The sequence below is a fragment of the Phasianus colchicus genome, chromosome 1 (genome assembly GCF_987193195.1).
Source record: "Phasianus colchicus chromosome 1, bPhaCol1.hap1.1, whole genome shotgun sequence".
NCBI classification, from domain to species: Eukaryota; Metazoa; Chordata; class Aves; order Galliformes; family Phasianidae; genus Phasianus; species Phasianus colchicus.
This window is the reverse complement of record NC_143436.1, coordinates 102,452,763-102,519,607: the sequence shown is the minus strand read 5'-3', so window position 1 is coordinate 102,519,607 and position 66,845 is coordinate 102,452,763. Positions and strand designations below refer to the sequence as shown.

General features: G+C 35.9%; 1 long non-coding RNA gene across 1 annotated transcript; it reads left to right on the top strand.

The window, feature by feature from the left end:
• Positions 1-6,134: 6,134 nt before the first annotated feature.
• LOC149919918 (uncharacterized) lies at positions 6,135-36,390 on the top strand. The gene is made up of 4 exons (XR_016459371.1): positions 6,135-6,189; positions 11,941-12,017; positions 35,590-35,682; positions 36,188-36,390. It is a non-coding gene; the product is annotated as an uncharacterized LOC149919918 (long non-coding RNA).
• The last annotated feature ends 30,455 nt before the right edge of the window (positions 36,391-66,845 follow it).

Genomic DNA, 66,845 nt, shown 5'->3' with positions numbered 1-66,845 from the left:
TAAAGTCTGACCTAGTTTCTTTTTTTTCCCAGCTACTTTCATGTCTCTTAATTTTGGTAATGAATACGGATAAATCTTTTTTAATGTTGTTTTCAATTGATTTAAAGTTTGCTTCTGCTTTCTACCTCATTTATTCAAGTCTTTGAGAGCACTTTGTGAAAACAAATGACAAATGTTTTCATTAATCTTAGTTTTCGATCATCTTTGCAAAATCTAAATTCTAGGCTAAAGTCTGCAAATGTGTACTATTTTAGTATGCATGATGAACAAGAAGATATAGTTGAAAGCAAGTTAAAAGGAGCAGTTTTTCTGATAGCTGAGAGTTAGTTTTAAAAACGTTGAATTCTTTCTCTGATAGTAGCTAAGTTATCTAGCTGCATTATGTCCTTTCACTCCCTAAGTAAGATGAAAATTATGTTTTGACCAGGCTATGTTAAGAAAGGACAACTGTCTCCAAAGCTCTGTTATTACAACCCCACTCAAATTCCCAGTGGGTCAGGTGATCTCTGCACTGCCTTGTATCTGGGTCTGTGGGATAGCTGGGGAGGTGGGCACAGCACCACCTTGATAGCCCTCCAGCCACCTCTAGCCTGGTACCCATAGCCAACTCTGTGCTGTTCCCTGATACTGCTTAAGACCATTTCTGTTCTTATCCTCATAGGATGCTGAATGCCTTGATTAGCAGTTACCTGGGTTCTCACTCATTTTGCACTCATTCTAGGCAAAATGTAAAAATCACAAGTTTTTACTTGATATACCACTCTGATGATCTTCTGCTGTGAAGGGAGTTGATTACAAGTACACAAAATTAATGCAAAATACAATATTCTTGCAGATAAATTGTTTGTAAGTACAGCATGACCCCAGGAGATTTTTAGATTAAAAAAGGAATATACCTGGAAATGTTGTAATAATTTTAAGTGGGACAGGATGAACTTTCTTTCCACTACAGAATTTTGGAAAGATCACCAAAATAAGCTAGTATCAGCATTAGACTTTGGGTTTCAAATACCGTCATATGGATGAAATGTCTGACTTCTTGATATGATGAAACATATACTGTGTCCAGTTTAGGAAGTCATTCACAGATTAATTTTCCCCAAATTTGAGGAAGTAGAGTCTGTATGCCTGGTCTATTACTATACTCTGTCCTGACCACCGACTGTCAGCTCCTGCTCTTGACTCAGGTAGACTTTTGGTGCACTTGCGTCTGGCAGATCTCACATCTGAAGAAGAAGATTATACTCCTAAATTTATTACAAATTCTTGAAATTCTTAGCTTTTCAACTAAGGAACCACCTGCAAGCATAAGAAAGGTAACGATAACAAGTTGTGAATACTTACTGTCCTCTGAAATGCACAGGCTATAGTCTAGTTATATGTATTTCGGGTGTATGGAACTGTACATAGGAACATACGTAAGTGATGCTTTATAAGCTTGTGTAATTACTAAGGGCAGGAAAGTAAGCTGTAGAAAGTTAGAAGGGACCACCATGATCAATGAGCTCAAATCCTGGCTCCACACGGGACCACCCAAAAAGCAAGGTATAAAAAGTGAATTACTGATACTCTGTTTCATAAGCATATTTGAATTGATTTTACTGCAGAGCAGTAGTATGGCAAAAGGCTAGAATGTACTTAGGTTGTCTCAGTGGTGAGTGATCTTATTTGGCCAGCAAATTTAATTTCTTTTTCTCAGGGTGGTGGATTTGAGATGCAACATAAGTTCAGTCATCTCCATCATATCCAGCCATGTTGAAAGTGAGACTTATTAGGCTTTTCATGTAATATATGCTGGCTCAGGTCTTACATGCCATTTATCTTCACTTGTGAGGAGACCTTAGAACTCACTTTTGCTAATGTCATCAGCGATTTATTAGTCTCCTCACTTGTGAAGATAAATGTCATATCAGACCCAAGTCATCACGCCTTCCCTCTACATATAAATCCAGATTTAGAAGAAGAAAGTGAGAAAGCAACAGAATATTCCCAGATGGTTTGTGGTTAGGGATGTCACACCTTCTACAGTAGAAATTGGACATCTGCTTTAATAAATCTTGTTGTTTGAATATTACTTCTTTGACATATACATTTAGGCAGATGCCACTGAAACATTCAGGTGCTTTCCTTCATTCTGCACAGAAGTCTTTTCTAGGAATGCCAGTAGTGATTGGTAAAAGCCCTTTAAGAAGCTTTACCAGAGGAAATGGCTGAAGAGAGAGAGAAGTACATTTGTCAAAATCACAGAAGGGCGAAGTTCCCATTTAGAAATGAAACCTAAATGCCACTTACGTGTATCTTCTGTCTTTACGGGCTTTCATATATCACTCAAGACTCAGAGAAAAGACTGTGCACAATGCAGAATAAAACAAGACTAAAGATTGAACACCATGCTGGTTCATTTCTAAGCTTCCATGGATACTGTGTTTCAAAGGGCCAGAAATGAGGTGAATCTCATTTTCTCTTTTGAATTCTACAGACTGGGATCATTACTTTAATGTGCAGAATACAATACCCAGAATTAAGTTAAGCAATTGTGTGACAGGTTGAATTAGAACTGTTACAGACATGCTACCTGCCATGATGCAGATGTCTAGGAAGACTGAAAGGGACACAAATAGTACCATTGTCATTTAAATCTTCAAGAATTACTTTTAAAAGCAAAAGATGTTTAGGTTGTCAGGACACTTGCTTTGTGGAATGACTTCTTGATAAACAAAATACCCTTTTTGAGTCTGCACTCTTCACAATTGTAAAGATTGTTTATAATCAGCTCACTTTACTTTGTCTAATGATAATGCATCATGAAATCTGTACCACAAACCAGCTTGATTTCTGTAAAGAAACAATCTAATCGCCTTCCGGAAATGTTTGTTTTGTTGAAAGATATGTATCTCTATGACAGCTAAGCTCAACAAGGGCACTCATGCTTGTAGCCTTGATGTTGCCTGTAAGCAGGATGGTTCTTAAGGCTTCTTTTTCCTGCACATATTCCTCTTGCAGTTCCTACAGATCCCAGTTTTAATGACCTCCTGGTTGTGCTACTCTGCTCTTGGCTGTTTTTCTGAGGAAAAGAAGACAAAGAAAAGAATGCATTTTTTGGTGCCTCTTTTTTATGAAACCAACAAGGAAGACTCTCAACATGTATATGTTTGTGTATACATAGATGTATGTATACAATGTCATACACTATAATGAAATGTATAGATATATACTTATGAACACTTACAAATATATGGAGGGCTGGAGAATAGGACCAGGCTTTTTTCAGTGGTGCTCAGTGGGAGACCAAAAGGCAATGGGCACCAACTGGAACATAGGGGTTTCATCTGAACAAGAAGAAAAACTTTTTTACCTTGAGGGTGAAAGCACTGGAACAGGCTGCCCAGAGAGGCTGTGGAGTCTTCTTCTCTGGAGATATTCAAAACCCACCTGGAAGCTTTCCTGTGCAACCCACTGTAAGGAGCTTGCTTTCGTAAGGGGTTGGACTATATGATCTCCAGAGGTCCCTTCCAACCAACCCCTATGATTCTGTGATTTTGTGAAACATCCATTCCACATACAGCAGTAACATCTTTCTGGGACCAGTAGATGTCATTGCAATAGGAAGAGTATCTTTTTAATTATTATTATTATCTTAAGTTGTCAGTTATTTCTAACAAATTCTAGTACTAAATATCACATGTGCAGATCTCTTGTACTTAGTTTGTCTTCTTGTACTATTAGTTACTTTTTTTCTTTCCTTTTTTTTTTTTTTTTTTTTTTAATTGTAATGTACAGCTTTTTCATAAACTTTTCATGTCAGAGTAACGTGCATGAGTTATATTTCTGCATTTGATATTGCTGGCCCAAAAGGGAGATAAATGCTGGGAAAGGATGGATTTTATCTGGAGTATACTTCTAAGCCTAAACTTGTTGTGGTGAGTATTATAAAATCTCTTTTCTAATTGTTCCTTCAGAGGAGTTTGTGGCTATCTGTCATGGCACTCTTCAGACACAGATTTTTTTTCTTCTGGAAAAACCTGATAAAATATGTAGGTTAGGTACTACACCAGGAACTAGCAATGTCTGTCTAGAGACCACCTTAATTTCTTTGCAAACAGGGAGATGTTCAGACTACATGGAGAGGCACTCTTGTGAGAAAGTTCCAGAAATGCCTAGAGCTAGTAGAACTCTTTCTGAAGCTGTATGGAAAATTCTCACTGTGGGTAAGCCAGCTGTCCTGTCACACTTAGCCACATCCTGAGAATGAAGATGGAATGGAAATGTGCTAAACCAAAGGTTGTGTTTTACAGAAGGGAAGACAAACAAAGATAATCACCTAACAGAATTTCAGATTATTTTAACAGAGCAACAGCTCTACTTATAGCTACAAGATTTAATGTCAGATCCCTGGATTTGCCAAATAAATCTGAATGAGAAATTTGCTACTAGAAGCTAGTTACAGGATTTGTCTTATTTTAGGGACAGTCAAGATATTTCTGTTTTACAAACAATTCATAATCAACCAGTTCATCACAAGCTCAGGAAAGACGTAAGCACGTATACAGATGATAAGCATTTACAGAGATTGTTTCAAGAACAACTGTGAAGCACAACTATGCCATTAGTAAGAAACTGAATGGTATTCTCTGCATACAAAAGTTTAGGAGGACATCTTAACACTGAAGTTTTACAAATAATACCCCCAATGGCTTCATCCAGTAAAATGCTTTTAACAACACAGAAATCTGGTCTGCAATTCAGCAGTTAAACTGAACAGCAAAAAGAGAGGATAATGGTGCTATACATAATTTGCTTCAACAGCCTGCTAGTGCATTAAACCATCATGATATTTATACAGCTATGATAGAAATAGAGCAAGAATCCAAACAGAATGCGGGTAAAGATGCAGGTGGAAAATCTTGTTTCTTTATGTCCTTGGTCTTGTAGACCTTCCTAAGTGTAGTCTGAAAAAATTCAGTCTCCAAATCAAATCTCTCCCCATAATGCTGTCATTGAACTAAATCACTACCAGATGAAGTATCCAGCAGCGTAGCACCAATTACATTATGATTAAAGTTGGTTCTTTTTGCACAGATCAAGTCAATTCTCTACATTATGGGTACATTACTGATTTTTCAAGCTTGAGGAGATTTAGGCAACACTTATGGTCATTATATATTTTCTGCACATAATGCAGTTATTTCTAAATCATTTCAGTGATGATACCAAACCAGTTTCTGAGCAAAATGAGAAGATACATTAATTTTTTCATCTTTGTAACTGTAAAAAAAACCATCTATTTGTTTCTTTGATATGATGTGATTAATACCGTCCACAATCTCTAACAGGCCACAAAGTAGATCAGTACCCTATCCACAGCACTAAAAGATAACCAGGTTGTGCACAGTAGAAGTTAGTCTGGACTGTGTATGTCAGTAGACATGTAGATAAGTTAATATCGTATGCGTTAGTGCCAGGGAGATGGTCCAGCACCGTGTGTTAATATAATGCATTTGAATTACTATTAAGAGAAAAAGAAATCTTTTCAAAGAAAACAAAACTTTAATCCAAGATTTATATGCGGTGAGTTTGGCTAAGGGATCAAAGCATGAATGTCTAAAAATTTCCAGTTAAGAGTAACTTTCTTTTCTAGGATGAAATTAATGGTACTAAATACTTCACAGCATGAAAGACCAAGAAACAAAAAACAATTTCCACTTTGTTGAAGCACTATTTCAACCAGAATTTTCTCAGCCCGCATTCAGCCCTGCCTGTACAGAGACAAGTGAGAGGGAGGGAAATACTTCCTTGTCCCTGCTTGCTGTTCAGTGATCCCACTCATTGGAAATGTTAATAAAGTACTCATACTGAGGCCTCTCCAATTGTTGTTTCATTAAAATTAGAGTTTAATTAACAGCTTGTCTGTGATGCTAGCTAAACTGTGACAGCAGTTTAGTCTTATATGATATTACTGGCTTGCATATGATGCTCTGTCTTCTGTATTTTTCACAGAATTCTTAGATTTCACCTTGCAAAACAAGACAACTCATGATATTTGCACATACAGTCCTATACCTAACAGTGTGGTTGTTGGGACAACCACTCCCATGTGATGATAAAAGGCCTGGAACATCTCCTCTATGACGAAAGGCTGAGTAACCTGGGGCTGTTCAGCGTTGGGAAGAAAAGACTGAGGGAGAACTGGTAAATGTTTATAAACATCTGAAGTGAAATGGAAGGCAAATGGATGAGGCCAGGCTCTTCTTAGTGATAGGACAAGGAGTAATGGCCTAAAACTTCAAGATAGGAAGTTCCATACAAACTTGTGGAAGAACTTCTTTACAGCAAAGGTGATGGAGTATAGGAACAGCTTGCCCAGTGAGGTTGTGAAGTCTTGTTCTATGGTGATATTCAAGATCCATCTGGACAACTACCTGTGCAACCTATTGTAGGGTACCTTCTTTAGCAGAGCAGTTGGACTTGATGATTTCTTGAGTTTCCTTCCAACCACTGCAATTCTGCGATTCTCTGTCCTGACATCCTGAGTGTCTAGTATCTTACAAAGAGATCACTTGCAAGATTGATCACTCCATTGCTGCATGTTTTGCAGTGAAAACAGAGATAGTGAATACAAGGATCCTGAGCTGGAAACCCTTGGGGTGTGCAGAGACCTGCCAGGGCCTGCAACTCTCATAGAGCTGCTGGTAAAACATGGGTGGGGCCAGGAGTAAGGGCATCCATTGCCCTCATGCACAAGGGCAGCCTCAGAGATCGCAGGGCATGGCACTACAGTGAAGCCTGGCTGTCTTCAAGTGCTGTTGTAAAACTAGCATACAAGGTACTCCAATCATAGTATCCACAGCAGGAAGCTGTGTCCTCTGCGAACTCTGCACCCACAGGAACATGCAACCCAGACATGCAACACAGACAGAGCTCTCAAGGGAACATCCAGGCCTCAGTTTGCAGGATGTGCCTGAGCTTCTGCCATTGTCTGACAGCAGCAAAGTGTGCACCTGTGGGAGCTGGGACCAGGAAGCAGAACTGCTCAGCCTGTGGACAGAGCTCTAGGAGGATGTGGACAGGCTGAGCAGCACCAGGGAGTTGGAGATTGACTGGTGGAATCATACTGGGTTATTCCTGCAACAGATGTATCAGCCAGCCATAGCACAAGAAATGAAGGGTCCCCTGCTTTCTCACCATCAGACAGAACACCATCAGACAGAAGGTAGTAGCTTAAGAAAAAGAGGCAAAGGAAGCAAGTCTCTGCTTGAAGTGGCAGATGAATCACCTTTCTGCCCATCTCAGCTTCCCAGGTGCCCTTGTACAATATGTATGAGGCTCTGGAACTTGAACAAAGATGGATATATGGGCTATTGTCAACAGTGACTCTCTTCTGAGGGTAGCAAATCTCAATATGCTAACTAAACCCACCTCTTAGGGAAATTGCTGGCTGCTTGGGTTAAAGGCACTGATATGGCCCTCAGATTATTATGCTATGTTTTTTTCCTGTAGGCAGCAAAGAAGTAAGTTCAAGGGTGGTCAAAAGATACTTCAGAGCATTTGGGCAATTGATTAAAGGACCAAGTACACAGGTAGTGTTTTCATCTATCCTTCCAGTTGGAGGGGACGATACTGGAAGAAACAGGCAGATCCAGCTTCTTAATAACTGATTTTGTGGGTAGCGTTATGGGCAAAATTTTGTTTTTTGATCATGGGATGGTCTACACGGGACTAGGTCTGCTGGTGCCTGATGCACCTTTCTCAAAGTGGGAAAACTAAGTCCTGTCCCTGGAGACTTTCAAGGAGAGGTTGGATCAAGCCCTGATCTGGCTGTGCATATCCCAGTTCATTGCAGGGGAGTTGGACTTGATGACCTTCAAAGGTTCCTTCCAACTCTAAGGATTTTATCATTATACATTTAAAAGCAGTTCAAAATTTGCAGTATTTTGGTGTCAGTTGCTGCGTTTACTGGATATCATCAAACTGCTGATAGTTAGCATTTGGAAACAATAAATGTAACAATTAGTTGGAAGTATTCCTTTTGTTTCTGTGTTAGCTGTATAGTGTAGCTGCGTGAATATATGTAAATACCATTAAAAACTACTTATTGATCCTTTATAAATTACATCTGAATATAAAATAATGCTCAAGTTAATTGACTTTACATTTTCAGCAGGCACTTCACTAAGTAATTATTATTTATCTAACAATAGTTTCAAATACAAATTGATTATGCATATTTGCCATTAAAGTCATTGCATAACACAAACAACAATTATCTTCTGAAATTATCAGAGAAGATTAAGAGAAAATCATTTTGACATCAGTTTACATATGTAATTTATTAAAAAACAAAAAACAAAAACCAAAATATCATTGTCATTCCTCACAGTCAACTTATTTTGTCAAAAAATAACTAAGGTGAACCAAAAAATAATAAAAAAACCTTCTTGTTTTGTGTACATCTTTTTAGCAAAGTAATCTGCATCAAGGATCTATATGTGTTACACTGCTTTAATGATCCACCTGGTTTCTCTGGAATAATCTTGTGGGACAGGATCAAATCTCACAACCTTCTGCCTACACTTCCTTTGATGCAGCCCAGGACACAATTGGCTTTCTGGGCTGCGAGGGCACATTGCTGGCTCATGTCCAGCTTGCCATCCACCAGTACCCCTAAATCTTTTTTGGCAGGACTGCACAGGTAGTGACCTTGCCTCAACCTAGGTGCAAGATCTTGCTTTTGGATTTGTTGAACCTCATGAGGTTCACCTATCCTCACTGCTCAAGCCTGTCTAGGTCCCTTTTGATAGCATCCCATCCCTCTGGTGTGTCTACTGCACTCCACAGCTTGGTGTCATCAGCAAACTTGGTGAGGGTGCACTTGACCCCAATGTCAGTGTCACTGATTAAGACATTAAAGAGCATTGATTCCAGCACTGACCCCTGGTGGAAACCACTTATCACTTGCTGTCCAGACATTGAATCATTGATCGCCAGTCTCTGGACTTGATCCTGTAGCCAGTTCTTTGTCCATTGAACAGTCCACTTGTCAAATCCATATCTTTCCAACTTGGAGAGAAGGATATTCTGGGATATTGTATCGAAGACCTTACTGAAGTCCACATAGATGACGTCAACGGCTCTTCCCTTGTCCATTGATGCAGTGACATCATCAGAGAAGACCACTAGTTGGTCAGACATGCTTTGCTCTTGGTGAAGCCATGCTGGTTCTCCCGTATCACCTCCCTGTCTTTCATGTGCCTTAGTATAGCTTCCAGGAGGATCTGCTCCACAATCTTTCCCAGCACAGAGGTGAGACTAATAGGTTCCTGGAGTCCTCTTTTCTACCTTTCTTAAAAATGGGTGTGATGTTGCCTTTTTTCCAGTCTCCAGAGATTTCACCTGATTGTCATGATTTTTTAATTATCATTGTAAGTGGCATAGTGACTATATCTGCTAATTCCCTCAGAACTCTGGGATACATCTCATTGGGACTCATAGAGCGTACTGTCCCTCCTTTACAGGAGGGACATTGCTTCTCCAATCTCCTCCTACTAAAGCAAACGTTTCAGGACTGTGTGGCAAGCAGTTATCAGAGAAGACTGAGGCAAAATATTTAAGTACCTCAGCCTTCTCCTTGTCTGTTGTTATCAGCTTGCCTAATGAGATGTGTTAGGAAAACTTCTGCTCCAGTATGCTTGCTCAATCATCTTTATCCCAAAAAGAGACAAAAGTGAGACTTCAGCTTTCTTTATTCTAATAAAGAGTGAGTCCATAGGGGTATGTCCCTGTGGAGTCTCTCAAAGTATTTGGGGGCACAGCCCCTCTTTTATCCCTTGTACCCTGACACTAGCAAGCCCTTCCACCTTTCCCCATTGACTGAGGTATTCAGGGTTCACATTCTTCTCAACCATCCCCTCAGTAGATAACACCCTTCATTTCCTTCGTTTATACATACTTTGTAATCTGGGTTCAGAGTTTGTTGTTTTGCCCAACTAGAACTATCTTTGCATTCTGTAAAATCTATCACCCCCTGTTCAGCCCAGCAAACAAGATTTACATGCAGATGCTAAGCTAGCATCTCCTACCATATGCTTGCAAGATAAGTTTTTTTAACCAAATCCTTGTGACTGAAACTCTGCTCCACTTTTTCTTCATCTTGTTTTGCAGGGCTCCCCTATCCTTCCTTTGTTCTTCCCAAATTTTATTTTGCAAGCACAATTTACCCTTGTTTTTCATTCATATGTATATCCTATTTTAATGATGCTGGACCAGATCCTAATGACCCTCAAAGTAAATTTTTTAGCTATTCAGGCAACAGCTGGCAAATGAGACAATGTAAATCCATACCAAAAGGATTACCAAAACACAAAAAGTAAATAAATGAATGAATAATAAAATGGAAAGAGTTTTTCACTGCACACCTATACGAAGGTCAAACAAAAGTATTATTAATTCGTAACATCTTCATTGCAGTCATCTGGTGCCACCCTGCTTTGTGACATGTGTCTGTTACTGAATTCTGCTTAGTGAAGTGAAATTTTTTTGTTTCTGCTTTATGGGGTTTATATTTTCAGTTTTGGTGCTCTCCATGTTGAGGGGGAAAAAAAAAAGGAGAACAATAGGATCACAGAGAGAGTAGTGAGGGAGCTTCTAGGTTATGAAATTGGTCCCTTGCAAGCACTATAATATTCAACTAGTTTGAAGATGTACTGAGTTTCTTATAGACTGTCACTTTTCATCTACTTTATTTTCAGGAACAAGCCTTGAAATTTTGACAGTCTGGAAGACTTTTTTAGAAATTAAACCTAAATTTATTCATGTTCAGCTTATGTCCATTTGTTCCTGTGCCATTATTCTCCTTTAGCTCAAGTGGTTACTTTCTCTTCCTTGTATTCATTCTCTTGTTGAGCCTATCCTATCCTTTCTCAGCCTTTCCTTTTCTGGTTTAATGAAACAATTTCTTGTCTATCTTTCATGAGAAAAAAAATCCTTTGTGGATTATTGTTTGTTGTACATTGTCCTATTTGAATTCACTGATCCATTTATATGATCACATTAAGGGTAATTGAGATTTTGTTTTTGTTGTCACTTCCACAACAGAATGAGAGAAAGTTCTTAAATACTCTCCCTCACTTTCCACTTATCTTGTCTTCAAGTAGAGTATAGCCTTTTATTTACCTTTGAAAGTTACTGGTAAATGTTTGAAATCTGGAATGATTTCAAGTGAAAATCTTGCTAAATCATGTAAAAGGACACAGAAAAACACCCACTGATTTTTTTCTGTTTTAGAAACATTATCTCATTAGGTTGTGAAACAATTACAGTTATCTGAAGGCACAAGCAGGGACATTTATCCTTCCCTCAATGCATATGCAAGGTTGCAATAAGCCCATTAGAGCCTGTGAGATTTATGTGTGTTTATAATGGGAATAACAGGCCCCAGTGTGTGGCACAGGGGAAGCAGGAGTATGAACTCGAGACTGGAAGCCAACAGCTTGAGTTGTAATTAATGCTGAACGAGCATTTTAAAACAAATGCTTTCAGAAAAAAAAGTCTTGTTTTTTACTGTTTTGTGAATTACCTTCCAGCTAGTCTATAATATCAAAATTTCTTTTTGGTTTACTTCTGTTGAGAGAATCTCTCTCTCTTTTTTTTTTTTTTTTGTGATGAAAGTTATGTCAAAACTATTCCTGAAATACTCGGTGGCTTTCAGCTTTGCCATTTGTACAGAATTCTTTCCAGGCTGATATGAGAGAACATAAACTTGACAGTGGCCACAAGTACTTCATGTAGAGTGCTCAGGGAAGAAAAAAAGCTGGATATTTGAGGGCATAGAGGATGCAAGGGCATTTGAAAATCTTCATCTTGTCATCTTGAGACAAATACGAGCTCTTAACTATGTACTGTAGGAGAATCTCAAATTTAATCATACTTGTGTTCTTTCCACAGGCAATCTGAAAGATGTTGGTTTACTGGCTGTGTAGAAGACTTCGAATTTACTCATGTCATTTTCTTACTAAGTAATGGTATGTCTGTATGAATATGACATTACTTTTGTACATTCTTGTCTGATACTTTTTTTGGATGGTATAGTTTTACCGTCTGGTTTAGAACACTACTTATTGCTTTACATTTATTTATATTTAATATTTCAGAGAGAGATTTAGCCTGATATTTGTATGTTCTCATTTTTGTTATCATTATTTGTGGTGCACTGCTGTTACAAAGAACTGCACTCAGTTCTTTTATATATATATATATATATATATATATGTATTTTATTAACTTCACCATCATCATACACTTTAATTTCCTGCTTTGGAAGATTGATTTAAATGCTTTGCTCTGAAATACATTTATGTGTATTCTTAATTTGATTTTTTTTTTTTTTTTTAATGAATGCACATAGTTTGGGTTTTTTTTTCCTCTGTTACATTTCTAAGTCAATGTCCAAATAGCTGCAGAATTCCTTCCAGTGGCTTACTGTCCTGAGTATCACCCCATGTATATCATATTGCTTGCTCTACAGCATCTGCAATTTATCGTTAACATAAAAGGATATATATTTGGTCTTCCTATATTTGGTCATCTGCTTTTCCCAGCAGGGAGAGGCAGTGCTGGGTTCAGCTCTGCTCCCTGCAGCTCAGCTCCTGCGGTGTGCAGTACTCATGTGCTTGTGACCACTTGGCCTTGTTTGTGAGGGCTATGGTAAAGATATGACAGTCCTTAGTTTTCTTTGCAGAGAGTATTCAGGTATGTTTTCTAACCAACAAAGTTCACTTCTTTCCAGCAGAAGATTTCAATGTTATACCTGTGATGAAAAAAAGTATATTGCTATTCTCCTGTCTTTTCAGCTTGTGTACAATATGAAATAGATGTATATAATTACTTCTAACCAGTTTTAAGATAATGCAACAAAGGTGTTAGTCACAATCCAATAATAAGGAAGGAATATCTTTCCCTGCTCCAAAGATAAGGGCTCTCTGGAAAACTCCCAGAACAAAACAGTCTCCAAGTAAAAATATTTCTTTCTTGGCTGCCAGCCTTTAAATGAGGTTGGAGGGGTAGAGTTGCATGCAAATTAGTACTACAAGAAAATCCTCTAACTGATTTTTCATCATATTCCTGACATGTTTTTTGTACTTAAAAATTGTGAGAATCTAAATTTCAATAACTTGTTACAACTATGGATTTATTCCTATCAAAGGTATTGAGTATTATATTAATGTTATTAAGCACAACCTACCCAATCATAAATATCAATGATACGTGGCACGTTTATTCTACAAGAGTAAAAGGAAGCACTGGGTGGATTATGTATAGAACTAATATTTTAAATTGAATTCAAATAGAAGGGAAAACGTGCTCTTTATTCTGTTATAACCAAAAAGTGTATGCATTTATTAGTATGTATGAATCTACTTAAGGAATTTCTGAGACAATTGCACTTAACAAGGCACTTCAGGAATCCTACATGAACAGTACTTTGAACTGATAAACACTTTTGATCTCATAAAGTACAAATTGTTCTCAGACACGAATGCTGTTTAGCTTGTATCTTAATGTACAGGCCTTGCTTATTTGGTGAGGAAATTGTGGAGTTTACATGGCGAGTTAAAACATTCTTTTCAGGATCAAATAACTGCTCATTGCAACCTGATCTTTGTGACTGCAATTTGAATGATTTGCAAGGAAAAGTGTCTGCAAAAACAGCTAGTTTGTTTATGACCTGAAATACAGATATTTTATCTGTGAAGGTATATTTTTTTCACCATTTTGCCTTTTGCTACAGCGAATGAAAAATCTCTTAAGATCTGGGAGTATGTATTAGTTGAGAAGGTGGCTTGGCCTTTCAGTGCTACTGCTGAATTACTGCTTGATTGTAACACTCTGGATTTGATTAATCTACATCACAAAACCACACAGATTTTGATACCATTTAGTTGATAATTGGCCTTCTGCTTCAGAGCTGGATCACTAGTACTGCTGATAGTCAGGTACTTTGCAAAATCTCTTTAGGGCTTATTTGCCTGTGCCTTTATTTAGCTTAGTGCTAGTGCTCCATCAAAAACAAATTTTCAGTCTTTACAATGAGACATGCCTACTGTGAGAGGTTTTTCACCATTGCATCTCCGGTGTCTACAGGCTTAACTTGTTATCTGATATATTTAGTCCATCACCATTAGTAAACAAAAAGCTGTCTTTCCACTTATTTTTGAAATTTTTGTATAACTGGTTCTAAAAGTTGAATATTAAAGAAAGCTCATGAACCTGAGATTTGGCAGTCGTATATGATGCCATTCTTCACAACAAATGTACAAAAAAAATATCATTTTTATGTGTGGATGGTTGTCTAATTATTTGGTTGCTAACAGTGTCAGTCATTTATGAGCTGGTTCGACCCAGTTCTGTGACTAGCGAGGCAGAGGGACCCACAAATCTGTGCCCCGGAAAGGGGTATGGGAAAGACGGTAGAGAGATGGGCCCAAAAACAAAAACAGTGGCAAAGATCTGAGAAGAAACAAACTAATTTACTAAATAAGATATTGGAATGCAAGATAACACACTATAATACAATTTAATTAGAATTGAAGCTAATACATCAAATATAATGAGAGAAAGAGAGTCCAAAAACTGTAGGCCTTACACTAGTACTGAGGTAAGATACGCAGTCGGGACGAGCAGCAGGGAAGAGAGCCTGACAATCAAAAAGGGAAAAGAGAATGTCAGGTGACCTACCAAGGCCTTATATCTGTTCCCCCTGAGCAGAAACGATAATGGAACAGTAAACAGTCTTCTGTGGAATGTAGTTCTTCTCTTCTGGGACAGGTGCCTGAAACTGGAACATTAACTCTTTAACTGCATATGTTGTGATGTGGCATGCCGATAACCCCAAATCATAAAACTATGACAAACAGTGTTTGGCAGCCAAAGATTAAGATGGAAATTCAGAAAATTCTCTGCTTGGCAGAATCCGTGCTATGTTGGACAACAACCAACGCAAAACAAAAACAAACAGTCATCCCTACCACAACCACCACCACCAACAACAACAAAAAAAAACAATAAAGGAAAAAGCACACACTATACATTAATATTCCAATTAAAAGAAATCACGTATGCACTAAATTACAAGATGTCACCAAAGTGCTTTATGCATAGTGCATTTCTCACTCTATGAAGGCCTTCGTTAGGAAATTTCTCTGAATCAGAGATCCCTGATTGGGAATTATGCAACAAAAGAAGTTACTACTCTGAAGAAATTATATGCAGCTCTGTGGATGTGTCCTTGTCAATCCTCAGCTCAACAAAATACAGAGGATACACAGGAAATCAGTTAAAATAGGAAAAGCATCTAATTTTTCATTCTTTCTTTTATTCTAAATCTGGTAATTAGTTTATTAATTTTTCATTTTAGTACATTGAAACATATTCTATGCTCCATCAAAATACAGTCTGGTAGCAAGAATGAGTTTAGGTAATCTGGCAAATATTGATATCCCACTCCATGAGATGTGAAGAATATAACAAAAATGTGTAAAAATGAAAGTATATCTTTTACCCAATTCAGTGATGATCAACAGGCTCTGCAGGTTTTCTCCTTATTAATCTGCAAGAAAGGCAAATCATGACAGGCACGTAATGAGCCAGAGCATCATGAGAGGTCCAGACAGAATTCTTGTGGCAAGAATAGAGCATCAGGAAAGAGCCTGAATACTAAAGGTTTCATACCAGATGCGCTTATCCATTGCTTGTATTTTACTATATTTCTAAATTCCTTTATCACGTAAAATGTTTTTTCCACAGAAAAAAAATGCCTAGAGATTTTAAACTTAGTTATAAGGCTAAGCTGCCCCAGCTGGACAATGAACAGTAATCTCTGAACAGAAACAGAGAAAACAATCTTGTGCAGGAACATCTTGAACTGCCACAGCTAAATTTTCTGTAGCTTTTCCGGCAGAGACTTACCAACCAGTTCCCAAACACATTCTGCTGTGACTTTTTTTTTTGTCTGCTGCTGTGCTTTGACCACACTGGGAGATTCAATTACTTTCTCTCTAACCCTGACATTCTTTCAGTAGCAAATATCAAGATATCTCCTGCTTAAGATGAAAAATAGGAAAGTGCAAGCCTGTGAATGTTAATGAGTTTGTAAATTCCTAGAAAAAGACCCTATTTTAACCTTCTTTTTCCACTTCATAATATGTCATAGAATCATATTATAATTGAACCACTGATTGAAAGTCAATACTTCATAAAACTAAGAGACATAAGGTAATAATTAAAATAATTAAGTAGGCAATTTTTGGTGAACTTTTAGACTTTCTCAGAGAATTGCTGTAAAATACAAAGCCTGAAAAAGGAGGGTTTGGTAGAATTACTGGAAATGTTAAGGGTACCATTAGAATTATTGGACCTCAGAAAAGACGGTAGACACAATTAAGCATACATTCCTATCTGTATTTGTACTGTTAAGTATACAGTAGGAATGTATTGGAAAGAATAATGCAAAGAATAATAATGATAATGTAAAGAATATGCTTCACCTCCAATGGCTAATTTTTTGCAGTAGCCTCTGATTGCCCTCTGTCCTACTGCAATCTAATTGTATATAATCTATTTTTCCTACTTGCCTGTGATCTACAGAGTCAGCAAGAGGAACTGCTTTATCTTTAATATGCCATCTACCTATTACTTTTGTATGTATGCACTTTTTTAATGTAGCTGTAACCCACAAGGGCCATTGGTTTAAAGTGTTAAAAGGCATGAACACAAATCAGGTCAAGCAAAAGAATGCAAATAATCTCCAGTACAGAAATGTTCCATTGTAAATTAATGTTAGCTTATCTTTGCAAGACATTGTAAAAGAAAGAAAAGAAATGAAGGGAAAGGAAGATAGGAAGGGATGCGACTGCAGCACTTTGGCTGGGGGCTTGTAAGTGTCACTGATCGCATTTTAATTTTCAGATTTTTATGCATTCAGAATATTAAACCTTCTATTACAATTTCAATTAAAAACTCATGTGGAATACGTTATAGTAATACTGTTCTCTCCAAAGAAATTAATGTATGCACATTCTGAGGGAACGGAATGTTTTGAAATTATAATCTAAGAGGTTTGCTTTGAGGATTAGCTATATGAACATCTTCTGCAAACATCTTGGGACAGTGCAGATTCTCCCTTTGCATTTTTGGTACTAAATTCCATTTCTTGAATAATATCTCTCCTCCTGGGCAATTATTCATTAACATTTAAGAGGAAAAAGCATGTGCTCAGTGTCAAATAAACATTTAGTCCCTTTGGAGAGGGAGCAGTGAGGAAGTAGTAAACGCTGAACTAGAAAAAGATAGGTTTGAGCAGAACTAGGCTGTGATTCCACTCTGCTGAAGCCTCAGAAAATTTCCCCTGAGTCCTAAAGGAGTACTAAGTACTCTGAATTATTTTTGTCGTGATGCAGTTTCTACTCAGGTGTTTTTGGAAACTTGTTTTCCAAATACACTGATGAATTGCGTAGTGTTTTACATGTGTCTCATCTTTATGGATCTGTATTGTCCACACCTGTGACTGATGTGGATCTGTGGTAGTAAGTGAATAGCAATGGCTCCAGACAGATTTAAAAGACATCTTGCATCAGTTAAAGTTTGCTTCGTCAGGTTGCTCAGTAGCACTTAAAAGATGATTATTTCAGCTGGCAGCACTCCGCAAGATGCTTGAGACCTCTTAAACTGGAGGCTTGAAACCCACAGTGACAGTAAGGCAGATTTGTAGCTAAAGACTTGGACATGACAGATACCTTTCTAGTAATATTGCTCCTGATAGGGAGAGTGTGATAGTTCATTGCATGTGAGGGAACACAGACAGATGTGCTCTGAAGTGAAACAGTGAGATAAACTACTGGGGACATTCTGTCTGGTCATGACATGAAAGTTATGAAGTTAGCAAGCTGAACCAGAAGCACCTGAAAATGCTTGTGCTGGAAAAAAAAAAAAAGAAAAAAGAAAAAAAAAAGGCTAAACTCTCACTTGTGAGAGGGAATGAAGAGTAAGACTGCTAACCAAGCATTAGAGGGGAGATAAGTTGGAGGCAGAAATAACTATTTCACGTATTTGTGAAAATAGTGGCCATTCTTCTTGCAACTCAAGTTTGAACAGAGGTTCTCCAGAGTGAACACCATCACACTCCACAGCAACCATTTCCATCTTTTCCTATTATTATCGCTATTTTCATCAGCTCTGCAGTCTGAAATACTAACATAAACTCTGTCAGGCTCATGACTCCATTTGCCACTACCATTACCTTCAGCCTGGGAAGTGCTGCCCTACAGCTTGAACTGAAAGCCTAACTCTGCAGCTGGGACTTGTAAAATACTTCCAATCTCTGTAAAAGTGCCTTTGAGAAGAACACAGTTTTCTCAACACGCTGAAGATGGGAAAGGGAGAAAGTAAAAAAAATGCCGATGTGGGAAAATCATTAAGAGCAGGGCTGCTCCTGGGAGCCATAAGCCTGGGTGACTTGGATCAAGTTTTGGGCTTCTTCTCTGAGGGCTCAGCCCTATGTGGGGCCACAGTGGTGTCAGTGAGAGGTACTGAAACCTGGACACAGTGAGAGGGTCTAATGGTTATTCTGCTGACAAGGCTGTAGCTGATTAGGAGCTCTTGGGCACTGACAGGAGGGAGGTAAGGGTGGTGGTGAAGGCAGGACAGGGCTGCCTGTACCCCAATGGCCCTGTCTGCTCCTGGGCAGGGGAGAAAGATGCCCCACAGCCACCTGTGCCCCTGGGGCAGTTTCCCCTGCAGAGACTGCCTCAGGGTGCCCTGCCCTAAGTAGTGGTGAATGCAACTGTGCTATAAAAATTCTGCTTTGTAGAAATTACTGGCACTGACATTTTGTATCTTCATTTAAAAGAGAACTAATGCAGAAGAGTGAGAATTGCATGAATGCACTAGATGTCTGTGTAAGTGTAATTACTTGCCTTCCTGGAAACTAAAAGACAAAAACAAAGAACTTCAGTTCCAGGAAGTATAGCCTTTTGCAGCATGGAAAACCAATTTACTTGTGTTAAAAAGTTTTTTTTTAATAAATGTATTCTAACATTCAGTAAGGTAGAAAATGGATATTGATGGTACTATGAGGACCAGAATGAAAATAAATAACTTAGGAATTCATGTAAGGGCTCTGTGTAGAGGAGAGGAGAAAATGTTAATCAATTTGTGGAAGAGATGGTATGTGGAACTATTTATAGCATTTCTGTTAAAATGAGTTCATAAGCTGTTAGGAAGGAATCACTGAGATTCATTAATTTCTATAAATTTTGCTTTCCTATAGAAGAAGATTTCATCACAAGGTTTCAAATCAGTTTGTGAGACAGAGAGGCTTTACTGGTTCTTGTAATATTTGTCCCACTTACTGTTCAAGGCATTTGCAATGTAATTTGGATTAAGGGAACAGAGAAGTGAATGCATTGCCTGAGGCTTCAGGTATCACTAACAGGGAACTGAATTTATAGAGGCAATCACAAGAGATTGTTATCTGTCCTAATGATAATAGTAAAATCAAGGGCTTAATCTGGCTAGAAGATAGTTACAAACTATAGAACTAGTAAGGAATTGTTCTGAAGTCAGTTGTAAGTGACTTTTGTAAGTGGCTTTTGAGAAGTGATAAAGAGAAATCAATAGATTATGATTAAGGAACTGCAAGGAATAGATAAGTTGAATGAAAATGAGTCACCACCAAATCTGATGCCCCTGACTCGTAGCACCTATACATAGTGACAGTGTGTATTACAGCACTGCGTTTACATGAACTCACACAAAATGTATCACTGTGCCTGAGATAAGACAATCAAGGATGTCACAGATTATAGCGATGCATGAAAATGTATAAAAGATTGAAAGATAAAATTAAAATACACTTGATGATTGATAGTTTGGCAGAGAGGAAAATATTTGCTTAATAGAAATATAATTATATCCATAAGTATTTACACATGTAACTTATTTTCTGCTTTGATATAGCATTTGTTTAAATGGGAAAATGAGATTTCTCCACATTTTAAGCTCAGTCTCTCTCATCTCTCTGCTGCTGCTCTGTTCTTTAACTATTCACTATAACTAATCAGAAAGAAAGCTAGGATAGCTAGCTAGTCAGCATTGTTGTTTGATTGATTAAGCAATGGAAAAAAAGGAGTTTTGCTTATATTTATAACTGACTGCTGGAAGAAGCTATGACTATTGGTAATGACAAGTTAATGTGACTGTTCCTAGTGTAGCAAACAAAAAGTTGGACTGCAAAATCCAAGAGTGGGTGTAGGGGGGAGGGTTGCAAAGACATCAGAGAAGTGAAATGCAAAGAGGGCTTAGAGAAAAAGCAGACAAAAAGTTTTTTGTTTTGCTTCCTACCTCTGAATTGTTTTCTCACTTTTCCTTGTGTTTGTTTCTGGGGTTAATTATTGCAGCTGTGACAAACTGTTTGAATTAAGAAAAATATACTTTATAAACTGTGAAAAGATTACTTTTCTGCGTCTTCACTTTCCCTTTCTTTAGCAGAAGAATAGGGTGTTTAATTAACACACTGAATAGGTTACATTCAGAAATAGAAAAATTCCAGGACTGAAGCCAGAATTGCTGTTTATGAAAAATAGGACCTACTATCCTTACAGGTTATGTGTCAAAAATCCAAATCAGTTGATTAACACAACAGAAAATTAGTAATATCTAGTTCTTCACTTATGTTTCTACTTATGCTGCCATTCTATCTGCTGCCTCCCCATTTCTAACTTCCACATAGAATAAATACATGAGGTACATTAAGTGCTGTTAAATGTGGTATGTGTGATTCCATTTTTTGCTGATCTATTGCTATTTGCCTTTCCCAAAGTCATGGTTGCCACTGTTGTCCCATAGTCCTATCCTGTCTTACTCATCTGAAAAAACAAAGCAACAAAAAATGCAATCCAAACCAAATACCTATAGTGCAAGGAAGTCTTACTTCACATCTAATTTCATAATAAAATTTTTCTGGAGTATAAATATCTAATTTATCTTGTGTCTCTTTCTTCCAGCTTTTATCAGGTGATTGTCTTTTCCACAGAACAAAAATGAAGAAGCACCCAATTTAATCATGTTGAGACTATGATGGGAGTTTTGGCACTTTGGTTACTTCTGACAGCAAAGACAGCAAGGGGTGTTCTGTGCATTTCATTTGCCCTGATGCAGATAAAATATTGTGGAAGTAAACGCATTTTTAACTATAACAATAGTAATTGAAAACTAAAGAAAACTTACCCTACTGCACTTTTATTTACCAAACTTACTCACAATTTATCAGTTTATATATATTTTCAAGTAACAAGGTTAGTTTGAAATATGATATGAAAAATTGTATCTGATATAGCTCTGCATTGGATTTCTCTTACTTACAACGTAAAAGTCTTAGACTTTTCCTTACTTATATTTCAGTCTTTCAAATCTACTTAACCTTGAACCCCGGAATTATACAAGGGCTGCTCTGAAAGTAATGCGTATTTTATTATGTAACTCACAAAGCCAGGGGTGGATGTTGGTGGTATGGCAGTAGTGGTTGAAGCTTCCCAAATGTGTTGCATTACATTTTCTTTGACAGATGACAGCAGAGGGGCAGTCTGACAAAAAGATGTCTGTTGTGGCAGTGTGGATAAAGCAAAGATGTGTAATTGAATTCCTCTGTGCAAAAAAAAAAAAACAAAAACAAAAAACAAACAAACAAACAAAAAAAAAAAACAGGCACTCATTGACATTCATCAACACTTATTGGAGACCAAAGAGCCAAAGAGCAGATGTGAGAACAGTGAGGTGGTGGTTGTTGCGTTTCAGCAGTGGTCACTTCAGGGGGTCATCTCCACTGGTGCAGATTTTTATGAGAGAGGCATGAAGGTTCTTGTTCACTGTGGGTGAAAATGCATAAGTAATTGTGGTGGTTGTGACTGTATTGAAAAACAGTGTTGCGTAACTGAGAATTTGCTTTGTCAAATAGTATTGTCATGCTTTTTGTATCTGCTGTAGTTTCCATGTAAGTAAATAGGAGGCATTACTTTCAACTCTACATACAAGAGGTAAATTCAGATATAATAAAAGTGAATACTGCTCAGTTGTAATGAATGGTTCTTACTTTGCATTTGATTGCAGTTTATTTCAAACTGTAAATAAGCTAATTTTGTTTGTTTTTCTTTCTAAAACCAAATATAATGAGTCAGATTTTCAAGAGAGCTTAAATCTCAGTCTGTCTGTGGATAGATAAAGTCCTTTAGAAAGTAGGAGAAAGCATTATGCTGAAAATCTGACACTCACTGTTAAACCATACCTTTATTAATCTTTGAAATATGAAGTACTCAGACTCCATTATTTTTTGGAATATAACTGGTAGCTTTCCTCTGTCTTCACAGAATTTGTTCTTCTTAGAGGTGTTCTTAACCCGCTGATGGAAAACACTGTGTATAAGGCATCTGTAGCAAATTTTGAATTCCTGAGATACGAAGTTCCCCAGAGTTGTATAAAAACAGGGTAGTATGGATCTTAGAAAACAGATGGGAAATGACACATGGGCCTGTCCTTCAGTTCTGAAACACTGCAGAATAGGACATACATAAAGTGTGCCTTAATCTTTCTTCCATCTGTGTGCCTACCTGATACTCTGTATCTCTTTTTTTTTATTCACTTATTTATTTCACATAGACCCCAAAATGTTTATCATTTATCAGCAGTTCTTTTTTACAGCTGATCTATAGGGTATATTAATCTAAACCACTGGGTGGCACAAAGAATCTAAAGTATATGCAAGCATGATTCTACCTTTGCTTTCTGTGATTTATTGTAGAATCAGAATATCCTGACTTGAAAGAGACCCACAAGGATCATTGAGCCAACTCCATCTCCACCATGCTAATTTTACATGAGTGTAGTTCTACTGACTTTGATTACTTTGTTCCTGATTTACTTTTTGTCTGGAAGTCCTGATTTACTTTTAGTCTTAAAATATTATGCCAATAAATGCAGTGCTGTTCTTTGCTTTTATTTGCATAAGTAGGTGGTTGTCATGAGATACAGGGAGTCTGCTTGATGACTAGAAGTGCCAGTGTGCCTTTGCTTTAGGAGGTGAAGGAAGGGAGGCAGGAGGAAGACATGGGAGGTGTTTTTTGTGTATCTCTAAAGGATCCCTGCTCACTTTGCTTTCTGATTCATATTGCTGTTTTATTTAGATGGTTTTGACATATTTTTCGCATAGCTGTTTGCTCTTTTCTTTGGCTTCTTTAATTCTCAGTCAGCTATTCTAAGAGTAAACCTTTTCAGTTGTATTCTCACAGGTTGCTTGCATGCTTAAAAGCAGCAATACTTTGTGGTACTTTGTAGCTCCCCAGTACTTTATACAGTATCAATTATCATAACTATTTTAACCTCTGAAATGGAAGCATTTATTTTCTCATTTATGGCATAGGGGAACTGAGCCATGACTTATTTAAACGACCTGCCCAAATCTGACATAAATCCTTATAGTGGACTAGGGATTTATAATGAGGTTCTTTCACCTCACTGATCCCATTGAGTGTTCCAAGCTGTGTTTTCTGTCTTCCATATTCTCATCAGATTAATTTTCTTCTCCTTCCTCTGGTCCTTTTTAATTTCTTTTGTCTGGATTTCAGTATTTCTTTCAAAAGATTGAAAGTATTATTTGTAGAAGAGATTGAAGATATCTCTTTAAATTTTAAATATCTTACAATGCTCTGATAATACAATTGGAGTGCTGGGCTTATAATTTTCATTTTGTGCTTTGTATTTAAAATGAAATGAGATAGAAAGTATCAGAAATAGATAATCATGCAGCTTTGTTTGTTATCTCTGAATTTGTTCTTAGGTATTATGAGAAGTATTTGAATCAGCTAAATAAATGTCTGTTTTGAATTAGGTTTTCCATATTTTATTCCCTTTAGGAAGACATCAATTCTCTTTTCTGAGTGGAATGTATATTTTATAAAGTTTAGTCTCTTGGTGCTCACCTCATTTTGTATTGCAGAAAAATTTTCTCTATAGTAAATTCTTGTGAAAAGCAATTTTGTGATGACATCCTTCTGCTATATTTCCTTTTGCTTATTTTAAACTGATTTCTGAAAAACGTGCTATTCTAGTGTGTTATCTCACTTATATGTGGATACAATAGAAATATCATAATGGATACAATAGAAATATCATAATGGTTTAAGTTGGATTTCTTTTAATTCACTTCAAAGTCAGAATTTTTAAGAAACCATGACTTGGTTTATTTCTTTGTCTTCTCAGGCCATTGTGTAGTTTTTCGACCTTCCTTTTTCTACATCACATACTGTGAAGATTTTGTTTATATTTTTAATTTTCTCTACTAATGAAGTAGTGAAGAAGAGCTTTTCAGACTTTTTTCTTGACAATAATATATAGAAAAAAATCTGATGTTTAAGCTACAAAGCTTAAAGCTTAAAAATCCCTCTGATTTTAGGAACTTTTTTTTTAAGTTATTTTTAAGGTTTACTATTGCTCAGGTAGATCAGAAATCTCCAGTAGCAGGCAATGAAATAGTAAAATAAAGAACAGTCATTTAGAGACCAATAATGAAAGTGCTCAAAATACCTCAGTAGACTTTTTTCAGACTTCTTTGATTGGTTAAAATTCCCGTCTTTTTTTTTTATTAGGACTTCCTTTCTAATTTTCAGATCTGTGGGTTTAAAGTACATTAGCCCAGCTGCCACCAGGAAAAGCTGCTCAGTTTACGTAATTAAGCCAAAACAGGATCGAAGTTGTTTTATTGATTTACTAATGACATTCAATTAACTGGTAATCAGTGACTTGTACCTTCAGGATCAATATGAATAACAGAACAAATAAACTGTAACACTGGCTGCTTAAAAAGTGTTAATGAACATCCTTCTGAAACTCATCCCAAGGAGATCTCTTTCTCACACCAAGAATACATACATATTTTGCATGGCCCTGCGTGGAGCCAGGAGTTGAACTCAGTGATCCTTGTCAGTCCCTTCCATCTGAGGATATTCTATGACTCTGTAATACACATGCACAGATGTGCACACAGAAGACAGCATCCCCAAACTGAGCAATGTTGATAAATGGAACACACAACTTTTTTGGGACTGTAGGATATGTGGATGATCTAGATTAGTCTGTACATGTGCTGCTCTCTATAGCCCATTGTATGGGAACTACTGAGTCATGACCTGAACCTCTGATTAATCACCTGAGGCGAGCAATGAGTCAGCCTGGGGAGCACAGGTGAAAGCAATTCACCTGTGCTGCAGGAAGGGGTGGAGCCTGGCTCCACCCCTCCTAGACCCATTTAAGAGCTGACTACCAGTAGGGAAGGATCTCTCTTCAGGAGTTCCACTCTACTGGAGTTTCCTGAGTGAGCCTATGATATGGGTAAGCATCCTATCTATTTTCTTTGTCTTGCTGTGCCTAACTCTCTTGTTTATTTCATTATTATACACTATCTCAATATTCTTTGATTATACACCCACCAATGCTTAGGCACTAACAAAAGCACTACAGGAATTTGCCTGTGCACAGTTGAAATGTAGCTCTTGCCTGTGCTGCCTCAGATACTGGACCTCACGTGAGAGCAGAAGTATGGTGTTCAGTGAGAAGGCAGTGACGTCTGGTGGAGGTGTCTAAGTTTGATGGTTGTTATGTGTTTGTGTTACTCTCTAATTTGGCTGATGGTCTTCCTCTTCACTGTGGTCAGCTTTGGGCAGACAGTCTTCCAGGTGTTTTTGAGTATTTGGTTCATGCATGCTGTTGATCCTCATGTTTCTTCTCTCTTAACAGCAGTTGTCACCCAGGCCATCTTGCCAAGGGTGCACCATAAGAAAACTCCTCCCACGCTTGTCTTAAATTACATTAATCTTTTTAAATAGTAGATTTGATAATAGATTTGTAAGTGATTGGAGGCTACCTTGCTTTTGAAACTTGCTGGAGGACTCCTGTGCTCTTAGAATATGAAATGTTATTGCAAACCACTTTTATAAGTGCTCCAGCAACAGCTACTTTTCCTAGAAATCTGAACTTGTCAATTAAGATATTTTTTAACAGTTGTTCAGTCTTTACTTTCATCCAAAAACCACTTACTAATCAAGTTTTAATAAAATTTCAGTTTAAAAGCAATAAGCATTCTGCTTATTTAAAAAGAAAACAACAAATAACAAACTAAAACAAACCACAAAAAAAGCAGATAAACAAACAATAAAATCAAATAAGGTACGGGCACAACTGGCAGTTAGGCACCAAATTCTATTGGTAAATAGTGTAAAACTTCAGAATATACTCTGGACACTGTGTGATTCTTGGCACTGTCAGCAACTGTAGCAAGTGCTTTTGAAGCCCTGATGGAAGCATCAATAGAAAAAAATTAAGATCAGTTTTGAAGACAAAACTAGTTTATTCTGTGATGAATTCAGGCTTAGGACTGAAGGAGTTTCAACTGTGGTTTTAGGCTTATTCTGAACATTTTAGGAGCATGGACGTTTGCTCAAAAAGTGGGAGGGCTGTTGGTTGCAAAATATTCAAAAGGAGATGTTTTTGCCAGTCAGTCACTTTGTTCTGTAGAATGATTGTTTTCTGATACACACACTCCTTCACTTCAATTTGAGAATCCTGTAATACAAGATTTTGAGAAACCTCAGCAATTAAGAGCTTCCTTGTATTTCAAAGGACTATCAAAAGTATTCTATTGACTGCTATTTTGTAGAGATTAATATTAATTCATTACTATCATTGTCTGAAATAATTTAATACAAATCCTTCTTTTCTTTTGTCTTCCATCTTCAGTGCCTGTCTGTGCCTATCTCAGATGTCGTCTGATCTCTTTATGCTTACTTATGGGCTTATTTTCTATTGTTCTGCGCTTTTTTTGTAATATGAGTTAAAGATCTTTTTTTTTTTTGTAGTTTACAGCTGGGATTTTATGTAGCATGCAACTCTGTAACAGCATCTGTGCATAACAGCCCACCATATGGGTGGGAGGGAAATAGCTTGATTTAGTGCATATGCATTAAGTAAATGAAGACTTGACTATTGCTGGGCTACAAATCACTAAACACAATGGAGAATGATAGGATCAAGAAGGGGTACAAGAGACCAAAGGGTAAATACGATCTAAGTGTTATTATATTGTTTCTGCTAGATGCCTCTTCAGGGTTTATCCAAAGCAGTGACTCAGCAAGCACATCTAGTCAGAGAATCATTAAAGGTTAAAGCTTGACCAGTATGAGTGAAATGAGATTGACAGAAACTACAGCTGAGGGCTCAAAGGCTTACTTTTGTTCCAGTGAGACAGTGTATCAGCTTCACTGATTCAGCTAAGGGCACCAATAGTCCCAAAGTAGTCTCACTGATAACATACAGCCTGAAGTCTAAATCTTCTGTGACTTCTTTTTTAAAACTGCCCTTGGCTGTTATTGCTTTTAAAGTCCTTTCAGCTATTACCACAACAGGTCAGCTTTGTATCAAATATTGGTGACCTAAGAGACTTGTTTAAGGATAAACTGACTTCTACACGCATTTGGCTTGGAGAGGGAGGTAAGTGTTGAAAGAAATACCTCCCTCACCTCTGGATTTTAGCTAGTTTTACTTGCTGAAATGTTAGAGGTATGGAATGATTATTATTTTTTTATCATTATATATTTTTTTTAATTGCTATAAGAGCTGTTGAATGGACATGCATCACTGGAGAAGACAACTATTTTTTATGGAGGTCAATTAACATAACTTGTGTGAAACTGTTAAGTCACTGCTGGTTCTTTACCAAAGATATGATGGTAGTAATTGTCTAAGTATTCTGATATCTCAAATGAGTAACCAGTTGGAGAGTGCATGCAAGCAGTGTGGCAGGTGAGCTTAGGATGAAGGATGAGAACCATCAGCCTCTTTCTTCTGAACCAGAATCACACTACTTGATTAGAGACAGATATATCCTTGCCTCTCATCTCTATTCAATTTTGAATTGATTTCTGTGTAGCGAAAAATGTTTTTTAATTTGAATGAGTTACAGCAAGAATTTAAAGTGAATGTCAGGTTTCCAGGAAAAACACTTTAAAAAGATTGTGACTTTTTTCTCTGAGTTGCATATTAAAACTACCAGATCCATGTGTAGACAATGTTAATTATGATTCAAAAAAAAGATATGCATAAAAATTTAACAGCAAAGTTTTGTTACTATTATGCACGGTAATCTTTATTGGCAGCACTTGGGTAACATCAAGATAATTCTCCAAGAATGTTCCACCAGTTGATCACTTGTGAACGGGTTATGTTTACATGTGTTACATATTCATTACATTTCCAAATTCATTAACCTATCCCCCCCAAATTACTGCCTATCAGACACAGCGTTATCTAGCAATCTTTGATGTCATCTAGTGTCCTTCTAGTATTGTGATAGTCTATTGCTAGTCACAGAATCACAGAATCTCAGAATGGACAGGGTTGGAAGGGACCTCAAGGATCATGAATCTCCAAGCCCCCTGCCACAGGCAGGGCTACCAACCTCCCCATTTAATACTAGACCAGGCTGCCAAGGGCCCCATCCAATCTGGCCTTGAACACCTCTAGGGACAGGGCATCCACCACCACTCTGGGCAGCCTGTTCCAGCACCTCACCACTCTCTCTGTAAAGAATTTTCCCTTGACATCCAATCTAAATCTCCCTTCCCTCAACTTAAAACTATTTCTCCTTGTCCTGCTGTTATCCACCCTTTCAAAGAGTTGATTCCCCTCCTGTTGGTAGGCTCCCTTTAGGTACTGAAAGGCTGCAATGAGGTCATCACACAGCCTTCTTCTCTCCAGGCTGAACAAACCCAGCTTCCTCAGCCTGTCTTCATAGGGGAGGTGCTCCAGTCCCCTGATCATCTTTGTGGTTCTCCTCTGGACCCTCTCCAACAGCTCTCTGTCTTTCTTGTACTGGGAATGTACTGGGAAAGACTGGGTGTTCCCTGTCTTTCTTGTCCTTGGGGGCTGTTTACTTCCTCCAAACAGACATTTGTCCTAAAAATTGCTGTGGAATGGAAGGACAATCAAGAAGTCTCTGCACACACAGCTAAGGAAGACAAAGGGGAACACCTTGATGCTGTCTGTCACATTTTAGACATTCTGTCGTTTTTTCTTTTGCCTTGTTAAAGAAGGCCATCCTTATATCATGTCTTCACATCTCCAATACTACATCAAATTATCATCTGCAACATCTGAAGACTAGTGGGGTGTTGCAAGCAAGCATTAACAGAATATTTTGTGTAAGTACTTCTTCAAATCAGTATTTTCTGGGATATATATGATTCTTAACGTTTCTTCAAGTTCATAAGCACAAGATGCAGTATTTTTTTTTAAAGATGTTTGATAGTTGGCACCGGAAGAAAAGTGTGGAGGTCATTTCTAAAAGAAATTCGTGCTGCTGTAAATAAACTCTTATAACCCATGTTCTGTGCTAATATACCATTACTACCTGCCATTCTGCAGTTACCCGTTATAGCTATGTCCATGGAAACTTCTTATTTTGTTATGTGGGTGCTTATAATCATAGAATCACGAAGTTGGAAGGACACACAAGGATCATCAAGTCCAACTCCTGGCTCCACATAGGACCAGCCAAAATCCAACCCTATGTCTGAGAGCATTTTCTAGATCTTTATGAACACTGGCAGCTTGGGATCATGACCACTACCCTGTGGAGAATGTTCCAGGGCCTGATCACCTTCTTGGAGAAGGTTCTTTCTTAATCCCCAAACTGACCCTCCCCTGAAACAACTCTATGTACTGTCACACAGTCTTTGGGTTTAAGGGACTATACTTTCTATGGTATTGATCTCTTGGTTAAATTAATTGGCACATGTGCCTGAATGGACATGCACTGCTGTGTTTGGTCTGCTTAATTCTGTGGCTGTGTGATGCTTGGCTGCCTGCTAGGGTTAAACCACAGCAGCATATAAAACACATCATGCAAGGTGTGAATAGCAGTAGAACAAGGAAACAACTTGTTTACTTTCAAGCACGATGCAGTTGTCATACAAATAAGTAATCCAGTTATTACTTCGTAAGTGATGGACTTCTCTGTTATTTATTATTCAGTATTTGTGAATGCTTCTTTAGTGTTGTGCACTTGAAAACCTGAGCTCTAGATTATGCAAACATATCACAATGGGGGGATATTCACTCTGGTTCTTTCCATTCCTTGCATACCCAGGTGAAACAGATTTTTGCCCAAATTTACCAAATTTAAATTGTTAGATTATTAGAAGGATTAAAACAAAAAAAAAAAAAAAGAAAGAAAAAAAGAAAAAAGAAAGAGAGAGAGTGATTTAGTGGAATTTCAATCGAAAATTCAATTGAAAACAGCTTTGGTGTCTATACCCTTTACTGAAACTCTCATTCAAAGCATGAGTAAATACAAATAGTAGAAATACATATGAGAATTTTCCATTTATGAACACTAACCATTTCACTACTACTTCTGCTAACAAAAAAGTTTGGGGGCAAATGTATTTATCTACATTCCCTTCTGACAATTTCAGACAGACTTATGGAAGAAACCTGATATAGGTTTGTGCAGCTGAAGCTAGAGAGAGTGTTACAAAATTAATCAATTTCAGCGAACTAAAAAATCCATGCACACGAATGTGGAAGGCTGTGTACTTCAGATGAGTTTGTTGACCATGAAATTGCGTCAGACAGCAGCCAGAGTTTTAATATCTCAGTGCAAAATTTCTTGCCCCGTCACTATGTGCAGTTTTCAACATATATAATGTATATATTATGAAAATGTATTTAGTACTTAGAAACACATAGCTGCATGAACTTGTGAGAAATACATGTGTAAAATGCAAATGCGACTCTTAAGCCTCACCTACTCTTGCCCTGTCTCATATCATAGTATCTTCCTATAATGTTCAAACCTCTTATGGTGGGTATGGTTGCAGTTGCAGCAACACCTTCTCCAACTGAAAAGATGTGCCTGACTTTAATCTTCCTTGTTGCGCAATTGCCTTTTTGATCTTAAAATGTGTGTCTCTTTGTAACTCCAAGCACTGTTACAGCAGCTGGGTGAATTCTCTGTGCTTCTCACCTGTTCAGTTCTACTTCATTTCTCTGTCTTTATTTTTGTTGTCTATTTTCAGGCTACCAAATAATCTTCCTGCCTTCTCCTCTCCTCCCCTCTCTCCTCCCTTTCCCTCCTCTTCCATGTCACCAAACAAAGATTGTCACCAGTACAGAGGAAAAAGGAAGAAGAAAGTGATAACATAAAAGTTTTGCTATGAATCTAAGGCTAATTTAATTAAAGTCAGTAAACTGTGTGTTTAAAAACAAACAAAACAAAACAAAAAAAACAACAAAAAAAACCCCTCCAATATCTTGTTCTAATATTTTATACACCCATTGTCAGCTTTATCCAGGCACTATTGAACTAGTGAGTAGTCCTGTGTATCATACCTCCATTATGACTGTTAGACAGTTCTACTATAGTTTTTAGGATTCACCTAAGCGTTGCCCTCTGGAACATGAGCCATTATATATGAGAAGTTGCTGGTCATATGGAAATACCAGTCTTTCTAAACAAGGTCTGAGAACCTTCTGTTTCTAATGAGTATTCTCCTTCCAAATGCTGTTAAGATTTTTGTCTTTGTCTAACTGTGCTCTAGGGGAAGTGCATTGTATGTTGTTGATACTATCCCCGTTAGAGCATGACAGTTACTGTTGCCTGTTCTCTTGGCTTTGATTTCTGGTTCTTTTGGTTCAGTAATTTCTGAATTAAGTATGTCTGGATGCTGTGTTTCATTTATTGTGGGTGCATGGGTACACAAACAAATATCTGTTTATCTTTTAAACTTTATGCATTTTAGTAATCATAGAAATGTTTAAGGTAGCAAAAGAAAGATGTGATTGACTCAGTAAGATTCTAAAAGTCATAATTATAATAAAATACATCCTATTGAAAAACACATGTGCATGCTCTAAAATCTGAAAATAAATTAATACTTCTTAGCAATGTGTACAGAGTCACTCTAGATTCACTGTCACTACAGGAACTGCCACATGTATCTGCTCATTTTTCTTTATCCTTTTTTTTTTTTTACTTTCTAATAATCTGTTTCTAAATTCGCAGCATCTTAGGTAGATTTTGTGAAGCTTAATATACTATATGCTGAATCTATTTTTTACACCAGAAAAGAAAGATGGAAAGGATGTATATTTGAATAGTTCAGCACTTTCTTTTTCTTTTTCTTTCTTTTTTTTTTTTTTTGAACGATGGCTCAAGTCCTTAGACACTGTATTACTGTTAAATTTAGTCTCTTGGAAATGCTGCTGTCTAGTGAAATTGACACAAATATACTATTAACAAAGAATTTATTGATTCACTTACCAGAATATACATTAATAAAAATAAGTCCTCACTACAGCTTCAGAAAGAAGGACCATGCTGTTAGAAGGACTTTAAAGCTAATTAGTATGATTGTAATGATTTCAAAAGGCTGTTTCACAAAATCATTAGGGCTAGAAATTAATCTTTGAGCTATATTAGCTCAGAGACTTGCACTTTCTTCACACTTTGCAAGCACAACCGAACTGCCATTAAGTTCAAGGTGCCCTCCATGATACTTCATCAGAAAAGTGAATTCATGTAATAGTTTAGTTTCAGCAGTATATAGCTGAAGAGATAGAATAGTACTGTATAATAACTGGCACAGTAACTGGGTTCATGTTGGATGTGCATCCACAGGAGTCTGAAGATTTATATGTCACAGCATGATTTGAAAGCACTCAGCTGGTTTTGTTATTGTGTGCTTATAACTGACTTAAAATAGTTTTTCTTAAGCATGATTAAAATGAATGTGCTTTATGGATTTAGAGTTATTGTACCATACCCAAGGCTGATGCTAGTCTTTTGAATTATTCTTACGGTAGCACTTCTCAGAACTTCTTTCTTATCTGCCTTAACTACATACTAAGACCCTGTTTCAGGACGACTGTTTTACTTGTCTCTAGTCAATGCTACCTTATATGTATTTTCTTAAAGCTGAACAGGAGTTGATAATAACACCTCTGCTTGGCAACTGCAAGAGAGATAGGAAGCTGTAGTGACTGATTCTTCAGATGGTGGCTATCTCAATTCTGGCAGAAAATTAACTAGATATTCCTTGTAGGTTTTTTTTTGTTTTGTTTTGTTTTCCTGGTAAATTAGAACTATTTCTGAAGGTAAAGATAAGGCTGTTAGTAATTCTTGTAAATCAACAGTCTATTTTAATTTGATTTAGGTGTACCTAAGTATCTTTCTTAGTCCTTAATCAATAACTTTATTTTTCTCTACTGTCATTATAGGAATACCATCCTATTGTTCTTCCTTTCCCATGTGGGAATTTTCTGCCATCTGGAAGTAACCATCTGATGTTCTGAGGGAAACAAGGGAATCCCTGTGTGTCCCTTCTGTGTTGACACCATAGAATACTGATGCAAAAATGTATTTATCTTCCATGCTCATTCTATTCAGTGATAGTTGTACAATAGTTGATCAAAATTATTTTCAAGAACGTTAGGAGAAGTACGTATTTGCCCATATACGAATGTCCAGAACTACTAGGTACCATTTTTTCCCCGATCTCCTGTCAGTACAAGTCAGTACAAGCTGGGGGATTATGGACAGAGAACAGCCCTTCCAAAAAGAACTTGGGTGTACTGGTGTTTGACAAGCTGAACGTGAGCCAGCGCTGTGCCCTCTCAGCCCAGAAAGCCAACCATATTCTGGGCTGCATCAAAAGATGTGGGGCCAGCTGACCTTGAGAGGTGATTTTACCCCTCTTATCTGCACTGCTGAGAACTCATCTTAAGTACTGTGTCCAGATGTGGAGTTCTCAGTACAGGAGAGACATAAACTTTGAGTTGGAGCAGATGACCTTTAAAGATCCCTTCCAACTCCAACAATTCTATGATTCTATGGTTCTAAAATACAATCAAGTAAGACTGATCGAATATAATAGTAGTGAATTATAGATGTAATTCTGTGTAGTCACTGAAAATGGCAATCAAGATGACTCAGACATGCACCAGTGCTGAACTAGTTGTCTGACAGGTAGTGATATGAAAAGGGCAGACTGATGAACAAGTTTAGAATAACCTTCTTACTGAGAAACTTTCTTCATTACCTCAGTTAGCAGAAGTTTTGTCCTTGAAAAAAAACTTGAGCCTTCTAAATCTTTACAGAGCAATTTAAAGCTTTTGTCCATCTTGCTAGTCTGCCATAAGGTGGATTGGCTCATTGATTGTTTGGATATAGGTCACCCTATCACTATGGGTCTCTTTATAGGCCTATCATGGAATTGGATTGCTGTGGGATGGATCTTATTCTATTCTGCAAGGATCAAAGGGGGGGTACATGACCTGAATATCTGACAGTAGGTTTGACTCTGTGATCAGAAACCTAGAATTCAAATATATGCTTGCATAGTACCTTTAGCTTGAAATTCTTTTTTGGCCTTTCATTCTTTAAAGTACAACAGAAGAGAATTTCAACAAGAACACCTTTTTTTTTCCCTTTAAAACAAACAAACAAACAAAAAAATAAACCAGCTGGGCACTGGTCTCTCAACTCATTCTTGATCAATATGCGTGCTGGCTATAAGTTTTTCTTTAACACAAGTGACAGTCAGTGTATTTTCTCCAGTTTCTTTTAAGGTGTTAGTCATTACAACCAAAAATCATGCATTAATCATGCATATAACTTTCTGCAAACTCTCCAGATGTGATACAATCAAAATGCATGACTGGAATGTGATGATATATTTGTTAAAGTAATCAAATATACATGCTGGTACAGAAACCACAGCGCTTACTAAAAACAACTACCAGTGAATATACTAATATTCCAATACATTTTTTCTGGCATGCACTTTCTTATAAAAATATTGATAACAATAATTTTACATGTGTATATATAACCATTATGATTATTTTTTTCTGAGAATTTTTTTTTTGAAGGCAACACTTGCCATTATAAACTTACTCTTCTGCAGTTCTGATATGAACTTTATTCCCCCAAAACACTATTTTTATCTTTATTACTTTCCAATGCTCTGCAGTTACAGTTCTGATTATATGTCTGTTTTTTTAGTTATTTTATTTTTATTTGCTAAGTGCTGATTAAAGACCAAACCAAATCAAACAAAATCTTAACCATCTAGCTTTTATCATTCTATTTACTTTTCATGAAACTATATTAAAATCTGTGTTCTGAAAAATCACTGAACACAAATATACTATCTGGATATTTGTTTCACTGAATTCCTAGCATTTAAGAGTCTGCTTAGAAAATGTAATTACTTTGGTGCATATATATTTGTCTAAAAATAAGACCCTTCTTCACACTCCAATATTTTATGATAGGTATAAAAATGAGTCAATTGCTGATTATATTATCAGACTACTTTAGTTCCCAAGGTAAGTTTTGAGAAGTTTGCTTACATATGCTATATAATGAGTAAAGACAACGTTTCTGTCTGATGGTAGTTTGACTCTAAATCACTTTTTTTTTTCTGTTTGTTTCAGATTTGTACTATGTTCAAATTTCTGTGTTGCAGAATGCAATACTGTAAACTGATAACAACATTCTTCTTATTTTGGGAGTAAAAATGATAATGGGTAAGATTTCTATTTCAGAACTTGTAGATTTATGTTTAACTGGGATTGAGAAACTTACATATAGCTTCTGTGCAGAATTTCTCAGGACAGGGACAGTCAAAATATTCTCTGTGGCAACAAGATACTGTACTGCTACTCAGGCCACTGTCAAACATACGTATGTTGAATAGTTATTTCCAGGTTGCCATCCATTTTCCTTTTTTGGTCTACCATCTTGGAAAGTGTGTGACGTAGATGACAAATCTGAAATGGATAAAAATATTCCAACTATATATTTGGAATATATAAGCAGAGGGGTGTGTTGCAATTAGTGTTCTGCACAACAAGACTGTTTTTCCAATGGCTATAAATTATAGCTAAATTCTTACTTTTTGGAGAATATCCATTATGTGTTCACTGAAATAATTAGTCAATTTATAACAGAGTTCCTGATATTAACCTCTTTATTCTAATCATTGCTCAGTTATATTATTGAACAGTGAATTATCAATAAAATTATTTTCAGTCTCCTTTTTATAGAGGAATATTAATCATAGAATCGAGGTAGTTGGAAGGGCCCTCAAGAGATCATTGAGTCCAACCTTCCTATTCAAGCATGTACTCTACAATAAGTCTCACAGGTACAACAGTACATCTGTCCAAGCCTTGAGAAGCCAGTTTCTCCTGAAGAAGGCTGTGAGGAACAGTACTGAATGCCAAATAAACAAAATTTTCAGTCTTTCCTTTGTTCACCAAGTTTTTCATCTTGTCATACAAGGAGATCAGGTTAGTCAGACAGGACATGCCTTTTATAGACAGCCTCTGATCTTGGTTGTCCTGTACATGTCATGTGGTGGCACTCAAGATGATCTGCTTCATGAACTTTCCTGGCACTTAAGTCAGACCAATCACCTTGTAATTCATCAGATGCTCCTTTCTAATCTTCCTGTAATTGGGCATCACATTTGCCAACCTCCAGTCAACCATGACCTCTCTAGTTAGCCAAGATGGCTGGTAAATTATTAACATAAAATTTAAAAAAATAATAAAATAAAATAATAATTAAAAAATAATTGTAAGTGACTTCAGGAAGATTGGAAGTCCATCTTCTTTGCACCCTCCTGTCATGATTTATCGAAGCAGGCAGCTAAGCATCATACAGCAGTTTGCTCACTACCTATTCCCACAAGGGATGGGGGGAGAGAATCAATAAAAAAGTAAAAAAAAAAAAGGGATATTTTAATGAGACAAATAAGGGAGGTAAAGAATAATGATAAAAGAATAAACAAAATACATTATGCGCAATGCAATTGTTTACCACATATACATGTAAATATATGCATATATGTATATTTACAAAAAAAGGTGATGTACAAATTAATTACTCACCACTTGCTAACTGGTACAAAGCCAATCCCTGAGCTTGCTAACTGGTACAAAGCCAATCCCTGAGCAGTGGCTGCCCATCTGGCCAAGTCCTTTCAGATTTGCAGTTTATACACATATTCTCATATGATATTGAATATCCCTTTGGTCAGTTTAGGTCAGTTGTCCTGGTTCTGTTCCCTCCCAGTTTCTTGTGCCCCCCCAATTCTCCCACTGGCAGGATCGTACAAGAAGCTGAAAAACTGAAATGTCCTTGGTTCTGTGCAGCAGTATTCAGCAACTACTGAAAACGTGGGTGTGTTATCAACATCGTTCTTCTCCGAAAGCCAAAACAGCAAGTTTTCATGGTATGGTATTTCATACAATATGAAGAAAATCAACTCTGTCCCAGCTGAGTCCAGGACAAATGCATACGCTTTTTTCTTGAAATGTACATCCTCATAATTTTATTTTCTTAGGTTATTTCCTAGAAGACATGAGATAATTTGTAGATGGTCAGTTCAAGAATCTAACGATAATCTCACATTTTCTTCTGGGATTTGAAATTCAGGTCCAACATACTGACAGAATGAACTGACATTTCAATTTGAATTTTTTTTTTCCGTACAGTGTTTCTACTAGATCAGTTTGTAAATGAATCTTAATTGCTGGTAGATTCCCATTGTAAAAAAAAATAAATAAATAACAAACACCAAATCAATGAAGAGAGGGCTTTCTTTCATTCCTTCCTTCATTAGGACTTTCCTAATAAAAGATTTTATGCTAAAAACTATAACACAAACTGTAGACAGTTCTTTTCTGTCTGATTTTTTAAAGTATATTTCTATACAAACCCTTATTTTTTGAGAATACAAATTCCAGTAACCCTTGACTTTCATTACTTTTCTGGGAGAGGATGTTTTCTTGTTTTCTTAAGGAATCTTGAGATTCATGAAGGTTGTATATATCCCTTGATTCCATCACTTGAGGAAATTCTTACAATTGGACTTTGCAGTAGTGTTCTCTGGGTTTGTGCCTTCATCTTCTCAAAAATGGGGAAAATTCTTGGCATTTTCTGAGCATTCAGAAATGTTTCAGTTAAGTCTGAAACTTGAAAAAATGAATTGGTGTAATACAAACAGATGTACTTTTCTGTCCTGCTTTGAACAAACTTTATTGAAGCAAACAATTTGGCCCAAGTGCAGTTAGTTTTGCTTGAGACTTATGTGGTAATTTTTTTGCAAAAAAAAAAAACAACATTCAGCACGGTATCTGAGCAGAAGTAACTCCAGTTGAAAAGAGTTAAATCATTTTACCGGCTGACCTAAAAGGGCAGAAGGCAATTGTATCCACTCTCAAAAAGACAATTCCTATTATAACCTCAACAAGCAGATAATATAAAAAAAATTTAGGGCAAAACATGTAGTGAAGAAGTGGGCTGCCTGGAGCTCCTGAGCCATTAGATGGTTCTTATGAATAAATTCTGTGCCATACAAAGGACAGTCCATGACAAATGGTCAGTTTTGTGTTATAGATATTCATAGCAGAGAGGAACTAAATTTTGTGCAATAACTGGCTAATTCTAATTAGATTTACTTGTCATGATAAGTGAATTTCAGAAACCTATCCCATTTTTCATTCATGCAATTAAATTTCTAAATCTAGTCCTGGATCTTAAGCTGAGTTGTGGTTCTTTCTGTAATAGAACTTAAAAACCGCAGACACTCCTCTGGCAATTTTTTGCCTCCAAACACCATTGCAAATGTCTGGCTACAGCTAGCTTTTATTTTAATTTTAACTTTTTAATTTTAATTATTTTATTTTCTTTTTCTTTCTTTTTTTTTTTTTTTTTTTTAGTTATTTTTATTTTTAATTAAAGAAAAGTTACCCAAGAGATGTTGAAAACTGTTGAAAGGACAAGTTATTCGTTGCTGGATATGTAATGAGCTGGAGATACGGATGTTGTACTTTTCACATATTGAAGACAATGAATTCAGAGCTGTGTGCAACTGTGGTTGATCTAAGCTGTGGCTATTGATGAATGGAAAATCTCATTGTAAGCAAGGCAACAGAAAGTACTTTGCTTCCTGAGCTGGCCAGCTGCTCACAAACAAGTGCTCCATAGGGAAAATAATTCAATTCATATAATCATCACTAGCTCAGGAGTGAGAATAAAAGAAGGGAACAAAGAGGTGATGAAAGTTAGAATTTGGAGGGATTGACAGGAGGTTGGGTGGCTTTGTTAACATCCACAAAGCATCGATGTCACTTTTACATTAGTCTTTTGCTTTATTCATACTGTTATTAATTTTTAAAGAGGCATTAATATATTTCATTTGTATCAGTGAAATGCACTGTCATATGCACTCCAAATATGGTTTCTATTGTTTTTTAGCTTTAACCTTGATCTGCATGTTCACCACATGTGGGTATGAATTTGGAATTCATTAAGTTATTGTCAAAGGTAACTGAAAATGGCTCAACAGTTTGTGAAGCACCTTCGCTCATAAGAAATGCTGTTTGTCTATGCTAGAATATGAGTTTCAGGGAAGGCATAGGAAAAGAAGGATAAAGGAGGAATCTTGACATAAAAGAACAAAACAGCCCAAGCAGTCTATTGAAGAGTCTGACAGCAGAATAGAATAGACAAAACCCTTGAGAGTTCCCACCAAAAATTTGGAAAGCTGGGGGAAAGCTAGGACATACAGAAAAAATCTTTTTGGGTTCCTATGATTTTATTCTACTTCACAGAATTAAAATCTTTTAATGTTGCCTTCTTAATTTTTTATCTATTTATTTTTTAACATCTTCATGCAAATTAAACACCAGTCCTCTCCAGACAGTCATTAAGGAAAATAAAATGATTAAGTTGGAATGAATATTGCCATACTGCAGAAAAATATGGCATTATTGAGTAGCTTACACTCCTCTTGATGATAATTTACATTGATACATTTTTTCTAAATGATATCAGGAAAGATAGTGGTGTCATGCTACTACCACCTTCAGCTTCTGCTGCAAGTCTTGAACACATTCTGCCAGCAACTCTGACCAGCTGTCATCAAGTCTAAGGTAGGGCTGAAATCTGACAGATGGGATGTGTTAAGAAAACAGAGTAACGGAAATTTCTGCTTCCTTGTATGTTGTGAAGTCATCAGGAACTGGAATTCTGAAGTGAAACAAGATACCCATTACAGCTTTATGCACACTATCTTGTCTTCTGATGAGTGATATCTCTTTGTTTGTTTGTTCTTCTTAGCATGGATAGCTCCTAGTCTAGGTAAGAATAAAGGCAGGCCAATTCACTGCTCCTGAAAGGCTAATGATTCCTGAAATGAAATGTAGAGATTGCAGAACCTGTGGTCCTTAAACATCTCTAGGTTATTCTCTAAGAGTGATTTGACACCAGTTGAAATTCACTCGGATAATGAATAATTGCATATCTTCTTATTTAATTACTTATTTAATTATTAATTACCTTCATCCACTTGAGTTGGATACTGCTCTTAGTATACTACTTCTTTCTTGTGTCTGAGTGCTAATGATGAACTGGAAAATCATTTGTGTTACAAATGTCTGTACAACAAGTAGGTGAGAAAAAAGACTTCATCTTACTTGTACTGAGAGATAAGCTGAATGGGTGGTTGGCAAAAGCAGGATCTAGAACTGATTAAGAATGGATCTTCAGAGGAGTTAATGGAAGAAAAAAAAGACATGGAGACATTGCTCAGAGATGTAATTTCCAGATCTGCACTCAATGTTTATCTTTTGTTTAATTGAGGCTAAGGAGAGGTGCTAAAGAAACAAAGATCCCCATTTATTTGATTACCAGTGCTGTATGTAGATGGAGATAGGAATAGGCTGTAACTTGACCTCAAAAGAACAGTGTTTTATGTCTAAAAAGAAGTGACTAAAGATTGCAAGCATAGTAAAAGATACCACTGCAGTCAGAACCATTGACACACTTGATTGCTATTGCCCCACTTTTTCTTTTTTACATGCTTCAGGATAAGTTCCTGCACAGGAAATGGATTTTCCTTTTTTCCATTTCACTAGATGTTTTGTAGGGGATAGCATAAAGGGACACAGAGAGATACACCTTAGATTATATATGTGCATGTGTTCATATGCTTTATAAAGCTGCTCACTTGTCTTCAGCTGTTTAATTATGAATAGCAGCAATTAAGTCCAAAAGCAACATAACTACCCTTCCTCTCCTTTTACGCTCTTCAGTACTCTAAAGATCATCGTGCAAAAAAATACTAAACCCTCAAACTAAACAAAACTATAAAAAGAATAAATGAAAGTAATCCCAAAAGTTTTTCTGGAATATTTTCCCACAAAAACTATAACAACTCCCTTATTCTGATGGACAGCAACAATGAAGGTAGCAAAAAGTTTTGCAATTGGAAGAAAATCCGGGAACTTTAAATAAAAGACCTACTAAGTGTTACTTTTTAAAACATTTTATGTTTGCTTTATTTATTGCCCGATAAACTGCACTTAGAAGCGTGGAACAAAATTAATTAGAATAAAATACCTCTTTCTTCCCAAATTGTGATAAAATGAGTTCATTTGGAAAAAAAGCCACATATACATATAAGCCAAAATTTCTATTTTGCAACAGCAACAAAAGAAAAAGGAAATAAAGAAAGAAAGAATCAGCTAATTTTGGAAAAACTGCTGTATCTCTACTTTAGTTTGGCATCAGAGCAATCTCATGCCAGAGTGGGAGAATTCTACGTTCCACTTCTTTCAATTATCATTTTCTATATGTATTCTTACAAATGGGTAAACACTGTATCACAAAATTATTTTTGTTTAGTTGGTCTACTTGCGGCTTTTCCATTTCCTTTAAGTAAGTTTTCTTTAGCTTCCCTCTGAAACAGTAAAATCATTACATTTTTCATATAATTATGACCTCTAAGTTCCGCCTCAAACCTCTTTAAATGTGGCCATACCTCAAAGGGGCTGAGGGACGATGCCCACCTGTAAGCTATGCTGCCTGCTGCATTCAGCTGCCATTCAGAAGCTGACATTTTGACAAATCTGGTCTCTTATAGCCTCATGAATCAGATTGGGAAGTGACTGAGGTGGATGGACTCATTTACACAGACTTCTGCATTTAACTGAGTTGGAACATCAGACCTAAGAGTTTGCTTTTTGGAATAAGTAAGTTAGCTGGTTTGCAGCCAAGAACTGTGACCTTCTGCAGTACATGCATCTATGAATGATTTCTGTTGAAATCTAGGTATTAACCCTGAAATACTGTGTTTGGTATTTGAATTATTTCTCTTGTATTAAAAGCAAGATCTCAGTTAAAGGGATTTATGTTCTATTTGGTAGTCTGATCTTGCTTTTACAAGCTGAAGATAGGAATCTAATTCTTGTCTAAGTACTGAAAAGATGACCCCCTTAAAGGAATGTAAAGTGCTTTGTCTCCCACCAAGGTCAATGTACAGCAATTGAACCTGCGCTTGTCTTCTTGATTCCTAGAAGATCTTTAGAAAAGTAACAGCTCACAAACATAGTTTGAGCTAACTTGACTGTTTGTATTGCTGTGACTGTAGAACAAACCAAGAACAAAATCTCTTATTTTTATTTACTTTTAATGCTGTTGATCAAAGTATGTATTCTAGTGTTTTCTCAATACAGTAAAGAGTTGTTTCATAGATACTGAAACAAATTTGACCATTAAAGTTCCTCATGAAAGCCATTTGCTACTGTTTTGAATTTGCTAAAGATTACTAACTATTACACCTTAGAACCAAATGTAGTTTTATTCACCTTATCTGTTAACAAAGTAGAGCTTAAATAATATCATTTGACTTCTTCCATATTTCTACTTGACCTTATTTTAATTGCTGAGTTGAACATAATTTGTGCTTAAGCATATTCAGGGATTTCTAATAATAACCAACATGATAATAACAATAAGCATGAGGAGAGAAATGAGCCTCTACAGTTTAAACTAAACTAATACCAATGGTAAATCTACTAATGTAATACTCATATTCTATGGGACATCAGAGTGGCATACATTTCATATTGTCCAGTTAGTTCTTAATAAATGTGAACCATCAAATCAGTACTGTATAGTCTGCTGTACGTAATTTGGCATGGATATTCGCTGAGATAAATTTCAGAAGTTATAATTTCAGAGTATTGCTAATGAGAAAGAAGGGAAGCAAGCTGATATCTGTGCACAGCAATCTGTGCAAGTTTCATTTGTCTGTTAGAGTTCCTAAGTGATTTCTTCGGAAGTGCCAAAAGCTAGCCACTAGGGTGCAGATATGCAGCACAAACCACGATGGAGAGAGAGTACATGCAAACCTGTCTCATCACTTCAAAAGGCTTTTTTTTTTTTTTAATGCTATGAATATTTTGACAGTATTTCAAATTCTGAATATTTTCATTTGTTCTCAGAAATAATAAATTTTGAGCCAGTTTTAAAGTTAATATTTGAATGGGTTTCTATTGTAAAATGTTTTTGTTTACATAGTTTACAGATACACATTATTAATGTAAGTGTTGAAAAACTCTTAAAGCATCTGGTCTTATAACAGAGACATCAAAGGTTGTATGCATTACATGTGGCCTTGTAGTTAAAATTGTGGTGTAATTTTACTTGAAACAGGACAGACATTTACAACTGCACAAGAATGATGTTGCAACTTCATTGGTAAAAGTAGGGCTGAAATTTTACAAAATGATCAGAAATTAGAACAGGAATGCAGTGAATCTCTAATCTACAGGCAGAGTCAGTGTTCCATAATTTCAACTTTTACTTTTGTTTTACTCATTAACACTGAAACAAAAGGGCTGTAAGGCTTTCTTTATTGGATCATCTTTAAGATGAAGATCTGTTTATTTCCTGGTATTGCAGAAAATAAAATTAAAGAACAATTTTGTGCTTAGACAAACTCACTAACAGAGAGCAAATACAATTTTGTCATTTGTAATTTTATTAGAGGTACTAAAAGCTGTCATTAATGCTCGACACTACATTTTGTTTTGTAAGAAGAAAAAGAGGGCAATGTAAGAGGGGTATAAATGGTGCATTTAGCATGCACTGTGGATGTGAAATAACATTTACTGTTTGTTTCTTGACTGACCTGCTTTAAAAGAATATTTTGTCATTTCCCTCCCTTGACTTTTTGAACGTTGGTTCAATGATTTTCCTCAAATATAAACCAGATGTAATGGCTGTCCTTTTTAATTTTCTTCTCTTTTTCTACTTTCAGGAAGTCTGTACACTCCAAATTCTGCTGAAAAGCTAGAGGACCCCCCTTTTTATGTAAGTTAGTACCATGTCTATTTTTTGCTATGAAGTGTTCATATTCGAGTAATATCCAGTCAGTTGAGTAATATGTTTTGACAGTTTATAACTCAACATATTTTTGCTGAGATTATAGTTACGTTGTATCTAGGCCTTAACAGCTTACTTGATTTTGCATATTTGGACTGTTAGATATAAGTACCCAGCAGTAAATTCTATTAAAATATTCAGACTTACAGCATAAACCTTATATCTGGTGCCAAGAGAAAGATGTTTTGGTATCCAGATGAGATAAATGCTGTCATTGCCTATGCAATTGCTCAATGATGGCACTAATGGAGCTGTTAGGATTTAGGATGGGGTGCTGCACTTTCTGCTGCTAGTGATATCTTCTAAGACAATTGTAACAAAAAATGTCTTCTTGTTTTAGGCATTTTTTTTTTCTGCTGTGTTGTGTAAACATTTTTCTATTTCTGTTCATGCTGGATACAGATATGTAATACACGTGTATATATGTATATATTCCAGCAAAGACTTTCTGCTCACTTTGATGGTCACTGAATGTGAAAGCGTATCCTAACTCAGCAGTCTTCTATTCAACAATATAGCTTTCAAATTTTCCTGTGAACTTTTCCTTATTATGGTTTGAAAGTTATAGTAAGTATATGATAATTGTACCATTTACTAGAATTTACTTGCCAATTTCCATCAGTTTCTTCTAATATTTCATTTTATTTTGCAGTATTTTTTTTTTTTAATTTGGTTGCACACCAAATGCATACCAAATGCAACCAATACAATGGAAACCATGTTTCCTTGTTTTCAAGTTGTGTATTGGATAACATCTTGAGTGTGCAAGAAATACACTAATACCAACATTGAAAGTTAACCTATCCGTCTACAGATAAGTTCAAGAGATTTTAATATTTTCATCATTACTGCTTCTTCCAGCTGAAACAATGACATCTCAATGATGTTGCAGTTAACACATTGTGGTGAAACAAACTTGTATGCTAAGCATTTTCTTTCATTCTTTTTGCAGTTGAGTCCAATTTTTACTGTGCTATTGAAAGCCATGCCCTCTTTACAGGAAACAGAAGTCTAATGTGAGGGCAAACATAAAATAAGTTAAAGATATCCCCCAAAATAAGCTTTTCTAAGTTTTGTGCAAGCAGGAAACAAATAGCATGATAATCTAGACCTACAATAGAAAGTCCTGGGAAAAGTAATGCTGTATAATCAATGAAAATTATATAAAGGAATATTATATAATCAAATAATATTAAGATGTTATAATAATGAAATAAGCAAGAGAGTTAGGCACAGTGAGACAAAGAGAATAAATATAGGAGGCTTACCTGTGTCGTGGGCTCACTCAGGAAAGACCAGTGGCGTAGATCTTCTGAAGAGAGAGAGAGATCCTTCCCCACTGGTAGTCAGCTCTTAAATGGGTCTAGGAGAGGTGGAGCCAGGCTCCACCCCTTCCTGCAGCACAGGTGAATTGCTTTCACCTGTGCTCCCAGGGCTGACTCATTGCTCGCCTCAGGTGACTAATCAGAGGTTCAGGCCATGACTCAGCAGTTCCCATACAAATGTAAGCATGAAAAATGCACAAAAGTATTGTTAAGGTTAACCTGATCCCTGCCTTAATATATAGGTCATTCTGAAAGTAAAGTCTCCTAATTATTTCCATGGAAACTATGACAGATAGAAAGAACACAATAACACTATTGGATAGAAAAAAATCTCAGCTACAAAATATTCTTTTTCAATGCAGTCACCACCATTAGCCGTGCATTTCCAGCAGTGATGAACACGAGCCTGCATGCTGCACTTGTAACAGTCTGCACCGGCAGCGGTGACCTGCTGTTGCAGCTGCTGAAATATACCACCCACCACCTCACTGTATTTACATTCACTGTTTGGCCTCCAAAAGCACTCAGTAAGAGTCAAGTTTTACTTTTTGTCGAGGTACCCGGCTCTGGAGCAGATGCATTCCACACCACAGCAGGGAATGGCCTGCTGATGGTAGTGGGTGGGTCTCAGCTATCTCAAAGGGGGAAATGGATCCTTGCCCAGGAGCTGGCAAGGCTCACTGAGAGGGCTTTAAAGTAGGTATAAGTTGTGCCAGGGGAGATTCAAATTGGACATTAGAAAATATTTCTCTGAAAGAATGGTCAGGTGCTGGAATGGGTTGCCCAGGGAGATGGTTGAATCACCATCCTTGGAGGTGTTCAAGAAACATTAAGATGTTGTACTGAGGGACATGGTTTAGTGGGAAATATTGATGATAGGTGGATGTTTGGACTGGATGATCTTAGAGGTCTTTTCCAATCTTGGTGACTCTATGACTGTGTGATTCTGTGATGAATGTCAGCAGGTGCCATTTTTTTCTGCATGGAGGAATTTAATGTCACACCTTTGCTTCACACGTGGCTTCCATGTCAGACGGCTTTGTGTCAGACTGCCTTTCTGCTGCCATCTGTCACACTGAAACAAAGTGTAATGGAATATTGGTGGGAAGGTTCAACCCTGTTGCCATACCAACAACATCCACCTCTGATATTATGGGCATAAGAAACATCAGAGAGTAAGAAAGTAGGAGATATTATGTTCAGAGCAGCCCTCATAAAATATATAATATAGTTAATATAGACAGGTAAAAAAAAGTCTTTTAATTTTTAATTTTTTTTCTTTAATTAAAACACATAAAAAAGAGAGCAACAAAAAGAGATCACTTATAAGGCAGACCTTGTTAGTAGCATTGAAGAATGCGGGGGCATGATAAATATGTAATTGTACTTCTTCATATGTCATAAATGGATTTTCATCCACAGGAGTGGGTAGATCTTTTTTTTTTGCCAGCTTAACAATAGTTTTGTTCATGCTTCTCGTATGGCTGATGAATGGCTGTTTATGTTTTTTGAAAGGCCATCACAAATGAATGCTGACTGTTTTTAGATAGATGAAAAAAAAATGCTAAATTTGAGTATGGGAGAGGGAGGAGTTCCTCCTCGTGTGGGTGTCTGGCTGTTGGTTTGTATTGACACCTCTTCAGGGCTTTAGGTGATATCTGTAAAACCAAAGCTGCAGGCTGAATTGATTTTCAGGCTTCACTGTCAAGTCCCTTTACACATCTCTGCTGTTTAAGGCAGACTTTCCCGCATCATAGCACCCTGCCAAAGTTATTTGGGTCCATGCAGTGGCCTTAAGTAGATAGAGATAGAGACAGATAGAGATTTTTAGTAGATAGTCTTTATATAATTGACAAGCATAGAAGTTCACTGTTATGATTTATATATATATTGAAAATATATTCATGAATAGCTGTTCTGGAGCCTTCTGGTATTGTTGTCAGGAAGCCCTCTGTTCGTCTCTATTGCAGAAAAAAAGGAGGTAATGACAGTTCAGCCCATCAGTCACTGGTTTACCTGCAGAAACACATCTACTGTAAATAATCAGTTGACATTTTCACTGTTCTTTCTGTGAAAATAATCCATTTCTTATCAATCCATAAATGGTGACTTAAGATGTAATCACTGAAGAACTGTTGGAAAGTTTTTCATTTTATTAGCAGTACAAGTCTTATTGCTTTAAAAGGCTGATGCAATTGGAAATCTAAATACCTTACTGGAAAACTAAATACTTCACTGTGAACCTGAACATTTAACTATGAATTTTATATTCAGATGCTAAGTGGCAAAATGTCTAAACGTGTTCTTGAAGAAGGAATTTTTCTCTGTATTAACTTTCCTGTAAATTCCAGCATAATTTTTCATATCTCTATAGTTTTGCTTCTGTGATTTCTTTTTTTTAATTTAATTCAAGTCTACTTGCTACAGAAAATAACTTGTTGCTGTAAGTAATAATGTGTAATAATTTATGCCTTTAGTAGCTTAAAATGAAATAAAAAAATCATTTAGATGACCTAAATTATGCTCAAAAACCAAGACATTTCTGATAAGGTCTGTGTTCCAGAGATGATACTCTGGATTCTACCAGGTATTCATCAACTTAACAGCCAAAGTGAATCAGGGAACTGTTTCAATATAAAATATGAAGTTTATATTGCATATAAAATTCTAGAAAAAGCTCCAAGAGAGAACGTAAGCAAGTTGCATTGTAGTCCCTATGTTTTAATGCTGTTTCTCGTGTCACATGCTGAAAAGTAATATTCAGAAGTTCTGATATTACAAAGTCAAACTACAAATTGTTTTTTCTACTAGATTTTTTTCAAATCTAATTATTTAATATTGGAATGCTCTGGTGAAAGAGTTTCTTATTATGTAATAAAATAGAGCCAGAGACAAATGATATGCCTAGCACAGCACAGGCTGTACCTTCTCAAGTCAACCGTAAGGTGGATTCCTAACTCCTTGATGTATAAAAGTCTTCTGGTTAGGATCACTACAGATATGTTCTGCTGAAAGAGGATATGTCATCCATAGAAGGTGGGCCTTGTTCAGACAAAATTTGGATGTCTCCAAGGATGAAGTTTTCATAATATTTCTGGACAACTTATGATAGTATTTGACCTCCCTTGTGGCTGAAAAGCTTTTCTTTATCTTGTCCTTTCACTCTAAAGGACTGATAAGCTCTGAGATGACTCTAGCTCAATCCTCTTGTATTCACACTAATATAAAAACTGGAAAGAAAAATTTGGTCAGAAAGAGGGGACTCCACACAGTGCTATCTGCTGGGCTGTGTGCTTATTCATACGTTCAGAAACAATGACAGAAAAAGTAAACCGTTTCTAAATAGTTTACAGTTATTCAGGCAGAACATGAAATCCAGCAGTGAGGAAATGTGCCAGGAAACAGGACACAGATCAAAAATAGTTTCAGTAAACTCTTAGTACTTTTGGGTAAAACTACACTTTGCATTTGCTTTGAGAGACTCCAGATTAGCTATTAGCTCATTATTCAACAACTGATTAAAAAAAAAAAAAAAAAAAATCAAATGGAAAAGATAGGAAGGAGATAATGGAGCACAAATATAAACAGAAAAATGCCTATCTGCAAGTCTATTCTGCACATGTGTATTTAATATTGATAGCACTGCAGTTTCCCCTTCACATTGGGAAAAAAAATAAAGGACACGGAAAGAACAAGGATAGAAGATAAATGTATAGAATTACTTTTCTTCTAAAGGGTTTATGTAGACCATTATACTAAATAGAACATTTTTTTCAGCCACAAAACAGTACAAATCAATGGAGGCTACTAGTTATTAACACAGAAGAAGGAGCAGTGAGAAGGCTCTTAGCAGAGTAACAGTCCATACCTATCCATATTGCATGATTTTGCTTGTTTGATTTTGGTTTTCCTTCAAGACCTCTGTATCCTTGCTAGAAGATGTTAAAGAGCATAGGTTCCAGTACTGACCCTTGAGAGACAACACTCATCACTGATCTCCATTCAGACACTGAGACGACCACCGCTCTGTGGGTACATTCTTGAAACTAGTTCTTCATTCACTGAACAGTCCACCTGTCAAATCCATATCTTTCCAATGTGAAGAGAGATGTTATGGGGGGACATGTTTAAGGCCTTATTGAAGTCCAGATAGATTACATCAGTGGCTCTTGTCCACTGACACAGTTACACCATCTTACAGAGCTACAAGTTTGGTCAGGAAGAACCTGGCCTTGGTGAAGCTATGGTGGTTATCCTCTATCACCTCCTTCTCTTCTATGTGCCCTAGCTTAGGAAGATCTGCTCCATAATCTTTCCTGGCAGAAATGTGAGGCTGACAAGTTATCAGTTCCCTGGGTCATTCTTTCTACCCTTCTTAAAAATGGGTGTGATTTTGCCTTTTGTTCCAGTCACTAGAGACTTATCTGATAACCAAGACTTTTTAAATATCTGTGTGAATGATTTGGCGACTACATCAGCCAATTCCCTCAGGACTCTGGGAGCATTTCGACGATTCATGATTGCTGTGATGGTCTTTTCACTAAGTAACCATTTTATTGCATCTATTAATTGTGGTGGCTGATGTTCTGAAAAATTAAGAGCCAAAAATGCTAAAAAAGAATATTTATCACTTGACTTCATTGATATGTAGGATTAATGAAAATTCAAACATATTTGAATGTCATCTTTTATTAACTGTTCTAGCTTAGAATACTATGTGTAAACGTGCTTTAACTTTTCATATATTATTTGATATTAATGTTCAGAACATGCTTAAACTCTAAGAATATTGTAAGGGAAAGAGGTGTTTTACTGTTTTCTTCTGTAGTGCTTGGGGATGTAAAACTGATTAACAATGATATGAAGCAAGAGGAGAGAAAGTTCTTCTCAAAACTCAAGTAATGAATTGGGCCTAGGGCAAGGGACTAGGACTTAGAATGATGGGAAATTGAACAGATTGCTTTTGCTTGTCAGTAAATACCAGTGAAACCTACCAAGAGATATATTTTGTTCCCCTTGAGTTGTACTGCATCTAGAGCAGGCATGCCCAACACATATGCAGCCTGGCCCAGACTGTCCTGTGGCTGCCCTCCACCCCATATTATCGTGGCCATGGCTCACCCCTGCTGAGCAGCCTGGCCTGACCCCAGGCATGCACACATCGCTCAGCAACAACCACACATCGGTGTATGATCAGAACTGTCTGAACTGAAACCAGTGCATAGGGAGGGCACAGTGCAGTGCTAACTCAAGGTATGGTGAATAATTTTATGTATTTACACTGTCAAACACATTCCTGTGAACAGCAAAAAAGATTCAGTCTTGTTTTCCATTTTGACAAAGGAATTTGAGAATAGGTTTCAAGATTTCCCCCAAATAATCAATTTTTTTGTATACTTGCAACTCCGTTTTCAGTCAACATACGTTACCTGTGAATTTCCACATGGAATGTATAGAGTTGCAGTCAAACATTCAACTCAAAAAATTGTTCTTGTCTCTTTACCAGACTTTTGTAAGACCTTTCTTGCCAGAGAAGAATCTCACTTCACAATCAGGTTTTAGTATGTAATTACTTTTTTGGCAGTTTGTACATTTGTCAGCAGTTGTTTTCAAGGATGAAATACAGGAAAAGTAAAATTTCATTCAAAAGCTCTGATGAACATCTTGAGAATTCAGTAAAAGAATGGAACCTCTTCCATCAAACCAGACTGATGCATTAGTTTCATAAAAACAAATATCCCACTAGTTTTATGTTTTTGTTGCTGTTTTTTATTTTAAATAAAAGTATATATTAAAAAGAAAAAATATTGCTTATATACAGTAACTATAGTATATATTTTATATGTTACCCAAGACAATTCCTCTTCACTCCACTTCACTGGCCCAAGCAAGGCAAAAGGTTGGAAACCCACATTCTAGCAGATCATAACCTATTACCTCTGCAGACTAATGAGTTGGTTCAAGATGGTGAAGACCAATGCATTGGTCTTCACTAACGATCTACCAGAAGATTCTGGAGATTGCATGGAAGATCTTCTGGGTTTGACTTCTTCCCTGTTTCTTCTTTTATTTATTTTTTAATATCAAGACATAGAAAAAAATTGATAGTGTATTTAAGGTTCTGTCATATTATTTTATGTCATAATATTTTAAACAAGGGAAAGCTGAAATTAAGTTTGAGAAAGGTTGATGAATCTAGTAGTTCAAAAGTAATTTGTTATGTAGTACTTCCCCCCCGCTTCTCTTCCTCCTCCTCCTTCTTTTCCTTCTCCTCCATCTTCTTCCTCTTCTTTTTATTATTTTTTTTCTGTTTAATTAGGACTTTTCTGTATTACTTAAAAAAAAAAAAAAAAAAAAAAAGATGCATTTCTTTTGGCCTCTCTGAAAACATTAATTTATATATAGTTTTGAAAAAGAGGTTAAACTGGAATATAAATAAAAATATTATGAAAAAATGTGAGTATATAATTTTGAGGAGTAATTTTAATGAGTTGAATTTTATAATTGTATTGTTCTAAAATCTTTTCTCTTATAGTACCTTATACTAAAGAACTGTCTTCATAGACCAATTAGCAAGAAAACTAACCTGGTAAATGGCAAGAGACTCTTCTACCGCCTACTTAAATGGATTGTACTGGTAAACCTAGACTCAGCTCTGCAATCAGTTCTACTTTGAAAGCACAGTCATTTTGTGTTTGTAGTATTTCTCTCTCATTTGATATGGAGATTGGAAAGCAAACCATGCCTTAGCTTGGGATGAAAACTTGTCACAAAATATCCAGTGAAAGCAAGAAATTTAATTTCTGCAATAGTCTAATTAGCATGCAGATGTGAAACCTCAAAAACAATCCCAGCAACACTTTAATTCCCTGCAATCGGTGTGTTCTAATATTCGTTATGAAAAAAAAACACAATAATAATGCCATCTTGCTCTCCAATAAGTTGAATAAACCTTCATCTCTGAAGGAAATACATATTTCTTCCCTAGTTAGTGAACATGATTGTCAACGTGTAATTTGCAAGGCATAAAAATACTATGCTTTCAGGTATGTAAAAGAACACTCCCACTTTTTTCCTTGTAGGTACCTAATTTTCCTTTAAATACTTTTATATTTTTGTATTTTTAATATAGGGTCTCAAATGACAAATCAACTGAGAGCAATCTTATCACCAAAAAGTTTTGTTTAATCTTTCTCACTAGTTAGAATTGCTAGAAATTTAATGATGATTTATTTGGTTTCATCAGCTTAAAAATTGTTTGGATATGTTGATGATGACTAACCATTGTCATGATGTGTCAGAAAACTGTTTGATCCTTTTTGATCCTGTCCACAAAAGAACAAACAGCATTAGGCAGCAGCTAAAAGTGCTGTTTTGTATTTGACAGTGGTCAGATGTGCATGCCTCAGAGGACATATGACAGTGCAGGACTGTAGTGGTACAGCACATCCTCCTCTTTGAAGTGATCTGTTAATTAGGAAGTTCACTATTTTCTGAAGGTCTGTTATTAAATCTAAAAAAAAAAAAAGAATGAAACAACTCCAAAAAACATGCAAGTCCAAAAAACTGCAGTAAAAATCCAGCTTAAAAATTTCTCGGTATGCCTTTCTATTTATTGCATATGAGATGTAGTGTAAACAAGAACATGAAGGAAAACAAAACTTGCACTTATTTTTGGAGGAAGCAACTTTTGTATGTTGCATTTTTGTTTCTGAAGAATGTTGTGTTTTGTTTTTGTATTTATGGTTATTCTCTTATCTTGTGTGTTTATGTGTGTGTCTGTGTAGCAGGGAGGGGGATTGTTTCTCTTTGTTTGTTTCCATCTTATCATCTAATTTTTTCTGAAATCATCTGGTTTATATATTCAATCCAGACACCTGGGACTTTATAATCTGCTTCCAATTCTATTACTTAGATTTCCCATGATAGAAAAACACGTCCAGATAAAAAATGAACATAAACATGTTTAGCTGAATATAGACATTTTTAGCTCACATCCGATGTATTTTTTGTTAAAATTCAGCCACATTACTAATTATATCAGCTTCTGAACAAATTGACAAGTAGGATGTGAACTGGAAAACTAGGATTTCTTTTTTTTCCAAACAGAATTTACATTATAATGAACTTAAAAGCAATTCAGAACATTGACTTGAGCAGAAAAGTGGTCTGTCGGCATTTGAATTATGGAGCCAAAAAGCATTTGCTAAGCAAAACATACACCTCACCAAGATGGAGTATTACAAATTTTTACACAGCATGTGTTCTGTCAAAAACAACAAATCTCACACCTTCTAGGTTAAATATGAAATATATACATCTGTTTAAAAAAGCAAAGAATTTGACTACAATTCATGAAAATGCTTAAGTACCATTTTTATCTGTCTGCTCAGAATATATTTAAATTGAATTTGAATATGAAACTGAAAGTATTCATTTTCTGTATATTTAAATCTGGTATGTTTTAGATAGCAGCAGATTTTAAATGTGTGTAGAAGTTAAGATGCATTTAAATCCTATGATTCAGTCATTAGCTGCAGTTCACAGTAGCTTTCTTTGGTTTCCTTTTTTGAAATAGTAATTTAACCAGAGGGATAAGCCTAATCAAATTTTGCAAATCAGTATCTCCTCTTATTTAATGGGAGAATGCCATGAAACTGTCACATAAAGTACCTTCCTTTGGAGATGCTGAAAGTGTTGGCTTTTGGACTTCTGGTGGCTTATATACTTCATGGGAACTGGAGGAGTTATGCCTTACGCAGGATCAGGGCTACAAGCTGTCACTTGGAATGATGTTCATTTAGGAATGGAGAAGGAGCATCAGTCTCTTCATGCATGAAACACTCAATTACTGCTTATTAATTGATAACTCTATATTTCCTTTGTGCAAGGTACTGAATTTCTTGGGGATTTGGGCATGATGTCCTTCTTTATAATATTTTTTATCCCAAGTACAAAGTAACACATTTGAGTTTTCAACTATTTTGTCAATAGGAATGTCATCAATAAATCTTCAGAAACTGTACAGATTCAGACCATGCTATGAACAAAAAAAAATCTGAAAAAGTAGTGTAGTAATAATATCTTGAAAAGGTCTCAACAGATCAAAATTACCATTGACAAAATAAGAAAGAAATAGGATCAGAGGTAATGATGTTGATCTCTTCTAAAAGAAGAGAATATAACAAGTACTCATGGTGCAAAAATGCTATGAAATTCTTTAGGGAATCCAATTCTCCATGCTCTAACACTGGTATGAAATTCCACATAAATTCATTCTTATAAAATGAAAATGAAGAACTTTGTTGAAGTTTTTTTTTTTTTTTTTTTTTTTTTTTTTTTTAAACTTTTCTCTGTACTATGTCTGTCTCTTCCTTCTACCCATCATGAAACAGCATCATTACTGGCTGTGAACATGTAATTCTCTTACCAAAACTCACTTTTCTAGGTACTTAGCTTTAGTGGAGAGCAATTATGAAATTCAACGTCTTGTTTTATGTTCTGTAAGCACTATTGACACCACATCAGTGGTTGTTACTGTTTTGCCTCAGTGGTGTATGTCCTTATCCCAGGATAAACATTGCTAATCAGTAACATGTGCTTGAAAAAGAAAAATTAAGGTAGGAAATAGAAGCATTATTTTATTCATTTGTGACATGATTTGTGGGGAATTAAGCAGTAGAGCCAATAAATTTAAGGTCTATTTTTAAAGATAAAGGTAAAATATTTCAGAAGGTCTGTGAGATATGAATATCTGCAGAATGATTATTAGCCTTTCCGTGTTTTCTGTCATTGCTACAATAATATTTTCATGTGTATAGAGGAAAAAAAACTCCACTTATATTATAGTTTTATAGTTTTAATTGTAAGAGTTCAGAAATCACAAAATTACATGTATTATTTCATACTGTAAAGGAAACTTTTGCAGCCTAAAGCCTATTAATAAGGTTGGATAGAGACAACGGGGTATTTTTTCTGCTCAAGAGAATGCTCTATTTTTATTTCTTGTCTCCTTGCAATGGCATCTCCTCATAAGAAGTGATATTCTGGGAAAAATGAAGGAATAGAGTAGTAAAATCAAACAGATCGTGTTCTCCATTAACATAATGAGGTTTACTGTTTTGCTTTCAATTGTCCCTCCAGTGTCCAGTTTGTAAATGGTGATTTTCAGTACTGTGAAATATTTATGACAACTTGTTTAGAGCTTTTAGATTTTATTACATCAACTCACTGTAAAATTTCACAAATCATTCTGTTTTCTTTTATAAACTTTTTAAAAGGTCTTCCCATCTGGAAACACACTTGAAGATAACCTTTTCAGGCTAAATTAGGATGAGTTCATTTTGATAATTTTTTATTTCACTTGTAATGTGCTGTTTAGTCACCAGATAATGGGGCTTTACATAGATGATGAGAACTCATTATCCCAATCTTCTAATAATAATGCATCTTATCACAGGTGCGTGACTGTTATTCTTGATTTCATTTGAGATCATGTCTGACAAAATACATAAAATATGGTGTCTTTGTTGTCCGTAGGGCAGCTTGCTAATAGACCATGTTCAAATCATTCACTGTGAAGTCCAGATGTGTCCTCTTTGTCCTCTACTGAGAGCAGAACTTTTTGTGGTCTGAAATGCAAGATTAAAGGCATATCTGTTAATAATAATGAAGATGACAGACCTCTCTCATTCCTTACTCATCTGTGTATACTACAGGACCAGAAAAAAACATTTCAGTTGTTCTCTGCTGCCAAGTGCTTTTGCCACTTTCTTGTTCTTTGTTTGGAAATTACTGACGGAAAGATGTGTCTTAAACTTTGATTTGTTGATAGAAGTACTTGAAGCCATTCAAATTTTTGAAAAGGATTCCACATGTTGTGTGAATGTAGCTGGATTTTTATTTTTATTTTTAATCATGCAGCAGTTAGATCTGTTCTTCAGAAGCAGAAGTTTTGGTCAAGAAAACAGATTTCCTACAGAATAAGGGTCAGTTTGAAATTAGTAGATTTTAGTGAGATAATAGTAGGTACAAAAATTGTGTACTGCCCTCCTGGTATTACATAATATGCAATTCTTAGCATTCTGAACCTTCAAGAAATTTCTATATTTCACAGAATCATAGAATGGCCAGAGTTGGCAGGGACCTCAAGGATCATGAATCTCCAACGTCCCTGCCACAGGCAGGGCCACCAACCTCCCCATTTAATACTAGACCAGGCTGCCAAGCGCCCCATCCAACCTCGCCTTGAACACCTCTAGGGACAGGGCATCCACCACCACTCTGGGCAGCCTGTTCCAGCACCTTACCACTCTCATTGTAAAGAACTTCCCCCTGACATCCAACCTAAATCTTCCCTCCCTCAACTTAAAACCATTTTCCTGCCGTTATCCACCCTTTCAAAGAGTTGATTCCCCTCCTGTTGGTAGGCTCCCTTTAGGTACTGATAGGTTGTAATTAGGTCACCCAGTAGCTTTCTTTTCTCCAGGCTGAACAAGCCCAGCTTCCTCAGCCTGTCTTCATAGGGGAGGTGCTCCAGTCCCCTGATCATCTCTGTGGCCCTCCTCTGGACCCTTCCCAACAGCTCTCTATCTTTCTTGTACTGTATTTCTTAAGCTTATGATGCTGTAGGAGGTCATACTGATGATCCATAGGAAAAAAAAAAAAAAAAAAAAAGAATATGTTATTTATACTCGCTTCAGAGAGTGCAGGCCATGGTTTCTACAATTTAATTTGTTTTCATAATATCTTCAAAAATGTTAGGAAAACAATTTTTACAGGCAGTCTTGTCCTCTAGTGTTTTGCTTTGAGTCTCATCAGTTTGAATTTCAGCCAAATCATCCTCCTTTAAAAAGAATGGCGAGCATATTTTTCTATCAATTTTCAGTGCCATTAGCTTGTATTTAGTTCAGACCACTTGACTACTGAGTTGGGGTTGTACATGCTTTGCCAGTCTGAAAACACTGCTGGGGCTCTGTATATAAAATCATGCTCTTCTCTTCCAACATGTTGGGTAGATATCAACAAACAGAGACGTATAAAGAACAAAAAAATTTTTGAGGGAGTCACAAGATTTAAAATGTATCAATTATACATGCATTTAAATGAGAATATTAATGAAGGAACTAATTTCCAGGCTAGTCCTGGCCTGGTACCAAGAGGCTATTTGGTCACTCACAGTCCTGAACTAGTTAATGGCTTCCTTTTGTGCGCACATGAATATCAGAAGAACAAATCACATATGCCTAAAGGCACGTAATGTGGTTTGTTCTACAGGCTGGGATCTATTTAGTTTCACTTACCTCCATTTTTAAATCCATAGACATTTAAGCTTTTTCACATTTCTGCAATCCTTGCAAATTTCTCATTTTCTTTTTGAAATACAAATCCAAAGTATCAATTTGTGCTAATGGAATTATTGCTTTTTTTTTTTTTTTTTTTTTTTTTTTTTTTTTCCTACATATAATTTAATCCACTAAAACTCTGAAGTGCTTCTAATAAATTGGAAAGACATCAGTGCCTTCTTACTAGACTACAGTATTCTTTACTGGCAAGCTATGACTTAGTAAAGAAGACTCAAAGTAGACTTAATGAAGGAGATCATTATGTGGTAAAGCAAAATTAATGCTCACTTAATCTAAGATAAAAAAAATCTAAATGCATATTTTTGTAATTTTAAGTGGTATTTCACTTCTGTAGGTATCCTTGTGTTTATTCTGTTCTGAGATATGTAACAGGTATAAGTTTCCAGAAAATCCTAAGCAGATAGGAATTTCCAATGTAATTAAAAGGCTTTGTATTGAGTATGAGATCTAAATATCTGGTTGAAGGCTAAGAGCTCTGTAACAAGAACAGTATAGAGTAATATAGAACACATAATATTGTGTGATTGATGCTATCGTGTATCCATAACTTCCCCTAAGCACCTGTATTTGCTTTATGACAGGTATGTCATAAATCTAGAGTAATATTCATCTGATACTTTGGGCTAAATAGAATGTGAGTCTCAAGGAGATAAAGAGAAGAAATTGAACAGTTTTAGCTAAACACATTTAGTACATTGCCATTGGCTTCTTGCTCGCTTTTATATCAAAAAATGCATTCAGAATATTCCCATATAATTATAAACCTACCTTCTAATTGTAATCTTCTTTCAATTCAGGAAGTGACAGTACTTTAAAATAAAAGATTAAAAAGTTCACCTTTGAAGCCTGTAATTTTATCTCATCTTCCATTTGATCTAAAAATATAACAGATCTCCATAAATCATTCTGTTCTTAATAGAATGATTTTTTAAATATGTAAAAATGTCTTACAATCAGCCAAATTGTTTCATGTTTCTTAATTTAGCTTTTTAGACAGTAGCTAAATTCAATCTATTGTGTTCTCTACATGATAAGCATGACAACATTTTAATATCATGATATCATGATTTTAACAGTTTAACAGAAAAAAAATGACTTCAATATCTTTAATTTGATTCTTCCATTTTCTTCTCAAAATTTGAAGCAGTTCAAAAGGCAAATACAACCTTTTTCCAAAAAAATTTTCATTCTTCTGTTGTTCCTAGCTGTCATTCTATCTGACTTCTGACTCATTATTTTTCCTTCTGCTTGTCTTTCAGGTTGCCCAGAGAGGCTGTGAAGTCACAATCTTTGGATATATTCAAAAGCTATCTGGATGTTTCCCTGAATATCCTTTTTTGGATGACCCTGCTGGAACAGTGTTGAACCAGATGACCTCCAAAAGTCCTTTCCAACCTCAACCATTCTTCAATTCTGTTTTTGTACTAGTGGTCCAGTGTTTGGACTTTGGAGTGGTAAGGACTGCTTGTGCTTCTACTCTTCAGGCATTGCAAAACCATTTTATCCATCTTATTTGTAATAGAATTTTACCATTCTATATATTTCTGAACCATTTTATATCTGTCCAGTTTTACAGCCTTACCTATCGATTCAGCACTTCTTGGTCCTCACAGGTATTTAGTGCGAACTAATGCAGGTTTGCCTCAAGAACTGTTATTGTTAGGTTTATGCAGTTTGGGTGGTATGTAATTTTTTCATTAGAGAAACTCTACTGATCCTTACTCTTCTTTCTGCTTTTGTGTTATCATTCATCTTTACCAGTTTGCAATGTAACTATATAACTAATGTTCACTTGATGAGAATTTTGGGTTTCCTATTAAAAACATTGTTCATAAAATGAATGATTGTAAATGACTGCTCAAAACTTTAACTATGTCTATTTAAAACTAACTTTTATGCTGTTTCCCAGTTTCTGCACTTCTATAATGTTTATTCAGTATTTGCCTTCCGTATCCATGTCTTTACATTTCTGATTCACAGTCCAAGACATTCCATAATTTTTCTTTCCAGCCCTATTCTTGCAGTGTAATCAACAGGTAAGAATAATTGCATGAGTTGCTTTTTATGCTTGTTAATAAATAATGTATTGTTTTTTACTCAAGTGTAAACAAAATGTGCTGTCTTCAAAAAGGCTTATTTTTTTGCTATATTGGTTGTAGGTGGCATAGCGTGGATACTTTCACACTACTGAAACCAGTGATTAAATACTAATTTTAATAGCCGATAAATTAATATTGCACAGTTCAAGTCAGTTTTGTTTATGTGCGTAACTTATAAGTGATCTCTGTGTCTTTCTGTCATGGGTTTTCTTGTTCTTCCTGCTTTCCCTGAACATCCTACTGAAGAGGAAAGTGAGTGAGTGGGTGGATGAACAGTTAAGTGTAAGCCAAGTTAACACACTACTCTTGTTAAATTTATTTGTGTTTGACAACCAGTCATTATCCTCTATGGATTTTCTGCAAGAAGAGTACCCAAGACACGTTTTCAGGACTACGCAAGTTAATAGTCATTAGCATTTTTAATTTCAATGTATCTTCTAGGACCTTTAAAAAACTGTATTTATTCAGTGCATAATGTCTCTTGCCTGACACCTGTAGCCTCTTCTCTGACTTTCTTTTCCCTTCCTAGTTTTCCTTTGTTTTAACATCAACCTGCTGTGTACATTTCCTGGATGTGACAGCAACAATCTTCTGAACTGCGTGTGACTTTTTGGCTCATCTTTCTGTAGAGCTGTGACACTGAAGGTTTATTTGGTTTTGTATTATGTGCATTATTGCAGGTCCTTGGTCATTCCTCTCAGATTCTTCAATCAGATTCTGGCTGATATTTTGCCTTAGCCATGCAGCTTCCTGCATGCTTTTTTATTAACTTCTATTATTTCCTATTTAGCAGAGGAAGGTAGCTAATTATTGGAGTTTGAAGGTTTTTTTGTGAGTACTTACATTCAGTCCTAGTTTTTATTCTATTCAGAGTCTCTTGGAAGTGCTCTTTCCATCTATTTACTTTATTTTCCTCAATTTTTAGTATAAATCCTGTTTAATCCTCTCACACAGAGGTTAATTATCTAGATGCTTAAATTTTTTTTTGACTGGCTGTTAGCTAGTTTTAAAATAGTTTTGTTGGACTGCACTTTCAGCTTGGTTGACTTTAGTGCCTGTACGTATTTTTCCTCTATTTCTTGATATTGCAATGAGGTCTTTCATGTTCTTGACATTATGTTTATGACATAAATCCTCTCTGTTGATAGAATAAAAAGGCTGTTGTAAGAAAATTGAGGTATAAACCAAGCCATCATGCTGGCTGATAGTGACAGCTTATGATCATCATGACAGAGTAGGTAGAGTGATCTTTCTCCTATACTGCAATTCAGCAATCAACAATTTAGGAGTAAGGGTCCAGGTAGCTACTGGTGTGGACTTAAAATCTATAAATTCACTTAAATCTACTCTGAATTTACATATTCTTTTGACTTCCATTAAATTTGATGATAGTATTTTCTATAGTTGAATTACACACTGAGTAAGAACTTGCTTTGTATAAAAATGATGCCAAGAATTTCAGTGCCTGTCTCTGGGAGGTAGTCACTACCTTTCTTTTCACCTAATCCTACTCACTGTAACAGAGCTTTTTCCCTACCCTATTTCTGAATTTACTGTATTTCCAGAACTGACCATGGATGTATCCTATTACTATGCCTTTGCGTAATGGTTACTGGACTGCTGACAGGACCCTGAGCAGTCACCACCCTATTCTGCTACCTGCCTTTGTTGCTGTGGGACTATGCTCTACCATTTGGGGCATTGCTTTGTGTTTGCCAATCTGCATTATATTTGCCCTTGGGTCCAAGCTTGCCTTCCCTTGGGAAACACTCTGTTTTTCTACTCTCTGATAGTACATGTAATTAAATGTTCTGCACTATATAATACACTACATTTGTGTGCATTATTTTGTATTTATTAACATTGAATATTTCTTCCTAATCCTCTAGTCATTCAGGAGGACAATAAACCACTCTTTCTAATCAAGAGGAGATGTTCCACTCATTTCAGTGGCAACGGGGAGGCTGCCTCTTATTAATCACTGTTTTTCAGTGTTCAGTTCACTTGTCTTGCAGTAAGCTGTCAGGAGGCATGTGAGTGTATCTGGATTTCTGAATGAAAAAGGCAGAAGTTTCCGTTTTGAACAAGCTTGCCAAATCAGTCTTTTTTCTTAATGCTATGAAGGCTGAATTATCAAGTTTTTGATCAATTTTAATATGCTCAACTTTGGTTTCTAATAAACCTTAACGCTACCTATTAAGAAAAAAAAAAAAAAAGAGAGAAAAATATGGTTTTTTTGGATTAAAACAGGAGAAATGAAGTCATAATTGACAAATATTATCTTCTAATATCACTTGAATTTGTAAAATGATAATAAGATCTGGAGCACAAGAAGAAGAAACATATCGTGTAATCGTATGACGATCCTATCTTTATTTTTTTGTGCTTTTTTTTTTCCTTCTTACTTGCTCTACATACTTTTTCCTCCTACTTCTTTGGAGGAAAATGGGAGTGAGTGTCTAGTGAAAGACTTACAACTCTATGTCAACTGTTCCCTAGTGTCTATTCTACTGTTCTTCTGTTCTTTACGTGACAGCTGAAATCTGTCCTCTTTTAAACTGTTTAACTCAAGAAAGCACATTTCCTCTTCCAAAAATTTTAAACATGCAGATACATGACAATCTAGGCAGATAAGAAAAAGAAGAAATAAACAAAGAAAGAAAACTGCTGGATCTCAGATAAAACCCAAACATTTTCATATTTACTTTTGTAACGGTATGTAATTATAGTTGTATTAAATGGAGGCATGAATGCTTGTCTGGAAATACTGAGTATCAGAGATTATCCTGTGATAGGTATCTCTGGAATCACAATCAGAATCAAGACCTGGCACTGTTAGCAAAGTGAGAGAGCCACTTTTTTTTTTTTTAAGTGGCTTTTTGCTGTCAACCTGTAACATTTCATTTTTACATAGAAACAGGAGGAAATGCAGTCTTTAGGAGAGGAATGATAATGCATTCATGCTGGTATTACAATAGGACAAGGATAAGCTGTGGACAGCTTACGGTATGTTGTTCTGTCTCCTTAGTTCTATTATTTGAAGTTTAGGGAGTTAATCAAAGATAATAGTGAAACATGAAGATATAAAGAGGTAATGAGATAGAATGAGAAAGAGCAAAGAAAAGGAGGAAACAGTGAATGCTAATTATCTTATTCTAATCCTACTGTCACTTCCTTTCCTGAAGTAAACCTGTTCAAAGAGGGCTTAATGGCTGTTCACTTTTCATGCTCTCTACACAAAATGGACATGGTGTGGATAGTTCTTCCAGTACAGGTCTCTAAATTGCACTGCCATTTTTTAGATGAAATAAGTTACGAAATTTTATTTGCGTTCTTCTGGTAGGTAGATTTCTCTTCTGTCAATAGTGCTTTAGATTGACTTCTTTACTTTAAGTAACAAATGTATCTGATATCATGAAGGTGGAGTTTAATTTAAAAAAAAAAAAAAAAAAGAGTAAGTGACTGTAAAACCTGATCTGTTATCTAGGTCCGTTATGAACAGTGATAGTCTGGATGGCATTAAAAATCTTATGAATGTATTTATTTTACAAAACCTCTCACAGTATTTTGTAAAATGTTTGATAGTTAAAAGCAATGTCTTTTATAGTTAACTTAGTCTTACGAAAAAAAAAAAAAGAGTTAATCCTCACAAGTGGTAGCAAAATAATGACAGCTTTTAAAAAAATCAAGACTATTCTAATCCTTTTAAAGATAACCTTTTATGCTGTGCTAGGAACTGTCTATGATCTCTTAGTTCCTGCTACAACAGATCAGAAATGACTTTCAAGCACTGTAAAGAAGAGTTTGTCATTACATAGTGGTATTTTTTTACTGGATGCTGAAGGTGTATGAACATTCATTTGCCACTGTAGCTAGAGAAAAATGTACATGTGTAGTAAATATATCAGTCTTTATAAAATGCATTATATTTTATAATTCATTTCAAGTCTAACACGGGTTAGCTGAATTTAGACACAGTATTATTTGTGAAGTAGTAATTGTGCTGTTCTTCTAAATATATCCTCTTTTTTTCCTCATTTTTTTAATGTGTTACATTTTGTACCCAATCAGCAGGGCTTATTTATAAGTATAGTTAATGTCTATACTGGTCTTTATAATTCACAGTAAATTGACATGCTTTTCATTTTCTCTTGTGACACATTCACAAGGCCATCTAGAACATGGCTTGTCTTTAACACTGCAGTTGCCATTGTTGAAAAGCACCACCCTCTGCCTCACTGTGCTGTTTCACTGTTTGAACTCCATCATCATTCAGCAAATGTCACTGAATATCAATGAATAAAGTCTTTCTCACATGAGGGAATTCAGAACCTTTGCTTCCTACATACTTCCATGTCAGATTTCATAGTGTCAGATTGTCCCTCTGCTGCCATCTGTCACACAGCAACACGATGCAACAGAACATTGGTGGGAAAGTTTGACCTCTATTGCTATACTACCAACATTCACCTCTGTCGTCATAGGCGAACATAATAAAATAGGAGGCATTACTTCCAGAGCAACCCTCATCAGATTCCATAAACTCTGACAGCATTTAACTCAATTATATAGCAGGCTTATTAAGGCAATTATTTTTTTCTTTCTGGAGCAATTCAGCTTGGAGACACTGCAATTAAAGATGTGCTTGACTGAAATGTAGTTATCTATTAAAGTGAACTATTTGAAACATATAACACTTTGGGTAAAGGGAGAAAAGGATGAAATCATGACCCTTCCAGCTGCAGCCCCAGACACTTCTCTAATTTACAACTAAAAGTATTGCATTCGGTATATATTATTTTGAAGATACACTAATAAAAAATGGGAATGGCTATTTCATGATGACAATTAAATACAAAATTAGTTATATCTATTTAAAACTTGAATGGATATTACTTACAGTGACTGAAAAGTCGAATTACATTGCTGAATTTTGATCAGTGTTTTAAATGTGAAAATACTACCTAGTTTTATGATATTACTCATTATTGAGTGCTAAGAATAAAATAACCTTAAAGTATGCACATTTCATGGCAAGACATCGGTCTCTGTGATCCAGATTTGTCATGAGATTTCAAAGCATAAAAACTGAGTTTACAGTCTGTGTGTGATTTTCTTGAAATAGAATTTTCAGTCTTTCTTTCTCTCTGTTTACATCCTTACCATCTTATCACCTTCAGATAGTTTCTTTTACCTTTATTACATTTTTTTTCTGTCAAATTTAAGTATTAAGAGATAATTGAGGAGAGTAATGTCACAGTGAAAGACATTTAATGTATTTTATATTGACCTTTCATAAATTTATTTCACTTGCTTCAATCACTTTTGATTGTTTTTCTTTTCCATCTCTACATTAAAAAAAAAAAAAAAGTCATCAGCACAATTTGTGATATTTAGGAGCCCTGACTAAAACTACTGGATCATTTATCTCAGCTGGTGTAATTGTTTTCTAATTTCTTATTTTCATCAAAAAATCTCATGCTGTTATCAAAGTGTCACAGGTACTCTTCAAAATAAAAGTGATGTTGTTAATAAACAGGTCTTTTCATCAACTACTTAGGGTCAAAATTAATAGTCTGCATAACATTTTTGTGCCCATGTTTATAAAGAGTTTTTCTACTCAATTCTAGACTGTAGGGCTTAGAATCAGAGTATTTGCGAGGCCAGAGGGATAGTTAGATTATATTTTCTGACCTATGACCCTATACCACAACTAGCCATTTCTGGTGAATAAATGAAATTCAAAGAGAACAAATACATTTTCAAAGATAGGTGAGAGCTGTGGGTTTAAAAATGTTTTTTTAGTTCTTTTATGAAAAGCAAAATATTTTACACTGACAATTCAAATTTAGTTTTGGATTGTCCCAAATTTACATTTCTGAAAAGCAGAGGGTGTTAAGAGAGCAAAAGTCACTTTATGATATAGCATTTCAAAGCATAGACTGTTATATTTTGTTTTATTTAGTTTAGTTAATTGACAGATCAAAAGATGACCAGTGTTTGATTACTGTTTTGAATGCATTTTGAGACTGTTTTGCCTCTTGTATATTTGAGAAATCAAAGGAGGCTATTCACAACTTCCCTTTAGGATTTTATGGTGATTAATCACTCTCAGTGTAGAAAAATTTGTATTTAACAAATTCTTTTCACTCATTTCATATATGCATATGTCAATGTCTATATATTGAAAGTAAATGTTGTAACTCACAATGTTAATTTCTGTGATCACCTATGCTGCTATACAATCTTGAAACATTTCAGAAGTGAAAATGGTGCTTTATTCATTAGATCCTCATTGGTTTTTGGCCTTCTCAACTTACTATACTTTTTGTCTCTATGGAATCATTTCAGCCAGAGTTTACTCAGTACCCAATTCTACTCCCTCTTTGTAATTCCTGTTTTACTGTAGCCTTTATCTTTCCAGAGCAATAAAACCTTTAACATTTTTTCTCATGATTGCGAATTGTACCTTAGTTTTATCTTATCCTCAGGAAGCTAATGCATACTTCATTCAAAAGTACTCAGATTGATCAAAGTATCTGACTGAATTCCAATTCTCATAATGTTCTTTTTTCTCCTTTCCTAACTTCTTAGAAGATCAATCTTTTAGACTTAGATTAAACAGATTCCATGTTTAAAAATTTCCTCTTGTTATTCCATA